Source organism: Ceratosolen solmsi, unplaced genomic scaffold (assembly GCF_000503995.2).
Source record: "Ceratosolen solmsi marchali unplaced genomic scaffold, CerSol_1.0 scaffold30, whole genome shotgun sequence".
Classification (NCBI taxonomy): Eukaryota; Metazoa; Arthropoda; class Insecta; order Hymenoptera; family Agaonidae; genus Ceratosolen; species Ceratosolen solmsi.
Window position 1 is genome coordinate 6680820 of NW_011948421.1, and position 60948 is coordinate 6741767.

At 23.6% G+C, this 60948-nt stretch overlaps 9 protein-coding genes across 16 annotated transcripts in view; 5 read left to right on the forward strand and 4 right to left on the reverse strand.

Annotated features, from left to right (window-relative positions):
• Window positions 1-1483, reverse strand: part of LOC105361680 (uncharacterized) — a 2459-nt gene extending 976 nt beyond the window's left edge. The window contains exons 1-2 of the mRNA XM_011498931.1: window positions 1037-1483; window positions 1-946 (exon numbers count right to left, since the gene is read on the reverse strand). The exon at window positions 1-946 is cut by the window's left edge and continues 197 nt beyond it. Coding sequence (XP_011497233.1) covers window positions 1-946; window positions 1037-1483 — 1393 coding nt within the window. The remainder of the gene's footprint in view (window positions 947-1036) is intronic.
• A 2591-nt stretch (window positions 1484-4074) lies between these two features.
• LOC105361463 (influenza virus NS1A-binding protein homolog A-like) lies at window positions 4075-18318 on the forward strand. 3 transcript variants are annotated; one of them, XM_011498646.1, is made up of 8 exons: window positions 4075-4376; window positions 9542-9765; window positions 10077-10255; window positions 11149-11347; window positions 12598-13042; window positions 13654-14183; window positions 16276-16667; window positions 18013-18318. In XM_011498646.1, the coding sequence occupies exons 2-8, from the start codon at window positions 9619-9621 to the stop codon at window positions 18236-18238; spliced, it is 2118 nt and encodes a 705-aa protein (XP_011496948.1). In that variant the 5' UTR covers window positions 4075-4376; window positions 9542-9618; the 3' UTR covers window positions 18239-18318. The 3 variants fall into 3 exon arrangements, with proteins under 3 accessions (XP_011496948.1, XP_011496949.1, XP_011496950.1); XM_011498647.1 differs by lacking the exon at window positions 4075-4376 and adding an exon at window positions 5743-5773; XM_011498648.1 differs by lacking the exons at window positions 4075-4376; window positions 9542-9765 and having other exon boundaries at window positions 10182-10255; window positions 11105-11347.
• A 2376-nt stretch (window positions 18319-20694) lies between these two features.
• Window positions 20695-24290, reverse strand: LOC105361464 (Ferritin 1 heavy chain homologue). Its single transcript, XM_011498649.1, has 4 exons — window positions 23824-24290; window positions 22068-22186; window positions 21472-21774; window positions 20695-20897 (listed from the first exon to the last, which is right to left on the reverse strand). Exons 1-4 carry the CDS (start codon window positions 23891-23893, stop codon window positions 20742-20744), a joined length of 648 nt encoding a protein of 215 aa, XP_011496951.1. The 5' UTR covers window positions 23894-24290; the 3' UTR covers window positions 20695-20741.
• A 3226-nt stretch (window positions 24291-27516) lies between these two features.
• On the forward strand, window positions 27517-29826 carry Fer2LCH (ferritin 2 light chain). The gene is made up of 4 exons (XM_011498650.1): window positions 27517-27603; window positions 28363-28476; window positions 28614-28891; window positions 29522-29826. The coding sequence occupies exons 2-4, from the start codon at window positions 28368-28370 to the stop codon at window positions 29801-29803; spliced, it is 669 nt and encodes a 222-aa protein (XP_011496952.1). The 5' UTR covers window positions 27517-27603; window positions 28363-28367; the 3' UTR covers window positions 29804-29826.
• A 2641-nt stretch (window positions 29827-32467) lies between these two features.
• Window positions 32468-34010, reverse strand: RpL13 (ribosomal protein L13). 5 transcript variants are annotated; one of them, XM_011498653.1, is made up of 4 exons: window positions 33968-34010; window positions 33515-33664; window positions 33208-33457; window positions 32468-32783 (listed from the first exon to the last, which is right to left on the reverse strand). In XM_011498653.1, exons 2-4 carry the CDS (start codon window positions 33655-33657, stop codon window positions 32514-32516), a joined length of 663 nt encoding a protein of 220 aa, XP_011496955.1. In that variant the 5' UTR covers window positions 33658-33664; window positions 33968-34010; the 3' UTR covers window positions 32468-32513. The 5 variants fall into 5 exon arrangements, with proteins under 5 accessions (XP_011496955.1, XP_011496953.1, XP_011496956.1 ...); XM_011498651.1 differs by having other exon boundaries at window positions 33919-34000; XM_011498654.1 differs by lacking the exon at window positions 33968-34010 and adding an exon at window positions 33818-33897.
• A 1361-nt stretch (window positions 34011-35371) lies between these two features.
• Window positions 35372-40389, forward strand: LOC105361469 (leukotriene A-4 hydrolase). Of its 2 annotated transcripts, XM_011498657.1 has the most exons (10): window positions 35372-35473; window positions 35823-35935; window positions 36029-36180; window positions 36644-36755; window positions 37247-37315; window positions 38108-38384; window positions 38827-39122; window positions 39196-39450; window positions 39521-39810; window positions 40025-40389. In XM_011498657.1, the coding sequence occupies exons 1-10, from the start codon at window positions 35431-35433 to the stop codon at window positions 40269-40271; spliced, it is 1854 nt and encodes a 617-aa protein (XP_011496959.1). In that variant the 5' UTR covers window positions 35372-35430; the 3' UTR covers window positions 40272-40389. The 2 variants fall into 2 exon arrangements, with proteins under 2 accessions (XP_011496959.1, XP_011496958.1); XM_011498656.1 differs by lacking the exon at window positions 40025-40389 and having other exon boundaries at window positions 39196-39428; window positions 39505-39553.
• Window positions 40390-40446: 57 nt separating this feature from the next.
• Window positions 40447-41569, reverse strand: mRpL13 (mitochondrial ribosomal protein L13). Its single transcript, XM_011498659.1, has 4 exons — window positions 41467-41569; window positions 41222-41345; window positions 40938-41092; window positions 40447-40691 (listed from the first exon to the last, which is right to left on the reverse strand). The coding sequence occupies exons 1-4, from the start codon at window positions 41488-41490 to the stop codon at window positions 40458-40460; spliced, it is 537 nt and encodes a 178-aa protein (XP_011496961.1). The 5' UTR covers window positions 41491-41569; the 3' UTR covers window positions 40447-40457.
• A 2000-nt stretch (window positions 41570-43569) lies between these two features.
• Window positions 43570-46770, forward strand: Gnf1 (germ line transcription factor 1). The gene is made up of 2 exons (XM_011498932.1): window positions 43570-44181; window positions 44320-46770. The coding sequence occupies exons 1-2, from the start codon at window positions 43570-43572 to the stop codon at window positions 46768-46770; spliced, it is 3063 nt and encodes a 1020-aa protein (XP_011497234.1).
• Window positions 46771-50808: 4038 nt separating this feature from the next.
• Sf3b6 (splicing factor 3B subunit 6) lies at window positions 50809-51659 on the forward strand. The gene is made up of 3 exons (XM_011498660.1): window positions 50809-51004; window positions 51257-51375; window positions 51437-51659. Exons 1-3 carry the CDS (start codon window positions 50972-50974, stop codon window positions 51657-51659), a joined length of 375 nt encoding a protein of 124 aa, XP_011496962.1. The 5' UTR covers window positions 50809-50971.
• Window positions 51660-60948: the final 9289 nt, after the last annotated feature.

The following is a 60948-nucleotide window of genomic DNA, read 5'->3' on the forward strand; positions in this document are numbered from 1 at the left end:
GGGGTCTCCATTGTAGTCCTAGAATTTTGGTGGTATCTTCGGTCAAGTTGACAGACTGTTCCGGATTCGGCGATGCCTGAATGACGGTTATTATTTCTTCGTTGGTGGAATGCCATTTTGCTAATGCGAATCCGCCCGCCATGCAGAGGTACCTTAATTGTGTTGTTGTTTCCACTAGTTGACTAGGATTGTCTGAACCGCCAAAGATGTCGTCCACGTATTTTCCGTATTTGATGCGGGGTAGAGCGAGTGGATAGTTGTCTTCTTCGTCTTGGATGAGTTGAAGGAGTGTTCGTACAGCTAGAAATGGGGCCGCTCTGGTTCCATATGTGACAGTGATTAATTGATAGATGACTTCGTTGCCCTGTTCGTCTATCCACAGGATTCGCTGTAGATCCCAGTCGTCTTGGTGGACCAGTATCTGTCGGTACATCTTTGTGATGTCTGTAGACAATAAGTACCTGTGTTTGCGGATCCAAATTAATACATCTACAATGTCTGGATTTAGGTTTGCGCCGATGTGCATTATGTCATTTAATGATTGTCCAGTTGAGGATGGGCTTGATCCGTTGAAGACGACTCTTAACTTAGTCGTAGAACTGTCTGGTTTTAGTACGCCATAGTGCGGCAGGTAGTACGCCCTCTTGTTGGAATGGTAGTTTGCTGGTAGTCTTCGCATATGATTCATGTTCTCGTATTCTGTCATGAATTGAACATATAGTGTGCGATAATTATTGTCTCTTGTGAATCGTTTTTGTAGGCGCACCAGACATTGATGGGCCACGTTGTATGAGTCTCCAAGTATTTCAGGGGATTCTGTGAAGGGGAGTTTGACCTTGTACCTTCCAGTGCTTACTCGTGTTTGGTTTGCGATATAATATTGTTCACACTGCTGTTGATCTGGATTGAGTTGGCTGCTTGGTTCCCTTGGTATTTCTTCTATTATCTAAAATCGCAATAGTAGGTTTTGCAGGCTGTTTTGCAGTTCTTCCGTGGTTATGGTCATTGATGTGGCAGTGTGAGTGTAATTACCGGCTGGTCCAATAACCACCCAGTCGAATATTGACAGTAGTGCTATAGGTAAGTGTGGTGAGGACTTGTATTTCATTACTTGTCCATATGAATCTGCTCCCAATACGATGTCTACAGGTCTGGCCTTGGCGTAATTTTCATCGGCTAATGGCAATCCCTGGATGTGAGGCCATGTGCATTGTGTGAGGTCATGGGGAGGTAGAAGTATGGATAGGGATTTGAGTATGTGAGCATGTACAATAATTGATTCCTTTGACCGCAATGATTGTATAGTGAGTGTGATGATCCCTAGTGGTTGTATTGGTGAAGTACTGCCGATTCCGTGTACAAGTATTTTTGACATTCTGGGTGTCACATGAAGATGTCGTACCAATCTTTCCGTAATGAGTGTGATTTCGGAACCAGTGTCTATGAGCAGCCGGGCTTGTTGTGTTGTTGATTGTATGATCATCTTGGCTACAGCAGTGGCTAATAATATGATTGGTTGTTGGCGCTCGATTGCACTGGTTTGTGGTTTGTCTAGTTATGTGGTGTGTAGTGATGAACGTTGGTTGATGTAATGTCTGGTACTTCATGTAGTAATGAGTGGTGTGCCTCGTGGCATATGTAACATCGTTTTTTGCTTGTGCATGGCTTTGGCAGATGATTTCCCAGACAATTATGGCATCGCCCTTTTGCTTTAATTGTGTCCAGTCTGTGAGAGGGAGGGAGCTGCTTGAATTTGCTGCATGTCCAATTGTGCTGTTCCTTGCAGTAGAAGCATTCTAGGATTAAGTCTGCCCTGATAGTTGAACTTAATGAATCGTGCGTGGAGGATGATTGGCACATTCTTACGAATATTTTTTTTTGGTTTATGATGCTAATCTTGTTTTGTTTGCGATTGGATTCCTTGTGTGTTTGTCATTGTCACGTTTTCTAGTGCTTCCAGTCTTGTCATTACAAATTGATCAAATTTTTCGAACATTGGATATGAATTGTCTTCTAGTGTTTTGTCTTCTAGTGACACTGGTCAGCTAATTACTATGGATTTGTGATCCATTATGAAGTTGTTGTGTGTCTCGTCGATTTTGTTTTTTACTGCTAATATCTCGGGCAGGCTTATAGTAGCTCTGTCTGCATTAAGGCTGTCAGTCAGTATTCGCATCGTCTCGATGCGGGCCCATTGTGATTGGGCAGTCATGATTTGTTTACCAGTCAATTTTTCCTTGTTCGCGCTGCGCGTGGTGACACTTACTGACTCCTTAATTTCCTTTTTGTCTTATGTAGACATGTTGATATGATGAAGCGGTAGTGTTTACTTACGGTAGTGAGGAATCTCTCTCGTAGTCAATAATCTGTGTACAGTACTATTATCCTTATGACTGGTAGTAATGTATGCACTGATTTCCACTTACCCGGCTCGAAGGACCAAAATGTCTGAGATCAGACTAAAAACGCTTCCCTGAGATGGTGAAGGGAGGCTTGCTGGCAAGTGAAATGGACAATGTAATAATTCATTACTGCCTTTATACGAGTTGATTTTTCCTTTTATTGAATATAATAAATAATGAATAGTTAATATCTATGAATATCGAATAAGTGTATGATAGAATAAATAAGTGAGAGTTTCTACAGGTAATATGAGTGATGATAATCTTATAAGTGTATTCTTGTGGTATGGTACGTGATTGACGCCACCAATCGCCGTTACCGATACACTGGAGAGACCTGAGTGGTGGCGTTGGTATGTAACGTCACTGGTAAGAAGAATTGATGTCGCCGTTGCCGTTACCGATGAGCTGGAGAGGCTTGAGTGGGGCGCTGGTGTATGACGTCACTGATGAATCGCAATGATGCCTTGGTTTTGGTGTTGCTGCTTACTTAGTTCACGGAGTCGTGTTTTAATGATTCGTAAGAACGTGTGTAATAGCATAGCTTACGTGTGTGGAGTCGATTTCAGTTGTATTGATGGTACGTAAGGACGTGTGTAATAGCGTAGCTTACGTGTGTGGAGTCGATTTTAGTTGTATGGAATGTGACCTCTATATAAGTAGTATTTGACTTATAAGAAAACGATTGTGTGAATTTAAGTTGATCTCTGTGTAAATGGCGTTAACTTGTAGAACAATAATTTGATTTTGATGATTGCTTGATGGAACTAGTAAGAGGATGAGACCGTCATGTGCAGCTCCTTAAATATTCTTTTATAAACAAGCTGCGTTGAAATTGTATAGGTGATCGTTGCTATGCCGATATTTGTCGTGACGTAAAAAGGGCATAGCCTCATAGAGTTCATTTGTTATTACTTTTGAAATTATAGTAGTATATTCGAGTTTTTCTGTTATATTATTCTTTGAATTCGTTAGTCAGTTTTTACAAAAAAAATGCTCGCGCGCTCATACCTCTCCCACTTTTTATTTTGCTTAGAAATTACTGCAATCCGTAACACCTATATTAAAAGAATTATTACAAAATTTATACTTCGCGCATATAGTAAACCAATCAACTGAAATATATAAAGTACGTTGGACAAGTTAGTATTTTGTTCTACCAAAATCAGTATATGTAATAAATAACAACGAAAATAAAAAATAATATTATTGAAAATTTTACATCTGCTAATATAGAAGTCAATTAATATGTTATAAAATAGGCTAATGAAACAAACGTAATTACAACTTGAGTGAGAGGATGTGCATTATGTACAAATGACGACTATGACCGTCATAAATAAGATTTTCTAAATATCTTGAAACAAAATGAACTAACCACTATAATAGACTATTGACTTTGATTTTCCTGCAAATAGAAAAAAAGAATTAATGAAGTAAAAGCCATACACATTGTATTTTCAATTATACATTTATGACAAACTTATTTTGAATTGTGTGTTTATTTAATACGGTCTGTAAATTCGGCGCAGAGTGGAAACAATAAGTTTTGGTCACGATTGTCACAAATACTGATTCGGTTAAATTAACAAAAATCACAAAAAAACGGACAACATAAGTGTCCATTCCGTTGAGTATCGTCTGGTACAATAGTAATAATATGTTATTATATTGAAAATAACTGAAATTGACCATAGACGTTTTTTAAAATAAAATACGAAAATATACAAAAGAGAATTGCAAGATAAAACAAATGCAAGAGCATCGGAATAATATTTTAAGTAACTACAACGAACAATAACACCCACTAAAAAAATACAAGACGACGAAGTATCTCTTGTATTTGTAGGTACGCGCGTGCTACTTTTCAACCGTGCTGCAAATATTTGGAGCCAAGTCGAAGGGTTTTGTTATGAAGTGACCCGAACTCAATGCCTCTTATCATTCATCCCTATCAAATATTCTGAACACGAGGTGAGTAGGTATTAAATATAGGGTTCGTGCCTATTAAATTCTTTTCAATCTTTTTCAATATTTCGATAATTTTTTTAAATTTCTGTAAACGTTTCTTATATTATTGTAAGTGGATTATTGTACATTTTGAGTAAATATATATATTATTTAAATTTAATTACAATATACCTTAAGTATGCGCACATATGTGTATATTTCTAGGCAAAGAAGTGGATAGATATACGTATGCGTATATAGAAATGATAAATTAATTTTATTTTAACTTCATATTATATATGTAACAATAAACATTAAAATACTATTAATGTAATTAGTATTTTGTACAAGTATTTTTTCACGTATTTATCTTAGATTTGTCGATACCTACACTAAATAGTATTTTTATTAATCAAATATCACATTAGAATTGTTTGAAAATTGTTTGAAATTATAAATTTGTTAACAGTAATACTAAATTCTATAAACTCTTTCCTTTTAATTTTGCTTTTTCTACTCGTCACATGCTCAACACGATACTTCATATATTTTTATTTAAAACATTTGCTTTATATGTAATAATTAAATATTTAATTCAATTAAGATATAATATCACGCATGTGTTTCTTGTGAATGCACGCAATCCCACGCGTTATTTATTATGGTTGCCTGTGGATATAATTATCATTAAACTAAAAAATTATCATTATATTCACTAAATGCTGATAGTCATTAATTCAAAAGAACTCTATTTTTAAAAATAATATTGTTTTTAGAAATCTGAATTTTTTAAAATTACAATTAAATATAATTATATTCGTTTAAATTATTACTTTCTTTTTTAAATTTATTTATCTTTATTATATTTTTCTGAATTTATATTTATCAAAGACATTTCTACTATTATATAATTGTATGTCGAGATTTATGAATCAATTGTTTTCGATAATTTAGTTTTTATGCAATTTTCTTTAATTAAATTTCAAATATTATATATAAAATTTATAAAAATGATGCTATGAGTAAAACATAAAAATATTTTAATACGCTTCTTTTGATTTATAATTCAAATAATATATAAACTTAATTTAACTCCATAGAAGTAACTTGAAATTACATTTCTTTTTATTCTGATACCCTAACAAAGATTAAAAAAGACTTACTAGTTTTAAAAGCATGTGTCTTTTGTTTTCATCGTTTACATAATAGTAATAAAATCCAAATACTTAATTATAAAGCAAAACCTTACAATGTGATTCTAGGAAGGTTTAATTTAATATTGTAAAATAAACAGTTAATTACATTGGAATAAATTTGCAACCTTCTATGAAGTAAAAAACTATCATCAATCATGCAAAGTACACATAATTTTTCGAAAAGGAAACCCTAAAAAGAATGGAAGTTACTCTGCCAGAAGTAAGGTAAAGAGTCATCAAGAACTTTGTCAAAGTACACGTGTACCTTGAGTTTATCCTGATCCTTTCATTATATCCTAACACGTACTCTTTTATTAAATTATTGCTACATAAAGGAGATCGTGTACTAGTATAACATATTTTTATCAATATATTCTCACACTATTTCAGATAAGTAAAAAAATTGATTATGTACGTCGAAAACGTGACCAATAATGACGTGCTTTGACCCGTGCCCACTATCGAATCACAAAAAAATTATTCTTAAACCGGAATGTATCGCGCCAATCAAACTGACTAAATTACTTTAACACTGAATTTTCAATGAATTTGATTTTTGTTATTGATTCTACTTGTTCTTATAGGTTGCTAGGTGTGAAATAAGAAAATTATGGTATGCATGTACGTATATTTTTCATTTTAAATTAATCGTGTTAATACGAATAAATTAGATACAGTATATTTGGAATTCATTTTTAAATTTAATAATTAATTCGGTAAATATTTGATCAAATAAATATTTGGCGTTTAGAATTTTAAATAATAAATAGTGCATAAAAATATAGTAAATTGTAATAAAATAATAATCAAGAATTAATATATATTAAAATTACACTTTGAAATTTTTTATGAAATTTTGCTTCGAATTATTATAAATGTTCTAATTTTAAATAGAGAGATACATATTAAAATAAATTAACAAAATTTAAAAAAAGAGATAGACTACAATACAATTAAATGAATCTATAAATATAAGATATAATTTATATTCCAGATTAGATTTAAAATGAATTGATTAAAGTAAATTTTCTCTTTAATACATTCCATTATCCACTCATTTTCTTCACTTTATCATATATTAACATTTTATTTTGAATTATAATTTATAATAAAATAGATACAAAAACAAATACATTTAAATTATTGAACTATATTATTGACATATCCACAATAATAAACCAATGATATTAAGAATTCAGCAAATGATTATACATTTTTTCATTTTTAAAATTATATCTTGTATAGAAGATTCTATTTAAGGCATAGTCCCGAATTATTAAAAAAAATACATCGTTCCAAAGTTTGGGAACGTAAAAAGAACATTATTTTGCGATTCAAAAAAACATTTGCATTATAATTTTTATATTATTCTTTTTATCGCTTGATAAAAATTATTTTTAAATAATCGTGCTTATTTACGTGGTTAATACTTTTTTTACAAAGGCAATTATTAATTTAAAACTATTAAACCATAAAATTTACATTTAATTTTAGGATGACGTAACTGGTCTTATCGTATGAAATGTATGCGTTTCTAATATTTCATTTTGCTGCAAACTGTACTGCAGATTGATATAAAATTATCTATATAGTGAATATAGTCAATTATAAAGTCAGATTATATTTTAGAATTATAAATTATAATTCTCAGTTATTTCTTATTTTATTCGGTAGCCAGTGAATATCATATTTGTGTATACCACTTTACTTGCCACTTTATTATGAAAGTTAAAATACTGCTAAATAAACAATATATTTTAATTACTATTTTTTTACAGGGAGAAATATATTTTCAAACATTAAATTCAACAGTAAACTAAAGAATCATAGCTTAGATATATTCCTCTGCATAATTATTTCATTACATTAAAAACAATTTTTAAGAAAATATTTTCGGTGAAATGAAAATAATTATTTATTAAAGTCTTATTTCATATACTGCCATGCTAAATCTTATCGATTTAAATTTGTAAAATATGTTAAACAAAAATTTATTATAAACTTCACTTAACTATGGTTATATAAATTAATATTTTGTAAATACATGCATTTACTTTCTATTATTTTATAAATATTTATTAAATACACATTTTTGCTCAGGAATTAAAATTTAGAAAATTATTATCATTGCTATTGAATTCAATAAACTGTTCGTTAAAGACTATAAATAATTAAACGTACAATTTAGTAAGTAAATTTGTAAAGTTTTAATAATACAGCTATTATTAAAATTAATTACGTTTTTTACTTTAAAATAACCGAATATTACTCATAATATAAACTTCATAAAATAATTTGCTAGTACACTCTTTGTAAATCGAATTTAAAAATCAAATATTACATTTAATTATCAAAATTACTCAAATTTATTTTTGTAATTTTATTAGACAACAGAGTTTAATATAAGTTTACAATGAAATTTGACATAAAGTATAGAATCCATATTTAGAATATGTAATTCTGAAATTGGTGTTATAATATAAATTAATTTCATAACTTTAATTGAATAAAGTAATAAATATTTTATAAATATATGTTAACTATCAATGATTAGTTTATTAAATATAACATTTAATATGAATATGTATCAAAATGTAACTATTGTAGTTAGACAGCTTAGATTACATTTAGATATAAATAATAATATACATAAATTATACTTATTCACACAAACAAATATTGTATTTGAACGAAATATCTCTTTTTGAGTAATAAATTTTACTGTTACTTTGAAAGACAGTTTAAGAAAATTGTTTATAAAATTCATTTTCCTTTCAAATATAAAATTGTATCACTTTTAATTTGTAATTTTTATTCTATACATGGCAATTAGACAAATATATGTGATATATTTCCTTATTAAGTTTCTTCAAACGAGTTGACAGATGTAAACATATTTGGCCAACTTTTCCTAGAATTTGTTAATTTAATTATCAATTTCTTAATTGTAACAGCTTGATCGAATAAATGTCATGATACAAGCTTTATGATGATCAATAATAAGCAATTAAAATATATATTAGTTTCATTGAATTGACTTTTGATCTTATGAATTTTATAGAATTTATTTATTTTATAAACTCGTATGTTATCGTCAATTTCTTTCTCGATATATTTTGTCTGGTCTATTTTTTTATAAATACCTATATTTTCTGTAGACTTCAAAATCATTTAAAGAATAATATAGTTTGATACTTATATTAAAGTTTTATAAAGACTTGTAAAATATAAACTATTTCAACGATTATACTTGATTTTTTATATTACATATAAATTTTTGAGAAAATTCATTATTATGAAGTAAGTTATTTTTTATATGGCCAACTAAAATAAATAGTCTTTACATAATCGAAAAATAAATATTATTAAATGTCTTTACATTACCATACTCGTTTATGAACTACAACAAATAAAGCAATACTAACATTAATATTAATAGTTACTCAATTTTTTACTTATTTATTACTAAGAAATTTTAATTTTTCTTGCTAAATCCTGCAAAATTAAAGAATCTTATATTTCTTTAATTCTATAATCCATAAAAATTTATGTTGATATGGTTTTCATATATAAACTATTACAGAAAAATTTATAGTTCTTAAATAACTACAGACATATAATTATTTACACAAATAGTTTTAATTAGTTGTCTTCTATATATGTTATTACAAAAAAATCTCTAAAATTTTTTTTGTAATGTACTCAGATATTTTTCTATGATTATATAAAGGAAATTTAATATTTTTAAAAACTACGAATAAAAATAATTTATTTCGTATAATTTAAAAAGAAAATTTGATATTATTTTATGAAAATTATATAGAAAGCAATTAATTTTCTAGAAAAATTTAATTTATAAATTATTTATGTATAGCTAAATGTATAATTGAAAATCTGATATAATTCATTATTTACAATCATTTTTATTTATATACTAAATAATATTATTATACTATATTATTTTAAATTATTTAAATTATTTTGAAATTATAGCAAGCATCATTTTTAAAATTGTTGGCATGAACCATTAACTCCCAATTTTTTTACGGACGGATAAAATAAAAATAAAAATGGTTTCTTCCATTTCTACAAACGGAGACTCTGAGGGTCTGAAAAGTTCTATCTTGGAACTCCAAGATGAACATCATTCCCGTTCAATCTTGTCATCGCTCAATATGATGAGGAAGAATAAGTACTTCTGCGATGTCATATTACACGTAAGTTCTTACTTATAATTATGTGTACTGTTACATAAGATATAATTTAATATAGCAATCGATTGTTTTATTTTAATATCAATAAAGTTTATTATATTATTATTTTAGTTTTAATATTGAAATTTTAATATTTTATCTTTAAAATAATAACTTACAGTATTTAAATTTTTATTACTATATTATATTATTGTAAATAATATAAAATATAGTATGTTATATTTATTAAATAGCCTAAATATAGTGACAATTTATTATGTTATTCTAAACTACTTATATATTTTTGATATTTTATTATCGATTTCGAATTGTAGGCTGGAAATATGGAGGTACATGGTCACCGAGCTGTACTAGCAGCAGCATCTCCATACCTTTTCGAACTATTTAGCGTCGATAATCAAGGAAATAAAGAACAAACAATTACTTACAAACTGAGTGATGATATTGATAAAAAGGCCCTACAAAAGCTCATTGATTACGCGTACACTTCGAGGTAATTTAAAAAATAATTACATGAAATAATCGCAATGTAAGAAATAATGAAATGTACTGTTAATTTTAAACATTGATTGTTATTGTTTGAATATATGTATAAATATATTGAATATATTTAGTACTTTATTACTTAAAATATGTATTAAATAAATATAATTTTATCTATTCTCTATTTTCTATGAATGAAAATTTATAAAATAAATAATATTAACAAAAATTTATAGAATAAATAATAATAAATAATATTTCCAAAAAACAGAAAAAAATAAGTTATAAATACAACTAATTTAATTTACTGATTATTATTATTATATTCATAATACTGATTCCAAAAAATAAAAAATCTTACTAAAAATTCAATTAAGAGAAAAATAAATTTTATATTTTATAATATTATTTTATAATATTCATTATTAATTTTGAATAACCAAGCAAAATTCAATTATATATAAGTTTAACATAAATGTATTTTTTATAAAATAGATATAGCGAAGTGATTAAATGTTTTTTTATAATTAATAAATTTTATAGAAAATTTATATAATAAAAAATAAATTAATAGAAAGTTAATTTTCATGAAAAAAAATTAATTCATTTTAAACTTTTAGAAATTTTGAATAAGTAAGTATTTAATAGATTAAAATAAATGAAACATTCATGATAATATGTGGATGTGTATAAATATGTAGAAAAATACGAGAAAAAGTATAAAAATTAAAGACAAAATTAAAACATTTTTTTAATTAATAGTGTCAAATAAAATATTTACATGGTACTTTTTTTGAATATCCATGTTTCATTTATTACAAATTTTTATATTTTCTTAAACTTTATTTTTTTTTACTAGGGGCTTTTCCCTGATCCGCGTGTAAACATTATAAATGTCTACAGGCTGGAGATAATGCCTACCGAGGTGAAATCAATCTATTTGGTTGCATTTTACTTGAGGATGGATCGAATTGCATTGCAGTGTATGGCTCATTTGTTGGAATCACTAACTCCGGACTCTTGTCTCGACATCCGTTCCATGCCCGGCATCGTACAAAACGAGAATTTTGTTAAACAAGTTGATGCTTATATTAGGTATAATGTAAGTAGCCGCAACTCAACGATCAAGTTAATTATTATATTTACGCAACGTCAAATACCATTTATTAGATGAAGATGATTCGTTTCACGGGGCAGGTCTTACCTTTGAGAATTCTTAAAAAATAAGAATACATTTTTAATGTTGCAGAAACATATAGATATGTTTTTATTATTTATTTTATTTCAATTGAATTTTAAATGAAATTATCATAAGACTAAGAACAAGAAAGCCAAGCAAGTTTTGATCGTTAATTTAAAAAAAATAAAATTATTTAATTAAAGTACTAATTTATTTACTTGATATTTTCAATACATTTTATTAGTAAATATTAGTAAATTGGTTTTATACTTTTATATAAACTGTATTATAAAAAATATTGCACAAATAATCATTATATTAAAACAATAAAAGAAACAATGGAATCATGTAACATAATGTAACACAATGTTTACATAAGATTTCATGGAAAATATAAAATAAAATTCATTAAAAAATATGGAAACTGCTATAATTTTTACATTAATATTTTTATTTTATTTTATTTAATAACTCATTACCCTATCACATTTTCGTATTTTTGTAAATTCATACATGTATGTATGTGTCTATGGGTATATGTGCACATGCAAGTAAATATTATATAAAAAAATCCATAAAATTCAAAGAAATATATAAAAATTAAATACAAATATTTGTGAAATTAAAAAAAAAGTACTTTTATGAAAAAAACAAAAGTTACATTATTATGCATATTCACAAATAATACTCTTTGAAATTTTGCAAAACTTTAGAATTTAAAGATTTATTTAAAGAAATATTTTTTATATATTAATTATTCAATTGATTTTAATTCAATTTTACATAATATAAATTAATATAATATATTATTTGCGTAATTTGTTGATTTTTCAATTGTACTCTTTAATTAAATTTTTGAAAAATTAAGATTGTGTTATTATAATTTAATTATTGTACAAATCTAAGGATTATATAATTTATAAATATATACTTTCATATTTATTAATTGCAAATCACCACAAAATACTTTTATTTTAAAGAAAGTATGTTTCTGCAACATTAAAATAATTTCTTGTAAGAATATCCATTGGTTCTCGTAACCAAGTTGCGAGTGCCTCCAGTATGTATTATGAAAACGAGTTCGCGTGACTCTAAAAATACTGCGATCATGAAGGGAAGCTTTTACACCCATGAGAGTCTCTTGACCGCCCTTCGCTCTGCCCCCACGACAGTTCGCAGCGATCTGCGGAAGTCCCGCCTTGTCCTTCCTGCCGAGTGTCAAGATTGAGGTGCTGTACCAAACTAGCCAGGAAATGAGTCTTGTGAATGGTTCGAGTCTTTGCTGCCTTGTGCTTGATTGGATGAAGCGGTTCCTTGATGATCAGGACAATGCAGGCATTGAACAACTCATCGAGAAGACCTACCTTCTATACCTTGCCCTGGACAACAGTCTCCAAGACTGCACGGATCTGCCTTCTGGTGACGTCAGCAATACGGACATTGTCCAGGATTATAAAAAGATGTCTCTTAAGTCGCAGGCTCAGAACAAAAATAGAAGAAAGGGTGTCTTACATCCAGCCAAGCCTAGAGTACTTATTTATAACAAAAATATTGAGGACTCCATAGAAGAACCACTCGAGCCTGATTGGAACATGATTGGCATTAATAAAGTAGGAGGTAGATGATGCTAAAATTTGTAAATTTTTCTTTATCTGAAACAACAAAAATTTAAAAAATATAGAATATTTGATTTTTTTATAAATGGAATTAGTTTTTGTTTACATTCAAAACTAAATCATTTAATGATACAAAAAAATATATTAATTTATTGATAATAGAATTTTACTTTACACAAAGATTAATATTCCTATAAACATGCACTTCTATTATGGTTAATATTTATGTAAAAATAATATACTTTATACAATTAATCAATTAAACATCTTCAATTATTTAATATCAATAAAATAATAAATATAAACAAAATATTTAAAAAATTTTAAATTATTAAATTGAAATTTATTTTTATATATTATTTTTCATTATAATTTCCTTTTTTTAAAGAATAATTATGATTTAATTTTATAATTTGATATATTATTTCCTCATTGTATTTATGACAAAATTATTGTACAATTCAAAATATTATTTTTGCAAAATAATTTTAATTATTTGCACTTTACAAAGCATGATTGAATGTATTAATAATTAACCATGGGTTTTAAGAGATTTTTCATATACACTGACGCTCGTGTAAAATAAAATAATAAAAAAATGTTATCCAATAGAGCATACATTCCTGGCTATTGTAACTTTAAATGGACGACTAGCGAAGCTATCTGTGTTACTTCGGTTAAACGCTCCATCGTTCGTAGAATCTCAGGATAACTGTAATAGGATTCCGGAGGATCACCGCAGTTTAAACAGTGAACCTGACCTTTATTGTGCTCTTCCCACTATGAAGGCTGGCAAGTGCTCTGTGGGTTGTGCTGAGCTTAATGGATCCTTACTCGTTTGTGGCGGGTATGATCGAGTCGAGTGCCTCAAGTCAGTCGACAAATACATACCGGAGACAAATACATGGGAAGTATTGGCTACTATGAAGGAGGCTAGGGGTAGGTTCGGCATTGCTGTTGTTAATGAGAAAGTCTACGCTATTGGTGGTTCCAATGGCATCACCGAATTGGCAACTGTGGAGGTGTTTGAACCCGAAAATGGAAAGTGGAAAGCCATTGCTAGCTTGCCACTAGCAAGATCTAACTCAGGTGTCTGCGCGTTAGGCACCAAGATTTATTGCATTGGCGGCTGGAATGGACAGGTTTATTCTTACTTTTATTTATTTCTTGCATTGTTTTATATTCTTTACTAATACATTAATAAATATATATACATATAATACTAATAAATTGTATACAAATTCATTTTTTAATATATTGATTAGAATCAATATAAATTTATGATATAATAATTTTAAACTCAGAATTAAATTGAAATTCAATTACAAAAATTTAATGATTGGCATAAAATAAGTAGATATAAAATATTGCTTAAATTAATCGAACATTTATAAAATATATAATTACTATCAAAGTTAGCATTTTACTGTTATATCATTTGACTTATACAGAAATTAACAATTAATTATTTGTAAACAATATAAATAACTTTCATAACACAATGGATATTTTGCAGAAGTTCGCTTGGGGTTTAGTTGAAATGTCTATTGAAACTCTGTTTTATTTGAATACATAGAATCGAAAAAAATAATACTTAAAAAATATTTAAAAAATTTATTTTAATTAAATTTAATTAAAATTTTTAATAATTTATATAATTTTCCCAATTTTCAATAATTATGTATTTTATTAAAATTATTCATAGATGTTAATTTTCGTTAAGTATCTTTAAAATTATTATTTCTACAGTATTGTGCATTGGTAAAATCTAAATATTTGAAGCTGGTCTTTTTTACAAGCAATTTCAATGAATATTAGTTAACCAGTTTTCCTTTATATATACACTGCAACGAATTTTAAGACCAATTGTATTGAAGTTGTTTCCACCTTTTATTAAACTTATAGCATTGTGTATGATTATATTAGTGGATGTGAAAATTCGTTTATACTATATTTGCAATTAAAGCAAATCTGTTGTAAATGCTAATGGTAGTTAAAAGTGTAATTTTTAGATGCGAAATATTTATTTGATGTTGTTCTTCCTCAATTCCTCAATTGGAAAGTATTCTGTTAGTATTGTTTTGTTCTTCTATTTTAATTCGTGCCCTATTATTTATCATAGCTTTTACTTTTAATTGTTTTGTTGTAATTTATTAAATGCGGCAAACTTTACAATACTATTAGAAATAAACATATTTTGTTTTAATATTCATTGATTTCGTAAATTCGTTAATTTAAAAATATTTATATAATCAAAATAATGCTCTTTATTGATTGACAAGTTATATTTTAATCGAATAAACCATGTCAATTTTTTAATTATAACTAAAGGTTTAGTAATGTTGTAACGTTTATTTCTAAGTATTTTATTTTAGATATCGTAATCTTTGATAAAATTTTTATAAAAATTAACTATAAAAACTTATTTTAGTTTCTATATTTTTTGTAGAATATTGTTACCTTGTATTATTAGACTAAGACTAAGTGATAATAAATTAATACTATCCATGATGTAACAATATACTTAATAGTCTTTTTTACATTATTTTAATGAATTCAGTAATATTTTCAGTATTATCCAAAAGTTGATGTAATTTTGCCAGATAAAGCAGTAAATCGAAGAAGCATAGAAATATAATACATCGGTTAATTACACAAAAGTATTGTGGAATCCAAACTAATTAGTAATTGTTTCCTTCAGAGTTGAAGATTACTTTGCGGAAAATTATTATATATTGTTTGCTATTTCATAACAATTTTGTATTTTATTTTCAGTTGCTACAAAATAACTATGTTGTTAATAATACATAAGTTATATTATTTTAAATTACAGCACTTCGCTAATTATTTAACGATAATTATTTTAAAAATTCTTCCTTTCTTTGGAATCCTGCGTAACAATTTTTTACTTATGTCGATTGTAATTTTCATGGTTAATAGAATTTCATACAAAATCATTTAATAAAACAAATTTTTACTTGCTTCATTTTTATTAACAACTATTTCGCCTTGTTTAGACGAATTTTTTTTAGTTCAGTCAACTTAACAGATATAAAAAAAACACTATATATTTTCCTGCTACGTAAGTAATTGACGCGATATTTCAATTTTAAATTGCTGAGAAATAGCGCAACCCTCCAAAGAAAATATAGAAATTCAATTACATAAACATTCAATCATTATTTTCAAAACTAATAGCGAATAGAAAATACTATAAATACAAATATTTTACAGGCTGGTATAAAACAGTGCGATATTTTAAATCCGGAAAATGGAGTTTGGTCGAGCATAGAGTCACTCAAGATCGGTCGTTATCAAGCTGGCGTATGTGCTTACGACAATAAAGTTTATGCTGCTGGAGGTTGTGATTCCTGGAACTGCCTCAATTCTGTAGAAATTTATGATCCCGAGACAAACACGTGGAACATGGGTTCACCTCTTATTACTGCGAGACGTGGCTGTGGCTTAGCTGTTTTTAATGATAAATTATATGCTGTGGGTGGAAGTACGGGAACCCACAGCTTAACCAGTACGGAGATTTACGACACTTCAGAGCAGGATTGGATTCCCGGACCAAGTATGTCTACACCACGCGCCAATGTTGCTATTGCTGTTGTTGGAGACAGGTGAGCTTTAATTAATACATATTACTTCCGTTTATGCTTTTAATAATAATCTTGTAAAAAATAACATGTTTTTAGAAAAACTAGATATAGTGGAGTTTCATAACATTTCATATATATTTAAGCATTATTTGAAATAATTTATTAGATTATTCATGCGTATGTATAAAACTTTAATTGTAAAATAAAATAGTCCTTCAAATTATATTTAAATTATTTTGTTTGTAATTTTTGTTAAACAAAATAATTATAATATAAAATACTGACTTGAAAACATTTTTGTATGTAATTTAATAGTAAATTAACACAAATATTATGAAACTTTGGTATAACTGTTAAGAAATGATGAGTATATTAAGTAGACCATATTATTAGATATTTTTGAAAATTATTTATATGTACATGTAATTTTTTAGTCATTCATTCTATATATATTCATTTTATAATATTTTGAAATAATTATACTAATAACAATCAAAGATTTTAAAAACTGTCAGATTTTAATATACAAAATTGCCATTACTTTAAAGATTTAATTGCATCTAAAATATGACATTCTATTAAATAAATTTTAAATAATTCCTTATTTCAAATACTTTTATATTTCTAATTTTATTCAAACATTTAATGTATGAATTCAAAAGTATCTCAGATAAATAAAAAAGTATCCGAATTATTACAACAAATATGAATTTTCTAATTTCATCTTCTAATATTTATTTAACAACACATTAATTATTTTATTAATACTTAATAAATTTTTTTAAATAAGATATAATTAACCTATTCTCAGAAAATTTTTAAAATAGCCTACATGGATTTTATAGTAAACATTTCCAAATATTTTTTTGGCCTGGTCAAATAATTTTAAACAATTTTTCTAATATTTTACATCCATAAAAAATTACTAATTCCAAACATTGTAGTATAATTTGTTGTTACAATTTAAGTAACTTATATTAAGTTGCATAAGAATACAATATTTCATATAATTAATTTTGTAGGAAATGTTAATAATATATAAAGTATTGAAAAAGTAATTAACTCATGAATATCTAATAATATTAAACAATAAATAAAACTTTAAAGATTTTTAAAAATATGTATCTATAATAATAATAAATTGTATTAAATTTATAAACAAATATTTTATTATTTTATAATTATATTTATGGTATAAGGATCACGATAGCAAATTTCAAATTCTTTTTTTAATTTGAAATACAAAATAACATACACATCGATTTTTTATTATTGAAAAAATGTAAATTTAAAAAAAATGCTATCTTGAATGCTTATCTTAATTATAATAATTAGAAAATTACATAATTTATCAATAATTTTGTAGATTGTATGCAGTTGGAGGTTTTTCTGGTAAAAACTTCTTGAATTCCATCGAATACTTAGATGTACATACTAACGAATGGACTATGTTCATTCCAAAAACAGATGGCATAAAAAATCCAAATCCAGAATATAATATGGAATCAAATTCTAATGGCAACAAAAAAGACTTGTCCCAGTTACCAGATAATGATCAACAGTGTGATAATGCTAATTCTGAAATTGGATGAAATACTATTTCCTTAGTTAATATTTGATTTTTTTATTCAGTGAAATTTCAATATTGTCTGTTATAATTTAAATACTACAATAGTTAAGTGCAATTTTAATATATCTGGTGAACGATAGAAAATATTGTTCTTTTCTCAGATTACATTTGAATATTTTTACATGAGGTTGAATTTTTGAGACCCTTGCTATATGTACTTTCAGAGATTTAAAAATTATGTATGATAATAGATAACGGTCACTAGAGTGCTATAAATAATGTAAGTTCCTTTCCTTTACTGAAATGGTCAATATTACTTTTTCAATTAAAAATTGAGCTGTGCCTAGAACAATGGTCATTAATATAATATTTACTCGATAGTATTTTTTTATCGTATGTTAATAATTTGGTTTTTATTTTTCAATACAGTTTAAAAAATACAAATTTTTACCATATAAAAACATATTTTTATTAATGAAAAAATTATGAACCACTTCCAATATGATTCTTCTGAAAATGTTTGAATATACTATTTTTAAAAACAATAATTAATTGAAACAAACCGTTATTAGAAAATTTATTTAAATTATTTTCAATAATTATATTAATTTTGAGGAAAATTATCTTGTATAGATAACTTGTTTTCTAATCATCCATTTTCGTTTTATTATTAAAAATCAAGTAACATTAATAAATTTATTTATCTCCTTTACAAGTTGTTATATAAAAAACATAAATGACTACTTTCGAAATGAAAAAAAATCAACGTTTAATGTATAAATCGTTAATAAAATTATTATAATAAAATAATAATTTGAAATAATTTTTAATAGAATTTTTAATAACTTGTAAAAAAGAGCATACGTAGCCAACAGTTCTGTTAATTATAAGAAAATAAATATTGTAATAATGATACTATAATTAATACTACAAAATTTAATAAAAAATTTATTCTGGATGATTTAAAATAAAAAATAAATAAATAAAAATACAGTATCAAGAAAACTATATTGTTTACTAACACAAAAAATCATACAGAATAGTTCCAGGTAACATTTTATTAAAAAATTGAATCTATATATAATTTTATAACATATGAAAAATTTGATAAATTGAACATTTTTTAAAACGAAAATCATATTACAAATTTCAGTTTTTTTTGTGATTGTCTGGGCCTTTAAGAAAAATAAAATTCTTAAATGTGTAAAGATAAAGCTCTTTATAGAGTAAAATAACAGGTTGATAAATGTAAAGTGTTTAATAAGTCTTTTACAAGTAAAAAATATCAAAACACTATTTTACTAATTAAATTTTTAAAGGTAGTACAATATAGTATGAGTGCGAATGTTGTGAAATGAATTGATTCTGCAAATAATTTTGATTGCATAAAATTATGTTATAAAATTAACAATTATCAATGAAATGTATTTTTATATTTATTATTTCGTATATTAAATGATTATTTAATGATTAAAATAGGAATAATCATGTTAACTGAATCCCAAATTATCAATTACTTAATCAATCAGATAAATTTCTATCACTTATGTTTATATAACTAACTAATTATTATACTTTTATTCATATGAGGAATATATGAAAATATATTACTAAAATGTTATAATAGTAAAATAAATTATAATTAACTTCAATTTTTAAACAAATAAAATTTAAATATAGGAAAATTAATTTCGTTTTAAATACTGAATTTCTGAATTTATATTTTACAGTATTTTTATCAACATTTTTTTTATAGAAAATTTACTTGTAAAAAAATTTTAATTTCTTACAAAAAACCTTAAAATGTTTAAAATATTAAAAAATAATACAACCAAATTATTAAAATAAAATATCAGTTGAATAAACTTAATTTTGTATTAACTTTTTAATATATTTGAAATAAAATTTGATTATGGTTATAAATTTAAGTAGAAAGTATTAAATTATTATTACTAATTTATATACTCGTGTTAATACAAATGTCTTGAATTCTAAAGTTAAAATTTTATGATATGGGTATTAATAATATAAAAAATAGTTCATTCACGTAAATGATGTAAATAACCCTTTATTATAGAATAACAAATTATATATATTTATAATTATGGATACTTAACGTCATTTATAAAAAAGATTTGACAAAAAGGAAAATAAACATAAAATATAACTTGTTCATAAAAAGATGTTTCATATTTTAATGAAGATTTATACCGATTTTTATATTGTGTAATTTTAAAAATACAAAATTTATTAAGCGCTTTTTAAATGTATTTGTTATGTATACAAATTTCTTAAATATAAATATTAGTTAAATTAATAAAATTTATAACATTTTTTTTCTTATAAATTGGAAAAATTAAGAAATTTTTTTAATATTGAAAACTACTTGTTGCATTTTCTAAAATACTCACAGACGTAAACTTTCAGATACATAAATTTTTTTTTGAAAATCGGTATATATCACCTTTAACTAAATAATTATATGGAATAATTTTAGATATAATATTAGCATTGAAACAGCTCTTTTATATTTCTCCATTTAGGAGTTTTTTGTCATATAAGAACTCTCCTAAAGGTCCATGCGACTCCATCATTTTACCCAATGTTGAGATCTTTCCTGCAAGATCTCTTTGGCCTGTGTACTGTTCTTCTAGAAATTCACCAGTCAAGTAATCTACCAACTACATTAAAAATTTTGTATTAATATATCTTAATAATTATTAAATTTATATTAATATATTTAGTAACTGTTTAATTTAAAAACTATGATTTAGCTAATTAAAAATGTATTTAAAAGATTAATAATACTTTGTTAAAGATTCCTATAATTATATTTTATTTTGAATAATAAACTACCTTCAATATATTTTTCATTATTAAATAAAAATCTCTGGAATATAAATATTAGAAAACATTGTATTCAAAGATAAATTTAAGAAATCCTTTTATTAACGAGTTAAAATATGTCTGTGATTCTACCACATTTTTGTAACAAAACAATTTGTTAACAATTTTTATATCTAAAATTATAATTTAATAAAAACTGAAATAGTTTATTATTTCAGTTTAACGTAAATTTAAATAAAGAAATTCTTGTTAATTAACGCATTATGATCAATACATAATTTTTCTCTAATTTAAAAAATTTCGATTGTAATATTAAAAAAAAATCGGTATCGGTTATCTTTTACTTAAAAAATTATTTTATCATTCAAATACCTAAAAAGATAAATAATAATTATCTATAGTACTCACATGATAATCGTTGAATGGAATGTCCTTTGGCGTTTCGCAAGTTTCGATAATCTCACGAATATTTCTAGTTACTTGTGTTTCTAGTTGAAGAGCATCAGTGAGAGCATGCACACCGTTTTCCCATTGTGTCCCAATAGATGGCAGTGGGAACTTAAGAAGATTGCTCACATCACTCGTCAATTGTCCGCGCATAAGCAAATATTCAATGACCTTTATTGCGTGCATGCGTTCCTCATTTGCACTTTTAATGAAAAACATGCTGAATCCTGGACGATTGACCGTATCACGTGCAAAATGTGCACCCTGAATGAAATCTTAATGTATTTTTTTTTACTAGGCTATATTCATTTTTCAAACAAGAAAATAATTTATAAATATATCTTGAGATATTTCAAATATTTACTTAAATTTAATATTTATGTCAACAAAATGACTCATAAATTAAACATTTAATATTTATCTTTTTAAACTAATAAATTATATAAAACTAAAGTTGAATAGATAGATTAAGTTTTTATAAGTATAGTAAAGAATAAAATAATATATATTTTTATTAAAATTATAAAATAATTTTATACAGTAGCTTAACTTTTTACCATGGCAAGATATGTCATCGCTGCTTGTATCTCAACTTTTACTTGTGCCTCAAGGATTTTGATACATGGAACGACCATGTCTCGCCATTCTTTTGGAATTTTGGCAGGTTTTGTAGTGCCTGAAATACGATTTATCTACATTGGTAATTAATTTAATCAAATAAAATGAAAAAGATTATAATTAATTAATGATATATATATTTTTTTAATTCCTTAATCAAATTGAATATATTGAAACAATTTTATTTTAAATAAACTGTTGCTAATGAAGAAAATAAATATTTGGTACTAAATAACTATTTAAAACATAAAATAAATAACAGGTAATTTTAGGAATTCTATTACATGCTCTTCAAGATTAAAATTCTATCAGTGCGCACAAGATTATAAATATATTGAAATTTTTATCAGTGACAAAGATAAGTTAAAATTATTTTCAATATATTCAATTTATTTCTTAGGTGACCATTTATATAATTCTTTCATGTTATTTCATGATGTACACACAGATAAAAATTTGGATATCTAAGGAATCAAATATATGATAAATTCTTACAATCATTGAACATTAAATTATAAAAAATATAATGATAAAACATTTACATAGAATATTAAATAAACAAATATTTTCATGAAATTACAAAAAAATATATATATATTCTATACAAACTTAAAAAATTATCCATGTATATGTAATAAAATTAATTATTTTAAATAATTCCAATGTCAAAATTAATTTCATATTTATGAAATTTATAAATCATTAAATAAATCAGAAATTTGAGATTATATTTTTTTTAATAGTAGATAATTGTATAAATTTATAGAAATTAATTTTGATAACATAAGCTAATTAAATTCCAGAATCATATCAAACTAAATATTTGTAGTTTTTTAAAAGTTAGTAGAACCAATAAATAATATTTCTCAAATATGAAATATTTTTATACATTTTCTTCGCCTTAGATATATTAATATATCTTAATTCGTACTCTATGAATCTTTTATAAATGTTCTTATTTGCATATAATACCATTATTAAATCTTCGTTTTTCATGATACTATTTTAAGTATGATTAGAAAAATTGTTGATATAGTGATCAATTTGGAATAAATTAAATGATACATTATTTATTATTTATGTTTGCTTGTTAGATTTGAAACCTGTACTGATATTGATTTTAGTTTAAAAAGTAGATATTTCTTTTTTTTATTTCATTTACTTACAAGAATTTCATATATATAATTTAATATACTGATATATTAATATAACTTCATTTGTTAAAAATTGAAAAATAAATTATTTAAAGAATTAATATATATAATTTTTACAATTATAAAAACATTTCATTTCCTATTAATGCAAAATAAAAAATGATACAAATAAATCTTTAAAAACATAGTTATTGAAATGATAAATAAGATAATAATGCTGGAATTATAAGAATAGTATAAACACTAATCAGTAAATTCAAGTACAAAATCTTTGAATAAATAATAATAAGAAAGAAGTAATTTATTAATGATTTAAAAAGTATTATATTACATTTAAAAAAAAGGTTTTTAAATAAATTCAAGGTCATTTGGAGAAAAGTACTGTTTCTTAGTATTCCAATATTGTTTATCTACAATTACCTAAAATTGATTGATGACATTTGAATGTAATAACGGAGTTCTATGTCTCAATGATATATTAAAAAAAATGAAAAATATTTTTAATTACGTATAACGTTTATATGTGCATAAAAGTACTCACATTTGAAGCTGTCAGATGAACAAATGCCAATGCATGACAATGCAAGTACAAAAACGTTAAACAACTTCATAACGTAGGTTAGTATTATATTTTTGTCGTTTAGAAAATAAAATTAAGATATGAACAATCTCAAAACTTAATATCTAACCCGTTATGAAGCAACCTTTATACACACTGGTATAGAAGGCTAACTTCTAACGTCTTTCAAAGTACGCTTGAGGATGTAGAGCAATTTATGATTTTTTGAACTCAACTCAAATAACTTTGTGTTTGGTCACTGACCACTTGAGAAAAAAATATTTAATAAATATAATATAATAGGTAGCTGAACGACGTGGTTGCCGCCAATCGTCACTGTTCGTTCTTTACTTGTAGTCTTTATAGTTCGTTGTCGTGCTGCCACCGCAGAAAAAATATTTACGAATGCAGAAGGGGAAATACATATGAAGAATCATATACGCTTGACCCCTTCCGGGGCGAGAGGGTAAAATCACTCAAATATTCGACGTAGTTAGTATTTCCGGCGTTGCCACATTGTTGTACGATGTAGTAAGCGTATTATACCATGCACTGTCACAGTATTCCAAATGCGAAACTGAGCATTTGAAGAACTTTTGCTTTATCCTGATGTAATACAAAATTCTAAGCAAAAGAATTAACAAATTATTTCATAAACTTATAAAGATTTTTGCAACATTAATATATTTTTGTTTTATGTATATTTAAAAAAATATATAAAATTCTTGAATTAAAATGCTCGATTAAATTGTTTCTATTCGAACATTTTCTTTGATTTAATGTTTTAATGCATTATTCAATTATAACTTATAATTAAGATTGACTCAGTTATAAAAATTATTGCAAAAATATGATAAGAAGCAAAATAAATCTTTAAAATAAAATAACTGGGCATTCAACAATACAATAAAGAAATGTTATATATAGAAAATAATATTTTACTTATGAATACATTTTCTATACCTTATAATCTGTTTACATGATACTATACAAATATTAAGAGTACATATGTTTAAATATTGTTATTATTACATTTACTAAATTTTGATATTCTACATGATAATTACGATTATTAAAATCATACGTTTTATAAAGAAGTAATCCAATATTTCATTTGAAAGGAAAGTGTTAATTTAATTGCATTTCATTCATATAATTGATAAAATAAAAAAAAAGCTCAACATTCTTAAAATTCATTTCAGTTATACAAAGATGATTAAAATAAATTCAAATTAATTTGAAATATAATTAAAATGAAAAATAAAATAATAAAATTTCAAAATGATTACTGCTATATTATTTTTTTTAATAATCATTTAATATTAGAAATAACTTAAAAATATTTTTGAAAATTAGCACAGAATTCATACACTTAGCTTATTATATATTATTATTTTAATGTTTAAATTAATACTATAGCTAAAAGTACTTTAGGATTTTCAATTAAAAAATTAATATTGTAGTAAAAATAGAATGTCATAAATAATATATTAACTTTTTTTGTATTAATATATGTTTATGTTTCCAATGCAATTCATTTTAATTGTATTTATTAAAGAATTAGAGTAAGCAACGTGAAAAAATTAATTAAAAATAATTTCCTTCTTCATTTTTCCAATAAAATTTTGTAAGAAAATTTGAGAATAATACCAAAATTGAGAATAAAAAATATTAAAATTTATCTAATATAAAATAATATAATAAAAAAGTTATATATTCAAGTTATATCATTACTTCTATTTATGAAATTTAAATATAAAGTTAATTAATATTAAATTAATGAATGACAGCCTCATATTTTTAATAAATATGATGTAAACATTCTATAATACATAATTACATAAGAATAATTCTAAAAAAAATATACTTCAAAATTACATGAAGATGTGACTATTTTATAGATACGTTATATTTTTTAATCTTCTCTTATAGATAATAAATAATACATTTGAATAGTAGTATCAAATTATTGAATATTAAAATAATATACGAAATTTAATAAGGATTTAAAATTCATTTAGAAATAAAAATTATATAATTAAAAAATATTTATGTGCTTATTTATAAATTTGATTATAATTTATAAATTTATTGAATAATAACGTTAAAAGTAGATATTTTATTAAAATAATAATTCAATGCTATATATTTGGATTTTTACGTAATTATATATTTCAATCAAATCTTATCACCTATTCGATTAAATTTAATATATTTGATATCAAAAACAAAAAATAAGATTGTGTATCTAATTTTTATATATCTATCCTTCTGCAATTTTATATTATTTATAACATTTTTGTTGTATTTAATTTACACAAAATTAAATAATGCATAAGTTCTTGAAATAACGTTTTGATTAATCGCAAAATAAATTTGTTATTTTAATTTAAACATATATTCTCGGTAAATAATAATAAATATATTCTAATTTAAATATTAAATATTAGAGACATTTAATAATAAGTAATAATCGATGTGCTTTTGGAATAATTGCTACTGTATCAATACAAATATACGTTATATAAAACTTTTCAACAAAAATTTTAAATTAATAATCACATTTAACAATCTCATTTAATATTCAATCAATTATTAATTAAATGAATAGTAAGTTATAATAAAAATTTAATTAATAAAAAATATATTCTATTGTAATTGTTTTTATATAAAAAATAAATAACACATTTAATTATATTTAAATTAAAATAGTGTAAAAATTTTTTATGGAATAGGCTCAAAATATTGAGTCTTAAAATATTAATCATTACATCATTGCCTGCTTTATCATTAAATATTAGTTATTAATATTTTATTCGTGTTTTATTATTGATTTAAGTATGATTTTTAAGATTACAGTTTATAATTTTAACACTTTACAAATATTTTCTTGAAACATTGACTTTTATATTTATGAAAAAAAACAAGATGTAATTTATTTGATCGCTTCATATTAATCCCTTTTTAAAATCTAAGTTTTATACAAAGAAAATTAGTTTTAAGAAATATTACTATTAATTAAAATTAAATAAAATATATAAAATTTGATGTAATCTTACATTATACAATTAAAGTTATTATTTATTAATTTATTTATATTATTTATTTAATTGATTTAAATGTTTCAATTATTGATTATCGTGAAATCTTAAATGCTTAGATAAGTTTTAAATATCGTATAATTCATAAAGAATTATTTTTAAAGTACAGTTAATGGATTTATAATTTAACTTCTCATTAATTTTATAGAATTATTTATGACACATTATAAAAATTTAAATAATAAATAATACATTTAATATGACAAATTATTACTTGCATAAAATATAAGTGTTAAAAGGTATATCTGAGGATATATTAAATTAAATCAACAAACATTTCATCATCCATTGGATTGATGGAAGGATTACGATGATCAGAGGTAAAGATAGCAATTGTATTCATTCCTACATACTAAACTATCACAAAAAATACAAAAACTATCTATTGAATGATAATTTAAATCTTCAAATTTTCATCACTATGTCGCATTTTAAATTGTACTACGATATTAGATAATTGTAATGATAAATTTCGTAAAGCAAATTCGGCAACATCGCATTATAACGCATGCGCAAATATTATCGACTGCAGTAAATCCCTTCTTAAATGGTTTCAATAATAAGCAGCACTGTCCGAGTTTTAAGTACTTTCATTGTTAACAAATTGTCAGGACGAGAGTATAGAGTTTTTTCCTAATTACCAAATTGTTTTTATAATTAGGTATGTATGTTTTAGAATGAATTAATAAAAATGTTTGTATATTATTTATTTATTGTATTTTTTTTTAATTCTATATTAATATAAAATAAATATTTATTGGGTAATATTTAGATCCTTAATTTTTTTACTGTCTACCCTTATCAGGTCACCATCGCATCCGAATGAGGAAAATATACGTTGTTTGATTTTATATTCAATAAAATTTCTTTATGAAGTCACAATGCTTCAACGAAGTAATTATATAATATAAATCAAAACAATTTTATTGAATTCTATTTTCTATTAAATTATTAAAAATTTAATAGTGTATTATTAAAAAGTTTTAGTTGATTTCATAATTACTTGTAATTAAATATTTGCTTATTATATATTAATAATGTTTATAGATACAATATCAAACATTTACATTTTTTTATATTCTTATCAATATATTTTAATGTAAAAGTAAAATATTTTTTAATCAAAGTATTACGTTGTTTTAAGTTTTAAGTATTTAAAAAAAATTGTTATATTTGATTTTGATAAAGAAATATTTTTGTATTTATAATTAGCTTCATGCTCATTAAACATTTAAACATATTTTAATATTACAATCATTAAAAGTAATTACATTGTTAAATAAAAGATTTTGTTAATTTTTATAATATAAAAGTATTGATTTTATTTATCAATTGTTACATATTTGACATACTTTAATAAAAATAAATCTAAATATTCTAAATTAAAAAAATTTTTTTCAAAATTTCATTCAATTTTCAGCAAAAATGTTTGTATTGGGAGTTTTGTATGCTGTATTAATTACTACTTCAGCAGAATTTTGTTACAAAGATGTTGAGAATGTATGTAGCCAAAAACTTACATCAGTATTATCAGGTATTATCAAATGGAAATTAAACATGATTTTATTTTAAGTAAAATTGTAAAATTAAAATTTTTTTACAATATAAAATATATAAAAATAGCATAATCTCTCTATATATATTTAAATTTTTAATATTTTAATAATATAGATGACTTAACACTGTCTAATTGTAACGCAAAATATGGAGGTATTGATTCTATGCAAATTGAACTTCAAGCTTATGCCAATGGCCATATAGAGACTAGTTTTGAATTTTTATTAATGTCAACTCATTTTGGAAATTATGAATCAAATAGAGTTGGATTTAAAAATCTTTATAGAAAATTATCAGATAGTGCTTGGGAAAAGTCTATTGATTTAATTAAATATATTACTAAAAGAGGAGGCAGTATGAATTTTAATCAGCTTCCACATTTTAAAAAGAATGTATGTATAAATTATTATTGAAAGTTTAAAATATATACTTTAATTATTTATAATATTTGGTGTTTTAAAAAATATATAATACATTAAATTATAAACTTATTATATTTATCATAGTATAATTATATAAAATTATAAATGAATTAATTATATATAAAAAATTCCAGTTTAGTATGATGTAATTACAAATTAAATTTTTATTTCATTTAGAAATTTCTAGCTCTTTAATATATATTTGTATTGTTAAAAACTAATAAAATTGAACATAAATTTGCTTGTATTATTAATGTTGAAAAATTTTTATAAGCATTTATTATTATTATGCAATTGCTCAGATCATTTATTATTTTATTTTGAATAACTATATTTAATAAATGGTGATATTAAAATTTGATTTGTGTATTACAGTTATACCAAAATTAAATTAATTTTGTATATTTATTATTTTAATTTCTGCCTAAGCAATATATTATATTCTTTCTTAATTGTAATTAGACGTTTTTTTCATTATAAATTTTCTATTGAGATAACGAAAATAAGTAATTATTACATAGATTAATAATTACTTATATGTGAAAAACGAATGTGCCTATTCATTTATTGTCATAAATAATTAAATGGATTTAATTTTAGGAGAAGGATTCCCATGTTCTTGAATTAACTGAAATACATAGTCTTGCCAAAGCTCTTGATTCACAGAAACAATTAGCTGCTGAAGGGCTTCGCTTGCATATTCAAGCAAAAAAATACCAAGATGCTGCAATAGCCCACTATCTTGAGGAAAAGTTCCTGGAATCTCAATCTGATGTTGTGCGTGTACTGGCTGGACATACGTCTGACCTTAAAAATATGCTTGATCGTGATGCATCAGTTGCTATATTTTTATTTGACGAATACCTTCAGAAAATCTTATAAGTTTTTATGGAAATGTCTTTTATTGTACAATAATTATTCCATTTATATGATTATTCAAATTAATAAAATTTAAAGAAGAAATAATATAAAGATGTACAGAGGAATAAGTTGGTACAGTAATTAATTAAAAATATATAATAAATTATATGATAAAATTATTTCTTAATAAGTTGAAGTTGACATGTTTTAATTATAAAGAGTTTTTATTATATAAAATTATGGATGATTATAAAAACTATTTTTATTTTTTAAACAACTTCATTACAAAATGCATATATTAGAATGTATTATTATTGATCTTGTACCGATACTTACGAATCTATTAAAATTCTGTATGATACACTACAAGATCAAAATGATTCTGTATAAAAATAATAAAAAAAGCAATCAACAATAGTGTTAGGTTTAGTAACAATTTAATAAAACTATCGAAAATAAAGATTAGGCATAAAAAAGCTTTTAAGTGTTACCAAGCATATTATTTCCATTATAAAATTATACAATATAAAATTTATATTAAAAAATTGAACAAATGTATGATAGTAATAAAACTTAAACTTTTATAATTTGATGATTATATATAATATACATAAAAATTTAATGTTCAAATAGAAGAGATTATACTCGTAGGATAATTCAAAAAAATTAATTTTTTAAAATTTATAATAATTTATTCGTTTTCATTTATAAAAACTTGATTACATATTTTTTTAATATAAAAATAGTATTTTTATGTAATAGTTATAATATTCAAATCATTTAATTTATGGATATATATATATATATATATTTCCCCTTTTTTACATGAATTTTCTAATGACTACTTATATTCAATGTCAATCATATCAATCAGTCAACCATAATGAAATCATAATCTACTTTTAGTAATTTTTTAATATTGCCTATATAAAAATTGTTCGTATTGATTTTATCATTGAAATATCAAATACTGAAACATGTATATTATCACTCATAATTATTTTCTTTTTAAAAAACAAAAAAATATTTTAATTTTATTCAACTTCACAAATAATGAAATCTTTCCAGTTAATTTTATACATTAGTTTTTTTTAATACAGCATTTGTGTATAAAGTATACAATTTTATATACATACTTTTTTATGAAGTTTAAAAATTAATTTTAATATCATTGGTTAACGAAAACCAAACCTTATATTTACTAAGATAAAATAAAATCTTAACATACTAATTATTAAATAATTTAAAAATTTGATGAGTTGTTTTAATTATTAATAGAATAATCTAAATATATGAATTTATAAAAAAAACTTACGATTTAGTAGTATGTTTATTTATAAATCAATTTAATAATAATTTTATATAAATATTTTAAAGATAATAATGAAAAAGTTTTTATTTTGAATGTACAACAATAATGTATCATTCATTGTATTTATATAAAAATATTATGTAAAAGATATATGTTAATTATATAAATATTTATTTTATAGATTACACCATATTTGTTACAATTTTATAAACAAATAATTCAACCTAGATTTAATGACATATATATTTTAGGCAAATATGATTTTACAAAATTTTAATAATTTTGAAAATTCCATAAAATCAATGTTTTTGGTATTAAATAAAAATAAATTTACATTATTTCAGTACATCTATTATTCTCAGATTTTTTAACATATTTTATAAGAAAATCTTATTTCTTTTACAATATTAGTATTTTTAAATTACTTCATAAAGTTTTATGTTAAGTTAAAGAAAAATTAAAAAATATGTTTTAATATTATGTTATATTCTCAAGTTTTTAAAAATAATATTAATATGAATTAATATATAATTTTACCAAAAAGCGAAATTATTGGGGTATTATAACTTGATTGCAATTTCTATATCACACTCTTAATTGATAAAAAACATACAAATCAAGTTCTGATCATTTTATAGTAGAAAACGTGTGTTCCAGTGAATCAATTATATTATAGTATAATATATTTATAAATATATATACTATTAGACTTAGGTTATCCTTCTACTCTCAGTTGGATGATACCTCTGTCTTATAACAGTAGGACTATTCAAATTAATAAAATAATTTACAAATAAGTAAGATGATGTTAAGATGGTTTTATTCAATAAAAATATTAAATTTACTCTAATGATGTAACTAATAATTCAAGCAGTAATTACTTATTTAAAACATAACAATAAGGTTAATTTAAAGGTTAACACAAAACAGTTTTCTTGTTATATTTTATATTATAAAGACTTTTATCGTCAATTGTAATTACTGTATTCTAATAACTGGGAAGTATGTTTATGATCTAAGTAATTATTTTGAAGATATTAAGTATCTTTCTAACTTGTAAAATAAAATTATATGAATATCAGTTTAGAATATATTACTAATTAATTGAAAGTATGTTTTAATTAGGACACTTAATTCTGAATTCTTAATTCATAAAAATAACAATTATAGTCATAAAAGATATATTGTTTATATATTAATAATTCATGTACGTGTTTCTTTTAGCTTTTCTAATCACCTTACAAATTGTTCTATATATATAAATCAATGATTATATTTAGGTTCTGCGAAATTATACTTTAGTTCAATAAACTTATATATAATTTTATTAAATTTAAATAATTTATTATTAGTGAATAAATAGTCATTAAAAATCTACTGATAGAAATTTTATTTCTATTATACATACTTTAAACAAGTTTATTTTTTAATCTTTTTATCCTTAGAAACTTTTGTTACATCATCAGGATTTTCTGTTGCATCTTTAATACGTTTAGCTCTGATGCCAATTAATTTTGCATCAGTTCTAGCTTTACGTAATGTAATATAAGCATTAAATTTCAACTCATCTTCAGTGATAACACGAGCTTTGATTTTGGCTGGTGTTTGATGCAAACCTTGAGACATAACTTCACCTTTCACTTGTGTAGCAATCTTACACTCTTCAGAAGTTGCTTCGCCTTTTTTAAGCTATAAAAATTGTTCAAATAAAATTAAAATATCATTTTAAAATACATGATTTTGAGTAAATTGAAGGATCTGCTTCTCAATTACTTTCTTTTAAGAAACTGTATTTATACAAAATTTTTAAGTAGGATTTATTATTAGTGTCTAAAAATTAAATGAAAAAACACAATCATTATAAAGTATGATAAAATCTATTAATTTCTTTATATTAATTAATTTATTAAATAATAATGAAGAAACAATGAATTATTAAATCTATATTAATATAAAACATTCATAATTTTATTTTATTTTAAAGCTTTTTTAATGATTATTAAACAATCTTAAATAAAACACTTTTAAATCATAAAGCTTACTCTCAATTTTTCGAAATTTCAATTTCATACTTCAAAATTTTATATAATTTGAGAATAGATGATTATTATACCTTCTTTTCATTTAATGGAAAGAGAATCAATTTTGCTTTAAACTCTGTTAGCCTCTGAGCATTCTGCTGTAAAGTTTCAACAGATTTATTACGTCTTCTTGGATCAACAGCAATCCCAATTGTTCTTGCAAATTTCTTATGTAGACCACTAGCTTTCAATTCAGCAAGAGTAAAACCTTTCCCTGCCTTAGTTTTAGAATGATAACGAAAAGTGGGGCAGTGTACAATTGGCCTTAGTAGATTTACAGGTCTATAATAAATTAAAATATTTTAATATTTTAATTAGATTTCAAAGTTAATAATGTACCTTGGAGCAAGAATTCGAGCTTTCTTAATGCGATTTGTTCTCCTACGATATTTACGAGCAGGTTGATTAAACCACGTTTTAACAAAACGCTGCCAGTCCTTATGAAAATGGCCATTAGGTATCATATTATTCCGTTTACCCATTGTTCAGCTACAATTCATAATAATTAAACAATAAAAAACATTTCTAATTATAAAAATACAATTAATAAAATATTACGTTAACAAAACCAGTTTTGTTATAATTAATAATTAATGGAATTACTACTTATAAATTTATATTCATTAAATGACGACACTTAACCTACATTAAATACCTTGGAAATAAAAACAGAACTTAACAAAAATACAAAAAATATTATTACATTAAAAAAAATAAATAAATGAACAATATCATATTATTACGTGTAAATTAAAAATGTAATGATGATAATAATAAAAATAGATGACTTTCCTTAAAAACAGTCTACCTGACGTTGATCTATATCATAAAATAGCACATTCAGAAAAGCTAATAGGAATTGTACATAGATTTGATCACTGATGCACAAAAGAATTCACTATGATTGGTGCTCTCAAACGCGCGAAAAATAAGTAAATCAAACACTGTTAAAATAATAGTTTTAAATTATAAAATGTATACGATATACGGCTTGTCTTAATTATGTATACTTTAATATTAAATTAAAAAATTAAAATGAATTAATTTGTAAATAAAATGGTAAAAACTAATTATGATACCATAAAATATAAGCAATAAAGAAAAACAGATGTTTATTTTGAAAGTTTTCTCTGGCATTGGCACAAAAGTATCAAAATCTTTATTATATAATAACTTATCACTATTTGTAAATTTTTAATTTCTTATATTTTATAAGATATTTTAAAAGTCACGTACTACACAAGTAACACAGCCAATCACATTTTACATCTGTCGTTTATATTATATTTTAAAAGTAAAAATCGATGCTTTGGAAAATATAACAAGAAATAAATTACTTGTTTGTCTTTACTATATATTGCTAAAGAAAAAATTTTTTTAATATAAATGTAATAGTCGATTTTATAAAATATAAAATAACATAACATGTATTAATAATATTATAAAAAAGTTTTGTTTTATGTCATTCTTATGTGGATGTTAAATATTCTAATCGCGATATTATAATTTATTGTTAAATGTATATAATATGATTATGAAAATATAATATATATTTACATTAATTTTTTTATGAATGCAAAATAATAGTTTCAAAAATAGGCTAAGTTTTTGTGTTACAATAGGTAAAGGTTTTACTTTTTTTTTTAAGTTAATTTTGTCTCGTAATTCTCGTTTAGAATCAGTCTTATTTAATTATAATTTTTCTAGAAAGCGACTTATACATGTTATTTACTTTTTGTCTTATTTTTCGTATTCTTCTTAGTTATCGCTAGAATGTACTTCGTCGAGTTTTCGTAAGTGGCGGTAGCATACTATTAACAACAGTTATGAGTACCCTCGATTAGCTTATCACAATGATCTGTATTAATTCCTGATTTAAAAACTTTTTTGAGAGTATTATATATTTTTAAAGGTCAAAACGGTTTTTCATATCCCCATAACACTTGTATAGTAATATGTCAAAAATTTCCTTGTTTATATTTTTCCATTTCTGTTTTAAATAGTTATAACATAAAAAATTTGTAGACTTATGTAGATTTTTAAACTTTTATAATTAGAATAAAATATAGTATAGTAATTACAATAAATATAGTATATAAAATAGTATAATGTACATTGTATTGTAAAATAACAATTACATACTTTTATTAGAAATGTAAAAAATAACATTAATGTGCAATCTGAAATGTGATATCCCCTTGAAATAATTAATTATCTTGTTATAAGGAATTGTTAATCTTAATTAGATTTTGAATATGGCTTTAAGTTTAACCGACCCTAATTCATTTTCTCGTCCAGGTATGTAATTATTTTAATTTTACAATATAGAATGCATTTTTTGACAAACTTTGTTAACATTAATGTTTTAATAATAATTTTAATATTGATTTAATTTACATAACTAACTTTTAATTTAACTACTATTTGATTTTATTTTATGATTTTTTAAATATTTTATTTTAATCAATAGATTGTGATATAATAATTAAGATTATTTTAATATGTCAAAAATATTATTTCTGTATACTTACGATATATATTTTAATGTTATTTTAATTTTATAATAATTATAATTTAAATTTATAATAATTATTTTAATGTAATAAATTTTTCAATTTAAAATGATTTGATGTAATTTGTATTTTAGATTTGGCAGTTATTAATCATATACATATAAATGCAAAAATTAATTTTAAAAGGAAAATATTTCAAGGAAGTGTTATACTCGATATCGAACAAAAAGAACAAACAGATATTTTGGTATGCTTGATGATATGATATTAATACAAATAAATATATTAATTATAATAAATTATATTGTAAACAGTTTTTTTTTAAATATATTTTGATTAGATTTTAGATGTGCAAGACCTAGTTTTGTTATCAATTATAAATGTAATTGACAAATCTAGACTTGATTACTGTGTAGAAAAAGGTGTTGACTATGGATCAAAACTTAGTATTAAATTACCAACTACACCTATTATAGATTGTGGCAAAATAAAGTAAATTAATTAATATAATTCTCATTATTATTGATTTATTATTATAATTCATGAAAATTTCTTATATATTAATATATAAATTAAAATATTATTATTTTAGGAATACTTATAGTATTTTAGTTTTATGTGAAACTGGATTTAAAATTAATATTTAGTATATAATTTTATATATATATATATAGTCATGTGTATATGTATATATGTATATAAATCATAATTATTAATAATCATAATTTTTTATAGTGTAATATATAGCAAAAATATTAATTGTAATAAATGTTTAAAAAACCTTTTTTTAGAAAACATATAATCTCTATATTAAAAAAAAAGTTCAGTACAATAAGAATTAAATAATTCATTGTTTTTATTTATGCATAAAACAGTAAATACATATATGCATTCATCATATAAGAAATTGGTACTTGTAACGGATGATAAGGGTTCACATAATATTTTATTCTAGATACAAAATTAAAATTGATTACCGCACATCACAAGAATCAACTGCACTGCAATGGCTTTCACCTGAACAAACTTCAGGTGGAAAATATCCATATGTATTTTCTCAAAATCAGGTAATAAAATTTAAATGCTATTATTTATTTATAAATTTGAAATTATATTCATTTGATATGGAGAGGATATTAAATATTAATCCTATGCTTACAATAAATTTAGTAATTTTTTTTATATTTTATAGATAATATTTTACTTTCAATTTTAATATGAAATGTATATAATGTAAAATTTTATCTATTTTATATCATCAAATATAATACAAGTTTTTTAGGTAGTAATGTTTTAATTAAAAATGATGACTACAATATATTGAACTTTATTGATTTCATTTTTTTTAATTTTTAATTCAGCTTTATGTATAATAATTTATTATGAAATAAAAACATTCAACATTCTTTATAACAAATATCAAGAATTTTGAATATTTATAATCTATGATTTGTTGATAAGAAATCAATTTAATTATGATTAGAATGAATCACTCTCTAAATTAATCAATGTCACTTCATATCTAATAAAATTTATTTAAAAATTTGTTTACATTTAGGCAGTTCATGCAAGATCTATGTTGCCATGTCAAGATACACCATATGTTAAATTTACTTATTCAGCTGAGGTAATGTTTCATTAACATAAATTAGAATCATTTAGTTTTTGTTTAATATAGCTTTTATTTTATTAAAAAAAAAAAATTAATTCGACTAATTAAATTGATATTTTATAAAAAAATAATACAAAACAGTAATCCAATTTGTATACAATACATTAATGTGAATTATACAATAAACATAAAGTGATGCTTCAATCTTTCAGTTTTAATATTAAATTAAAAATTAAATAAAATTTTAAATTATTTAATTTAAGTTTATTTTCATAGAGTTTAGAAACATAATAAATTAATACTTTACCATATATAATAATATATTAAAAAAAATTTTTAAGTATATTGCGTAAATAATTTTACTATTAATGAAAATAATAACATGAAACCAATTTTGCAATTAATATACTTAGTTCATAATTTTAAGTAAATTTGTATGCGAGTTATTTAAATGTGATGCCTAGTATATAAATAAGGTATTAAATAGCAATTGATAAAATTTATACAATTTAATATAAAAAATAAATTTGACCTATATTCAATATAGTTACTAAATTTCCAAAAAAATTTAAAATTGATTATGGAATCTATTTTTATTTTATTGCTTTTTATTTCATAGCCTTTTATATAATTGCTAAATTAATATTCATTATACCACATCATATTATTTCAGAATTACAATGTAATATATTATTTGCAATTATTATTTTGTAAACAGTATATTCAGAAAATACAAATGTAATATATGTTTGTAGTCTTATATGATACAATTTTAATTATAATAAAATATAATAAATTTTATGGCAGATAATTGCTGCAGCAGAATTAAATGTTTTAATGTCAGCAATAAAAGATGACATAGAAAACATAAATAATGCAACAAAAGTACATAAATTCCATCAACCAATACCCATTCCGTCTTATTTAATAGCAATAGCTGTTGGTGCTATAGTTTGTAAGCAAATAGGTCCACGTACAAAAGTATGGACTGAACAAGAATTACTTGATAAAAGTGCATATGAATTTGAAGAAACTGAAATTATGCTAAAAACAGCAGAAGAAATCTGTGGTCCATATGTTTGGGGTAAAATTTATATTAGTAGTTGAAACTTATTGAATTCAGAATTAAGATACTTTCAAATGTAGTTAAAATAAAATAGATGAAAAATGGTTATTTATATAAATATAACATTTAAACATTTGATACGTATAAATAAAGATATTGAATTTTATACTTTCTATTTTAAAAAAATATAAACAAGTAGAATTTTCTATTGAAAACAATATTAATAAAAACACATTTAGTTTTTTTCAATCTAAGGAGATCTATAATTAACATTTTTATTTGGTTATTAAATCAACAAAATATATCATGAATGGATTAATGACATTTTGGCTTATAAAAATTTCCTAAATTAAAAGTTGTACTTGAAAATTATACTTTTTTTTAGTGAAATTGCATATTAAAATATAATTAATCTGTGATTTTATGTTATTACAATATAATATAAAAAGCAATTTGATAGGTCCATATGATTTATTAATACTTCCTCCAAGTTTTCCATTTGGAGGGATGGAAAATCCATGCCTTACATTTGTCACTCCAACTTTACTGGCTGGTGATCAATCTTTAGCCAATGTAGTCGCTCATGAAATAGCTCATAGTTGGACTGGCAATTTAGTAACTAATGCAAATTTTGAACATATTTGGTTAAATGAAGGTTTTACAGTATTTATTGAAAGAAAAATAGCTGGAAGAATGTATGGGTGGAAAGTGAGACATTTTAATGCATTAATGGGACTTCAACAATTAAAAAACGAAGTATAATTAAGATTTATACAATTACATTTTAATAGTCAAATTTTTTTTAAGTAAAATAAAACTAATATTATAGATCAATATCCTTGGAAATACAAATCCTCTTACAAATCTTGTAATTAATTTAACTAACATTGATCCAGATAATGCAATTGGATCTATACCTTATGAAAAGGGTCACACTTTTTTATTTTATTTGGAAGAATTACTTGGAGGACCTGAAGTATTTGAACCCTTTTTACAAAATTATTTAAATACATTTAAATATAAAAGCCTAAATACAATGCAATGGAAAGATTATTTATACAAGTATTTTTCAAAAAAAACTGACGTAAATCTTAATCAATATTTATTATTATTTTATAATTCTAAAAATTAAATGTAGATGAAAATATTTTCAGATTTTAAACACAGTAAATTGGGCTGCTTGGTTTAATGAACCTGGTGAACCACCAGTAATTCCAAAATATGATACTACATTAACCAATGAATACATGGCCTTAGTTAGTAAATGGATTACAGGTGATAGAATTGCATCATTTAGCAAAAATGACATAGATAACTGGACATCCAATCAAAAAATTGCTTTCTTAACTGAGTTAGTTTTAAGCAACAAAACACTATCAATTGAACAAATGATATTAATGAATAAACTCTATAATTTTGACAATTTGCAAAATTCAGAAATACGGTACTTTATTTTATTATATTTTTCAATAATTATACATTATACTTAATACAATATTTTATTAGTCCTTTAAGAAAATAATGTTGATTTCATAAATTTTATATAAATAAAAAAAGAATTTTAAATAAAAGATTAATATATTAATATAATTTATATATTAAGAATTCCAAACCACATTATTTTTATATTTACAATTAATATTAAACTTATGATATAGATTTCAATGGTTACGACTAAGCTTAAAATCTAGATGGAAACCCAAGGTATCCACAGCCTTAGAATTTGCTACATCTCAAGGTAGATTGAAATTTGTACGTCCACTATTTCGAGATGTATATGCTTGGAAAGAAATGCGTCAACAGGCAATCGATACTTATTTGGCACATAAAGATAAAATGATGTATGTTGCACGTGAAATGGTAGCAAAAGATTTACACTTAGTAACTCAAAATAATAGGGACTAAATTTATTTAAAATAATTAATATAAATTGGATAGTTTAAAATTATAGTAGTAAATAGCTTCTACCTAACTGTAGAAAATAATACTTATTTTCATTGTATTAGTTATATTGTGAAATTATATTTGTATTTTGAAAAGTAAATTAAATATCTATAAATAAAAATACATCTATCTTTTATTTTTATACAATTAATGTAATACATAATGTGCTGGTAAATTTATAATTTGTGGAAAATTTTCAAGCTGTTCTTGGGAAATATGATCGAGTCTAATTGGGACAGGCCTAAGTTGTTTTATTTGATTACTAAGGTTTTCTTTAATTTTCTCTGGAATATTATTATCATAATATACATGAAGACGTTGCATAGTAGTTCTACGTGTTAGATTATTTCCTAAAACACTATATACTGCTTTTTGTATAATCTGAAAAAATAAACCTTACAATTAATAGTTGTTTAATATTCAAAAATAAAATTGATATGTTCAATTAAAATTAAACAAAAATATTTTAAATATGCTTTAAGTATTTGTGATTAATTAAGTTTATTTAACTACTTAAATAGGTTGTTAAAAAATATTAAATATTCAAATTTTTGTTTGTATATAATAACATTAAATTTTAATATTTTCAATTATCTTTTTTAATTCTTGTAAAACTTTTATATTAACCATTGTTGGATCTTTCTTATGCAGTTCCCAAGCCTTTGTCCATGATGCACCTTGAGGATAAGTAGTGTGATGAAAATAAACACGTCTAATCCACTCATCTCCTCTAAGAGCAATTTCATTACTGTTTATAATAACAACATGATCACCACAATCATCTAAAAAATAAAATATACATTAAACACAATTTCCAATAATAATAATTTTAATTTAATCTGTTCTAGTATATTTGATCATTTTTATACTTTTTACTGATTTCTTTTATTAAAAATAAATTAATTTCATACTTGTAGGATGATAAATTGGTTTGTATATTCCTCTTAAATAGTGTGATATTAATACTGCACTTTTATATGGATCTTGCCATGTTGCATCATATATATGCCACATGCGAGCAAAAGTACCCCATTGCTAAAATTTACATGTATTTATAAATAAATAATACTTTTACATCAAAATCATTTATTATATTAATATATATGCAATTATTAAAAATTTAGTTATAATAATGGTGATAATCAAAAATAAATACTTGAGTTTTTCGGGTAAGTGACATTAAATATACGTAGTTTCAAGAAATAAGAAATTCTATGCTGCTATAATTACAATTCGATTTGAAATTAAAAATTATCAAATTCCAATGAGATACTAAATTTCATTCAAAATTTACTCAAAAGCATATAAGAAACTATTCACACTAGATGGACAAGCGAAAGTAGCAATTCGAGCAAGGTTTACAACCAGTTGAGATAAATTTTTTAAAAAATCAGCTTATTTATTTTTATAAATAAAATTTAAGTAAATAAAGTATTATGTAACAAACTGATAAAAATAAAAAATAATTTTTAATTAAAAATCTAAAATTACTAATAAATTATTATTTAAATAAATTCATCTATAAAATGAAAATATAAATATAATTTGTATTTATATATATGTATATATAAATATATATATATACATGCGAATCTTTTTCTTCTTTTTTTTTATGCAAAAAAGTACACTTATAATACTTTATTTATTATTGCAGTATCACATTTGAATTGATATATAAACAAATATTTTTATAAATATAACTTAATAACTTAACTATCTAATTAAACATATCCAATTAAAATCATTTTATTTAAATATAAGTAAAAGTTAGATAAATATGTTTATATATTTTAGATTATAGTATTTACGACGTTAATATACTTATGAAAATAGTAGTTAATTACATGTTGTAATAAACCTTGCGAAATACAACATTTAAAAAAAAGATTGTAACGCTGTTGTCTTACTCATTAGTGAAATTTGTAACATATCTCAGCATAAATGTTACACCGTGCAATACACATGTATATATATATATATATATATATATATGATTTGGGGAGCGCGAGCATTGCGTGTCCCTAGCAGCCCAAATTAAAATGGGTAAATCATTGTAGGTCACTATACATTAATCGCATAGCACACAATTCAAATTAGTGTTCTTTCATTTTCTGAATAAATAAATATTGCGTATTATGATACACGTTCAAAATTTAGAAATAAGAAAATCAAAATTTTATACAAATGTTTTTTAAATTTACAAAAAATTTTTCTATTTTTTATTATACCTATATGCATAATTACATGAAATAATATTTTTTAAATCAATAACGTTTAAAATAAGAATATTTTGTATAGCTATAACTTCGATGAAAAATAAATATTTTAGCATTTTATCGGAAATGATAATAACTTTACTATTAATTTTAAAAATTAAAATTAATTAATTTGTAAATAAAATGGTAAAAACTAATTATAATACCATAAGATATAAGCAATAAAGAAAAACAGATGTTTATTTTGAAAGTTTTCTCTGGCATTGGCATAAAAGTATCAAAATCTTTATTATATAATAACATCACTATTTGTAAATTTTTAATTTCTTATATTTTATAAGATTTTTTCAAAGTCACGTACTGCACAAGTAACAACCAATCATTTAGTTTATTGTTAAATGTATATAATATGATTATGAAAATATAATATATATTTACATTCATTTTTTTATGGATGCAAAATAATAGTTTTAAAAATAGGCTAAGTTTTTGTGTTACAATAGGTAAAGGTTCTACTTTTTTTTAAGTTAATTTTGTCTCGTAATTCCTCGTTTAGAATCTGTCTTACTCAAATATTTTTTTTCTAAAAAGCTACGTATACACGTTTTTTTTTCCTTTTTGTCTTATTTTTCGTATTCTTCTTAGTTATCGCTATAATGTACTTCTTCGATTTTTCGCAAGTGGCGCTAGCCTACTATTAATTATAGTTATGATCACTCTTGACTAGCTTCGCTAATAAACATAACCAATTATTATATTTTAATCTATATTTTACATTATCGCTGGTGGAGCAGAAGAATTTTTTACAGATATTTTTCTCCCGCGTAATTAAGATGAGTTTCTTAAAAAAATCCAACACGTTTAATCATAACAAAATGTGAAAAGTCTTTCCACAAATAATTCTGCCGTAAAATTTTAAAATGATGTATAAACATCTTTGAAATATAAATAATAACAATTTTAATGAATAAAAAACCAAACAATTTTCATTTGTAGAGATTGATATTTAAATTCAATTAAAATAACATAGTGTAATAAACAAAATGTCTCAAGATATAAGATCTTATTTTCTTAATTCTAAGCAAAGTTTAGAAAAAAAAATCACAAAAAATGAACGGTGTGAAGAGAATGTTATTTCCGACTATGAAGAGATACATAATAATCTTATTAAAAATAAAATTAAAGAAAAGAAACATGATATTAAATCACATTTTAAAAAACGTACAATATCTTCGGATGAAGATGAGACTGATGTTTTTAATAAGAAAAAGAAAAAAGTTCAAACTGAGAGTTTGTGCTCGAAAAATTTAGAAGAATTTTTAGATACAAGTGACATATCTGAAGAATTTCTTAATAAGCAACCTGTGAAAAGATTAAACGCAGTTAAAATTAATAAATATCGTAAGAAAGTAAATAAAATGCCTACATTAAAATGTCGAGCTGATTTTATTAGCAAATATGATGATTTTGATGCTACTTTGAACCAATTAGACACGTCACAAATTGAAGATGAATATTTGTCTACTATTAAAAGTGAATCATGTTTAAAATTTGGAAAAAAAAATTGTGAATGTTTAAACTGTAAGAATGGTTCTTGTAGTAATTATCAAATCAATGAAAACAATAAAGAAAAAAAGATATTAAATTTTAACGAACAGAACAATTTATATCATTTAAAACATGATAAATATTTTGATTTAAAAGATAATACATTAAAAGAGAACGAAATAAAAAATATTTTAAATACAACATTAGTAGATGAAAAAGAAACTAAATCAAATATATCACCCAAGAAAATATCAGATATTTATTATAATGATATTGTTAAAAAAAAGGTTGAACAGAAAATACATAATTCCATTTTGTATCGTAATTATCTTAATCGAGGTGGAGCTAAAAATCCAGGTTCAAAGGAAATACCACAAGGAGCTGATCAATGCCTTGTTAATCTTAATTTTTTGATTACAGGAGTTTTAGAGTCATTGGAACGTAATGAAGCAGAAAAAATTATAAAGCAGTATGGTGGCAAGATTTTACATTCGGTATCAAAGAAACTTAATTATATCATCATAGGAGATGAACCTGGACCTTCTAAATTAGCAAAGGCAGAAAGTCTTGGAATTAAAAAAATAACTGAAGATGATTTATTAGATTTAATACGTACAAGACCATTAGGTTTAGAAACCATACAATTGTCTATCAATTCTGTTGATAAAACAAAGGATAAAAAATTATGCTCTTCAAATTGTAGTGAAAATGAAAATAATACAGACATAAAAAATAAAAAAAATTTGTCTCTAAAAAATACTATTGGAAATGTTAAAACATTAGAAGTAAATGTAGATTGTTTAATATCAAATTGTATTCTTGAAAGGTCTGAAAAACCTATAAAAACTAAAAATTTGTCTCCCAAAGATGAATCCAATACAATTGCTATATCCACAAAATGTTTTGAAGTTGAAACTGAAGTAAAGAAGGAAGAATTATTGAGACAATATAGAATAAATAAAAGTAATAAAATGGAAATAGAAAATAAAAATGTAATTGATTTACCTCTAATCAGTCAGAAATTTATAAACACACAAGAATCTAATCTTAATTATATAACAGCATTAGTGGAAAAATATAGACCTAAAGAATTAAAACAAATAATTGGTCAAAATAGTGAAAAAAGTAATGCAAAAAAATTACTATATTGGCTTACAAACTGGAATAAAAACTATGTTAAAAATTCTAAAACTTCTAAACTTAAATATTCATCACAAGATGACATGGGAAAAATTTATAAAGCAGTTCTTTTATCAGGACCACCTGGTATTGGTAAAACAACTACTGCATATGTTGTTTGTGCTCAGCTTGGTTATGAAATATTAGAATTTAATGCTTCAAATACAAGAAGTAAAAAACTTTTACAAGAAGAAATTTCTGCTATTTTATTCAATAAAACTATAAAAACCTATTTTAAAAATACTTCAAAAAAAAATGAAATAATTCCGAAACATGTATTGCTTATGGATGAAGTAGATGGAATGGCAGGAAATGAAGATTATGGGGGAATACAAGAGCTAATAGCTTTAATAAAATCTACAGAAGTTCCTATCATTTGTATATGCAATGAACGAAATAATCAGAAAATGAAAACATTAGCTAATTATACATTTGATTTACGTTTTCAAAAACCAAGATTAGAACAAATTCGAGCTGCAATGATGTCACTTTGTTTCAAAGAAAGTATTAAAGTTAAGCCAGAAGAATTGACTCTCATAATTCAATCAACGAATCAAGATATACGTCAAGTTATTAATCATATAGCGATATTATCAGTAAATACTCAAATAGTAAATGAAAATACAGAAAAAACTAAATATAAAAATTTGAAACTGGGTCCATGGGATATAGTTCGTAAAACATTTAGTTCAGAAGAACATAAAATAATGAGCATTCATGATAAAAGTGATCTATTTTTCCATGATTATAATATTGCAGCACTTTTTGTCGAAGAAAATTATTTAATTGTAACACCAAATGGCTCTAAAAAACAACTACATGAAAAATTAGCAAATTGTACTGAAAGTTTAGCAATTGGAGATACAATTGAAAATAATATTAAAGTTAATCAAACTTGGAATTTACTGCCAGTTCAAGCTTGCTTTTCTTCAGTTATACCAGGATCAATAATGTCAGGGTTTTTTAATAGACAAATAAATTTTCCTAGTTGGTTTGGAAAAAATTCTAAACGAGTAAAATATGATAGACTATTACAAGATATTACAATTCGTACTCGTAAAATTACAGGAGCAAGTAAAGAAGCAATCAATCTTGATTATTTGAAAATGTTAGTTGATTCCATTATTAGACCTATGATTATTGAAGGAATAGAAGGTGTTTATCAAGCCGTCAATATTATGAATAAATATAATTTAACAAAAGAAAATTTAGATTCACTAATAGAGCTTACTAAATGGCCACATACAAAGGATCCAATGCAGTATATCGACAGTAAAACAAAATCTGCATTTACAAAAATGTATAATAAAAGCACTTTATTTTATAGTTCACATAAAATAAAAAAAAAAAGTGTTCCTGATGATTTAACTGAAGACTATTTTAAAAGTGATGAAGAAGTTTCAGATGATACTGATGATAAAATTGAAAATGATAAACTTGTTAAAACCAAAATAACGAAGACTAAGAATATTAAATCTAATCGTAAAACCAAAACTAAAAATACTAAAAAATATTAAAATTCACTTTACAAAAAAATAACTTTACAATACTTGTTACATAAAGAAAAACTTATGTCAAATACCTAATATACATAAAAAATCAAGCCATAAATAAAATTAAAATTGTATATTATAACTTCATGTATAATTAATTACTTTAATATCCAAACAAGTAAAATAAATGAATTTATTGATTATAATTTATAAATATTTTTATTTCCTTCTAAATTTATAAAAGTAAAAAAATATTTACAGTTCGAAATAAAATATATCAATGATTATAAATTTTGAATAACAATGAAGTTGTAAAATATGAGATTAATAGATAGTAATTTTATTTAAACATTTAAAATGAGTAAACTATTAAATTTAAATAAAACAATTCAATTGAAATAATAATTTACGAAATATTAACAAATTATTCATCATAAAAATAATTATTTAATAATAGATGTTAGTTCATCAGTACATTGAAAATACTAAGATATTTATATTTAACTTCAATATTTTTTATTGTAAATTGAATATACCGTTAGACAATGTTCAAAAGTTTACTGGTAGAAAAAAAGTGGGGATAAGTGGAAGGAATAACACTTCAATTCAGTATTAATCACATTTGTTTTTCGAGCTTGTTTATTACGTTTTATTTACAACTACACTATAATGATTCAATTGTGACTATGAAAATCGCTGAAAGTTGCTGATTTCTCCCTGCTACCACTTCGTGCACTCGGGCACCATTTGTGGGGGTCAGAGTCAGTTCTTAGGTGTGAAAGTGAAATACCGATCTCTCCCTGCTACCACTTCGTGCACTCGGGGACTATACGTGGGGGTCAGAGCCAGTCCTTAGTTGTGAAGGTTGCTAACATCTCACTTGAATATTTTCCTAACTTAATTATATGTTATCATTACGCCGTTGTTTAATTCTTATAACACCTTTTCACTGCCAGTTATCTAGTTGAATACGCACACGAAATTGAACGTGTGTTTCTTCCGTGGCGGCCCTGCTAAAACACAACACGTGCCTTCCATAGTGTCCTCATTGGGACAGTGAGCTCTTGCTCGAAGGTGCTTCTCTTAAATATCCACGCGACAGCCTATTTAGTGCTAGAAGCAATGGATGCAATTGTAGTGCTCAGAACAAGTGCTAGGTGAACAGGTGCTAGAAAGAGACTGCGGAAAAAAATACTTGGGGTTTCCGAGAAACTAGGACGTTAGGGGGTTTCCTGAAATTCTAACTGTTAGGGTTTTTCCAAAAATGATAACGCTTGGGAAATTCCCCAAACCTAAACACTCGAGAAATTCACGGAATCTCGAACATCTACCAAAACTATTTTTATTTTGAATATTCAAAATATTAGTCAAATAATGCCATGTATTATATACTTTCAATGATTCATACGATGATTCTATCAAATACAATACAAATTTAATTTTCAAGTTAAAATCATAAATTATTTTCTAAAAAATTTGCATCAAGTATGACATTAATATTTTAACGTTCGATAATCAACGTTTAATACAGATCAGAGTGATAAGCTAGTTAAGGGTGGTTATAACAATTATTAACATTACGCTATCACCCTTTGCGAAAAATTCAAAGTATATTATGGCGTTAACTAAGAAGAATATGAAAAATAAAATAAAAAGTAAATAGCGTATATAAGTAGCTGTTTGAAATTGCACTGATCTAGTTCAAAGGATCAAATGTTTGAAAATGTAATTAATTTTCTGGCTCGAACTGCCAAGTTCGATTGTTCAGTTTATTATCGCCCATCTTAGCAATGCATAGGAAATAACTTAATTGGAACGACTGTAAATATACACAGTGTGTGCAAACTTCGTTAAAACATGGTGTATTTTGATTTTATTGACAATTACACTATTTTTGTTCTGAATTTACTTCTCGTGGGAAAATGTGCTTTATGTTCTATCACAACGATATAGTTGATCCTTTGGTGATGGTGACAATGTTATTGCTGATGTAAAGATCAGCAATGGATTGTGTATACTCCTTGAAAGGGAATATAGCTTTGTTTTGTGATGTATACTAACGTTGTCAAGGCTAGTAGAGAGAGCCGACCATACTCATAAAGGGAGTATGGAATTAATTGAGTGGTAGTTATCCTCAATGGTACATCTTCGTGTGAAGGAGGGTCCGATACCATGCTTCTTGTGGTCGACTATTTCCTTGTACTGCAGTCAACGCCCTTAACTGGTTGTTAACCTTTGCGCACTGGAGAATTGAACGTGTGTGTGTTCCTTGTAATGGCTGCACTGAGAGAGCGCAATCTCGTGACGAGCTCTTGGATATAGACTCCGGCTTAATAGCGTGGTTGAAACGTAGATGACTGACTAGGACGAGTAATTGACTCGAAGGAATTGGAGTCTTGATGCGCGCTTCCTTAAGTATGCACGCGGCAGCTAAACTAGCTGTCAACAATGCTTAGGTGTTGTTATGCGGAGACTAGACAGAGTTGCACAACATTCGAGAATCTAAGCTTTAGATAATTCGAGAATTCTGCAAAAGGAAAGCTTTGGAAAATTCGAGAATTCATTCGACGTTACTATGCAAAGGCTAACCAGTCTTGTAGAACGTTCGAGAATCCAAGTTTTAGGCGATTCGAGAATTTTGCGTGTTAAATATTCGAGGACTAGAAGGCTTATAAAATTTCCGAAAACCGAAGGTCTCGAAAAAATGCTCTAATTTCGAACAGTAGCTTTCTAGAAAAAATATAACTGAGTAAGACTGATTCTAATCTAGAATTACGAGACAAAAATAAATTAAAAAAAAAGTAAAACCTCTTCCTATTCTACAAAAACACACAAAAACTTGGCCAATTTTTTAAAACTATTATTTTGTATAAAGAAAAAATTAATGTAAATATATATTATATTTTCATAATCATATTATAAAAAGTTAACAATAATTTATTATATCGCGATTAGAAAAGGTAACATCGACGTAACAGAACTACGTAAAACAAAACTTTTTGATAATTTTATTAATATAATGTTATTTTGAAAAAATTGTTTTAGAATAAATAAAAAAATTTTCGTTAAAATATATACATGTTGTATTCAAAAGTAAAAATATATATGCGAATTAAAATATTTTAAGGTTACATTACGCCTGTAAAATTTTATTATAATTTTATTGATTATTAATATAAAAAACTATGCTTAAAATAAATTTTATCAGACAAAAATCAATTCTTTATTATTTAGATACAATATTAATTTAAGTGAATTATTTTACATTTGCTATTATATTATCTGTACATAGAATACAAATATAATAAAGGTGTATATATTTTACATACTCTATACAAATTAAAATTTTTTTATTTAAATTTACTAATTTAAATAAATTTTTAACTTATGAGGAATTGAAATATTTTCAATTTTGTAATAAAACTATTAAAGATATTAAATTAGTTATTTTTAGTTTATATTTTTTATATACACAATAAACTGTAATTTTTCCATATAATTTATAATAAAAATACAAAAAAAAATTTATTTTGGTCTCAATTAACAGAAAGATTATATCTTATAGTCTCTGAATATTTTATGTAATATATAGCTATTAGAAATAATGATTAAAAAAATTGATAAATTAATTTTTAAAAAATTAATAGCGTATTGAATATGTATTAACATATCGAACTTTTATCGTTAATTATTATAGACATTTATTTTTATTTTTGGTAATATTTAATGTAGATCATAAAAATATAATGAAACATTGTTATGTTTGTTTTGTAATTATTAAAAATGTTTAAGTATATTGAACAATAAAATTATTCATATAAGTATATTTTTTTTATTTTTCAAATTATGTATACTTGTTGATTTTTGCAATTATTTCTCATAGATATTCTATTACAATAATTTATATAATATTTAAAAGAAAAAAATGTATTAATGTAGTTAACATATGCTATTTTTAAAAATTAAGTTATTTGCTATTTCTTATTAATTTTTTTATCTATGTTAGTTTTTATTTCTACCTTTGAACGTTCATTACATGTTGCGTCGAGTGGAGGCGCTGTTTGCTTACAAGCCAAATGATCTGACGCTTTCAGTGTGTATACTAGGATAATTTAATGTGTATAATCTAATTTTTATTGATGGCTTATTAAAAATCTATAACAATTGTGGCATTATATTTTACAACAAATTGTACATTTGAAAGTATTTGCTAAATTCATTCAAGATGGCGATGGCTATGTTACAGCGACGTGCTAATGTAATATTTACATATTAATTGCATTTTTTAAATAAAAATATGCATATAACCTTCAAATTTAATAATGCAATTAAATTTTTTTTTATGAATTTCTAAAATAAGTTATAATATTAGTCTGTTATTCTTAAATAATAATTTGACTATTTTTCATATCCTTTTATGTTGTGCCAGGCCATTACACCTTTTCTTACCTTCATTATATCTTTGTTATTAAATGCATTAAAAATATTTTATAAAATAAAATAATTTTAGGTAAGATTACCACCAGAAGTTAATAGAGTTTTATATATTAGAAATCTTCCATATAAAATTACAGCTGAAGAAATGTATGATATTTTTGGTAAATATGGAGCTATAAGACAAATAAGAGTGTAAGTTACATATATATTTATATCTGTGTATAAATAAAATAAAAATATATATCTTTTTTAGAGGCAATACAGCTGAAACTAGAGGAACAGCTTTTGTTGTCTATGAAGATATTTTTGATGCAAAAAATGCATGTGATCATCTCAGTGGTTTTAATGTGTGTAATAGGTACTTAGTTGTATTATATTATCAAAGTAATAAGGCCTTTAAACATGTAGATATTGAAAAAAAAATGGAAGAAATAGATAAAATCAAAACAAAATATAATCTCGATGATAAAAAATAATGTACTGTTAAGCTTTTAAATAGACGTAATTATAAATAAAATTAGTTTTTAAATTTTTATATTGAAAATTTTATTTGTCATTGAAGTTTGCAGAATATTAAATAAATAAAATAAGTCGAATTATATAATAATAGATACTTCAATATGAATGCTTGTAGTTAACTACACATAAAACATAGTTATGTGCTATTTTTAATAGTTATGCATATTTTAATATTCACCTTATTGGAAATATATACAGATATATGTACAAATAAAAGTATACAAATATGTACAGATAAAAGTATGAAGAGTTATACAAAATACTTTGAAATTCTTAAAAATTGTAAATTGGCATTTAAGTAAGCAAGAAGTTCACTATTAAATGTTATTTAAAATTGTTTTTAATATTCAACTAGATGGTGCAATCATTTGTTTAATATTGCCTGTATTTTTAGGCATCTAACCATTCATTTATTAAATAGCAGGAAATATAAATGATTAGATTTATTATTATATAGTAATTTGTCCATTCTCTATTAGAATTAATATTAACAATGATGATCATGTTTTAGTAGATTGGGATATAACAATGAATCTATACAAGAAAGGGAAGAATGTTATAAATCATTACTTTGAGACTATCTTTTATTTTTCAGACTGTTATTAATTAATAAAATATTACGTGAAGAATATTAACCATATTTCATGTAAAATAAAATATGATAAATTTCAGAGGAAATGATATTTAATTTTACTATATCAAAAATTAAATCTAGTCTTGGATGTTATATAATATATACTGATTTAACAGGAATTGGTACATATACATTTCTTTATTAACTTTATGTAATATTGAATATCTACTTTGGTTAAAACAGTAACAAATATTTATAAGAAATAGAAGCTACTTTTTTTTAAATATCAATCTAAAAATTATTAAAATCTTTAAAATAAATAGTTTGAAATCATATAGTTAACTTTTATATAAATAAATGATTTTTACATAATACTTTAGCTTATATATTTAAATAATATAGTAAGTTTCAATGGTTCATAATATATTATAATTCCGAATGTATCTGTTTCTTTTTTATATTTTATTTTAAATAATTATACATTATAATTTATTTATAAAAACTTATTTTAAAATCACATTATTTATGAAAATATAATAAAGACATTCTTAATACTATTTTCTAATTAATTAAGTACATTAATAATATTATTAATCAGTCTGTTGTTAAACTATATTGATATTTAGATTCTATTTTACTATAATTTCTCATTTTAACAAATAGAATATATAAATATTAAACAAATATTCTTTGTATATTTCATTTAATCTTAAAATTATAATTTATGTTCTTTAAAAAATTATATTTTGTTTAAAAGGAAACAATATTTCTGTATATGTATTATATGTCTATATGTGTAAAGTTTTAGATGTAATTTATTATTACAAAAAGTTTACAAATAAAATTTAAAGTATTTTATTTGAAGATAGTTATTCTGAAATTTTTTATGTAATTTAATTTAATAAGAATCCATTTATATACTGTGTATTTCAATATAATTAATGTTATATATTTATGTATCTGATAGGATTTTCAAAAATTTATTTTTATAAGCTGCATTTCCTTCTATAATTATAAAATTTCAATTTAGGGAATTTTCACTAACTATATATAGTTTATAATTAATTTATATTATTTGCTTATAATGTAATATGTAAAAATATATGATTTTTTTAATAAAATATTGTTTAATGTATTATATTATATATTAAAACTTAAAATAAAATTTGTATAAAATATTTATTAACGTTATTCAGTAAAATAAGTAACATTTGTATTTAATACTATATCAATTTGGTAATTAGTATAAATTATTACATATTTACCAAAATATGTATCTTCAAAACTAATATTAAATATTATTTATATTATATTTATAATATTACTATTAATACTCATTATTGTTTAATCATGAAGAATTAAAAAGAATAAATAGTAAATAAACATTTAATGATTGATTAAAAAATAACATGTTGAATAATATTAAACAATCAAAAATACTTTACTAGGGAAATTTGAGTATAAAATATAAGTTTAATATTTTTTTTAAGTTAAAAAGAAAAAATTAGTTCATTTTTATAATCTCCACTTTTGAAGGAACTCATTCTATTTCGAATAAAATGTGTAAGAAGAAATTTTTTATTGTATTAAAATTCTGTTATAATATGTACATATAATTTTTTTTCTTAAAATTGTATGAAATATATGAAAAAAATGTCTCATTGACATTGATTCTACACATTTATATTGAAAAAAAAATTATGAAAAATAATGTTTTATTATTGTATTAAATTTAATTGTTGACTATAAATTTTACAATTATTATACAATAATAATACAATAAAATAATTATATAATACAATAGTGCAAACACTATTTCTAAGGTATTGATGCTTGTACGTCAATGAAAGCATAGTCGTCAGTCTACAATGCACAGGTTCTATGGGTTAGTCACTTTATTGTACAGAAGCTTAGAAATATTTATGGTAATGTGCTTTCTTATCTTGCAAAAATTTTTTCAAAAGAACTTTATCAACCAATCTATAAATCGAAAAAGAAGAGTTTTGCTATTGTACTTATTATGTTTATAATTTTTTATGCTAATATTTTAGAGGTTAGGCAACATTTTTAATTACAATAAAGTATGATATGCAGTCAATTTATGTGTTCGACATGTGGTTAAGAGTATGAATTGTTCGATGAATGGTTTTATAAATTGTTTCTTTATTTTGAATTATGATAAGAGAAAAAAAATGAACTTAAGGAAAATATTTGAAAAAATTCAACATAAGCCTATTAATATCAAATTTAATAAAGAATTAATTATGATAGCGGACATTCAATATATAAGTTGATAAGTTCCATAAAAAAATTAATCGAATAATTAATTATTTTCAAAATTACTATTTTGTGTTATAACAACACATTTTCTATGTACTCCTTGCCACTTTGGTTAAATTAATAAAAAAATTCTAATAGTATAAATGACTATGATTTAAAAATGGAAAAAAAAATTTTTCTACATTGTTTTCTCTATTTATGTATATTCAATAGTATAAAACGAGTTTTTAATGTAATATATTAATAGCTTGAAAAACATAAGTTATTGTCTTTTAAAAGATAAATAATCAATATGCAATAAATAATAATCGTACATGTTGGAGATAGAAAATTAAGTTGTTTGCTGCAATTATTTTAATCATAACTGGTTCCAGCTCCTATGACATTGTATTCAATTTGTGTATATATTTTTATTAATATATAAGTATAATACCATCCAAGCCACTTATTGAAAAATATAATATACAACAGTACATTTCCGAAGAGGTGAATGTTATTTGAGTTTCTTTTATGCAAAAGAGATTCATTGTTAAACAAGGGCATGTATTTTAATATATAAATACTTATGTATGTAAGTAAACATATGTAAGTATCATATATTACATAGATAAATTTTATTTGCCTTCATTTTTAATAAAAATCCTATTTATAAACAGTATTCAATTATTAATAATCACAAAGTAAAAATAATTTATATAATCCATTTTCTTTCAATAATTATAATTATAAAAAGAAAATTATTTGATATTGTGATTATACACACTTAACTATTATAAAGTACTTAAATAATATCAATATTATTATTTATACATTTATATTTTAATATATGACATATCTATTATTTGAAACATTTATCATATTATTATGTAAAATAACTTACATTTTGTTTGTAATATATTTAAAAAATTATAAACAGGAAATGATTCTCTAAAAATAACGGAAACAACCTTACTATCAATGATGTCAAATATTTAAGTAATTCGAATAAATTCAACTTTCACGAAGGATTTATCAATAAGCAATGAATTGACGTCTTTTACATAAGAAAAATATAAAAATACATAATTGCAGAGTTTTTCCAGTTACAATTTATTACGAACTGGCATTGAGTCGAAACTCAATCAGGTATCTATGTGTCTTTGCTAAGTAATATACAATGTCTTTCAGTTGATTAATAACTTTTTAATCAAATTACTAATTCAGGTACCCTTATGTGACTCGGTCATTCTATAAATTTCATGATGACAACTTACGTTTCAAGGTGTTAAAACAATAAATTTGTAGAAACTATATGTTCGATATTTTAAAACAATAGCAGTCTGTTTTATCATTTATCGAAAAAAATAGGATTTTAATTCGAGTTTTATCTTTATTATAATATTATATTTTAAAAAGTAAAAACTTTCTGTTTAATATTAAATTTTACACTTATAATATTATTAATTTCCATAATAGAAGCAAAATAGAATAATTTTTATATTTAAAATGTATATCTTTAATATATAAAGAATTGTTAGCGCTATAGCAGGTCCTATTTTAATCAGTTACACGTTAAAAAATATTATATACATTGTGTAAAATAATTTACAGTAATAATATAAAAATATAAAATACAGGAAAATGAAATTTTTAGTAAATATTGTATTTAAAATATTTTTATGAATTAGTAAATCAGAGTATATATGTTATATCTATTGTTTCTTATAGTTTAAATAATCTATGAGTACATAATATTTCAATTTAGTTTTTCATAATATCTCTACCAATAATGAAAAAATAGTTAAAATAATTTTTCTATTGTAACATATTTTCAAATATAAATGTGGGATTGATATTTTTATTATATATTTTTATTAAAAAATATTAGATTGAATTTATTTATTAATATTATTGTATTGTACAATATAATTAATTTATTTATTATTATATTATAATTATATAATAAATAAATTAATTATATCCTGTATAAAATCATATATAAATTGTATTTATTATAAAATATAATTATGTAAATACTGAAATGGATATGATTATTTTAATGTATAAAATTTTAAAAACTTTCAAACAATGCTTATTAATAATTACAATACAATTGGATACAGACTACCGTGTAATAATCATTTATTTAGCATATAGCTTCATCATACTATTTCAGAAAACATACTTTCAAGAAAATGATCTTTTGTATTTCAAATTTATTACATAGGAAATATTTTTAAAAAATAATTTCAATACAAATAAATAATGACTATTATTTATGAGAGTAAAAAAATAATAATAATAAAATCTTTTAAATAAAGCATATAATACTCAAACGAATTTATTTCACATATTTTATATAATAAATTAATTGTATATAAATTATGTAATATCAATTTTAAAATTAGATAATTTTTTTACTTATAATTAAATCTTATAAATATATAATGTAAATGCTAAAAAATATATAATTAAATTATTTACAATTAATATGTTTTAAATCATTAAATATTTTTTAATATAAATGAATAGTAGTACAACGTGTGATTGATCAACTATATAATTGTCTGTTATTTGAAAAAGTTGTTTGCTTCTTAATATATTTTTAATTGTAGTGCTTTATATATTTCAAATTATTTCGCATAAAATAAGATTCTAGTCAAATACTTTATAAGTAATTATATGTAAATTGTAGACAATATATTAAAAAATGAATTACTAAATAAACGTTAATAACGATCGATATTATATTAGTAGGTTTGTATTAAAAGACTTTTTATATATTTTTTTTAATTAATCATGAATAATTTTTTAAACATTTGCTCTAAATAGTGATTTTCATTCATATTAACAATAAACCAAAGGGTCATAAAGTATTTCAATTTTTGACTATCAGAAGCAAATTTGTGAAATAAAAATTGAATCATTAATTAAAAATGTAACCATCTGTTAAGAATTGAATAATCTAATAAAAATTCAATTATCCATTAATGCAATATATTAGACTTTAATTAGACTCTACATTATACAGAATAATATATGATATATGATAGGAGTGATAACGAAATCATTTTTTATAAGATAAATACGTTGCTGTCAAATAATTCAGGCAAAGTCAGTACCAAAGTTTTTTGATGGAAGTCTGATGTTAATCACAATCGTAACGCAGGAATACTTAATTATTAACCACTTATATTTATAGATCATAAGAAAAGAACTAAACTTTTCTAGATGATATTTGAGGATTAGTGGACTATATAATATATGTTTTTAGATTAATGCTATATGAGAATTATTTAATAGTATTACCAAATATTAAACAGGAATTGTGTTAAATATACTACTTGTTTCGTTAAAATATAAACTGCAGATCCAATTTCGCAAATTAATTCAAATTCAAAAAGTAGAGTTATAATATTTTCACAGATAAAAACGCTATTAAGTATTATCTTCTTGAATTGTAAAGCTTAATTAAATAATTATATGTATATTAATTTTATATGATGAATGTATATGATTTATTGTATACCTATATAATATATTTAGTTATACTAATTAAAAAACGTATATACTATAACTAATGGAAGAAACTTAAATTTTTTTTGATAACTCTTATATCTTTTTTTAATAAAACTAGAAGATAATCAACGGGAATGGAATAGAATTGTTACTACGTATATACAAAATATCTATTTTCTCTAAACTTCTATTTTATTTATATAATAATCATTAAACATAATTGTAATTTTTTGAAATAATATAATACTTTGCTTTCAAATTTACAGTAGTATTTATTATTATTAAAAATTAAAATGAATTATATGTAATTAGACTCTGTTAGAGATTGATGCAGTTCCATGAATTAAAGAAAAAGTAGGTAGGTCATACGCGCTGTAAGGCGTACGGCACGCGCAATCCGACCGGGACGCGCACTCGAGCGAATGTTTATAAACAAAACTCGGCAAGTCCGAGCAAGTTTTACGACATGAAATCTAATATACTATAAGATTACACAAGGGTATTGCGCCTACTTCTCTCTCGTCGAACATTCTCGAAAGTTCTAGATTTTTCTTTCCACGTCTCGTGTAAGAATTAGTGCAATAACGACGATGCTTTGTTGCCAACTAAGTGAGCCGCCGTATGGCTATATAAGGGACGCACGTGGCGCGCCTCGCCCTCTCGCTGAAAATCTCTCTTGCTAAAAGCTTCTTGTTTGCTGAGCGGCTCTCTTGCCGAACCACCCTCGACCAACTGCGCTTGCGGCTAACATCTTGCCGTGACCCGACCGCAGTGACCGACTATAGTGAACCGATTTAATCATCTACCAGTAGAAGCCATGGCACACGGGTCTCGATCTGCCCTCAGCAGCACCGCCATGGAGCGGTCGGTATTTTCAGCAGAGCCGGCACCGCACGATCAAGCCTTCGGTTCGTGCGCGTATTCAAAAGGCTCATTGTAATATCACTTCCCGTTCACTCAAGTGTAATCGCCGCTCAGTGTTTTAGTATACTGTGACGACGACACGTGGCCATATATTCGGCAGCATAGTTAAGAATACACGCGTGCATAATAATAAGAAATCGGACGATTAAATCGTGATTACAGTGAAGCCAATGGAATAGTAATCAAGGGGGACATCAACTACACAACAGTAATGCACCTTGCCTGCAGTTTACAAGGTACATCTTATTATATTAATAAATTAGTCACACCTTGCACAAAAATAAGTCGGGCAAACTTACGCTCTTTCGAAGAACACTTCGAAACCGTACAGGCCCATAAGAGTCGGTGGGGCAAACTTAGGCTCTTCCGTTTTATATTAATAAATTCGCTAGTCACACCTCGCACAAGAATAAATCGGGCACACTTACGCTCTCTCGAACTAATCCCTCGACATCGTACAGACCCGCTAGCAGAGATAGGGCACACCAGAGAGAGGACAACAGTACACTCTTTCGAAGAACACTTCGGAACCATTCAGGATCTCTGGCAGAAATAGGGCACACTTACGCTCTCTCGAACTAAACTTCGACATCGTACAGGCCCGCAACAGCTGACACAAGTGTCGCTATGCCTTAAGCACATTGTCAAAAAAAAACAACAACAGATCGACTAATAGACTATAAATACAGATTATTACATCCTTCAAGAGTTAGAAATCTTACCATTACTCACTCTTACCTGTGACTAGATTCTTCTACTGTCCCCATAAATAATTAAAGACACAATTGATAACTTAATAAATTCCATTAAACATCTTACACCATATCAAGTATAGTTATTCATACATCAAGCATACTTGATTCAAACACCATTTTCTCATGCTACCTCACAAGCATGATTGATTGACGACTACATCAGCATTACCTCAACTTCAAGATACTCAGTCATATCCATGGAAGCTACAATAATCAAGAATACAAGAACACACCCTCATTACTTCAATAGAATTATCTCTCTCTACACAACAGCGCAATATTATTATAATCATATAGAAATAATAAACATTGTTTTTACTAAATACATGATATTTTTCAGCCTTATCACTTATTATTTCCTTTGAAGTTATCCTGTCGAGAGACTGATCCATTGAACTATTGAATTGGTAGTTCGAGCCATTAATTACACCTTTAAAATTGAACAGACTCCAATTGTGAATTCAACTATCTTGGATAAAGTTTATGTAAATTTTTTATCTCTTATATGATTAATATTCAAATTAATTTGAAAGTTCAATACTTAAGCAACTGCGCCAATTTAACTTGTTCTTGAAAATTTTTTCACCATAAATTAGTTTTTATGGTTGCGAAGTCATAATCTCCCGTATATATTAAAATCATGTTGATTATAAAAATTTCAAAATGTTATTCTTACAGTTCGAAGTCAAAAAAATGGATCGCTTTTAATGCACGCTTAAATTTGCACAATTCTATTAGAACTATGAAATATCCTAATGATAAAATAAACATTAAGCCAATTATATTCTTAAAGTTGTCAAAGCTTTGTTATGTACTATATACATTATATACTCTATACATTATATACTATATACATAATTAATTGACTTCAATAACTTGAAATAAAATTAATAAAATTCACAATTTCCCTTTCTATTAAAATGCAATCAAATCAAATAAAATACTTTAAATTGGGGTATAAAGAAATTAATATTTATATAAAACTACTTAAAATATAATTAAAAAATAATGTAAATTGTAAGTAATAATTTTTAACTAAAAATTAAATTTAATAGTTAATCATAATACTTAAAATCTTTTAAAATAATTATTATTTTTATGTAATTAATTTATTTTTGATTAATTTTTTTGTTATAGATAATGTGAACATAAACAAAAAATTTAGCATTCCATATTAAAAATTCATATAAATTAATTTTATTTCATTATTAAAAC

Bases quoted from the DNA above. Each gene is read 5' to 3' on its own strand.
- LOC105361463 (XM_011498646.1), top strand. From the start codon at position 9,619: ATGGTTTCTTCCATTTCTACAAACGGAGACTCTGAGGGTCTGAAAAGT. The intron at 10,256-11,148 runs GTAATTTAAAAA...AAATGTCTACAG, and splicing joins GATTACGCGTACACTTCGAG to GCTGGAGATAATGCCTACCG. The intron at 11,348-12,597 runs GTAAGTAGCCGC...CCCCCACGACAG, and splicing joins ATGCTTATATTAGGTATAAT to TTCGCAGCGATCTGCGGAAG.
- Sf3b6 (XM_011498660.1), top strand. From the start codon at position 50,972: ATGGCGATGGCTATGTTACAGCGACGTGCTAAT. The intron at 51,005-51,256 runs GTAATATTTACA...AAATAATTTTAG, and splicing joins TGTTACAGCGACGTGCTAAT to GTAAGATTACCACCAGAAGT. The intron at 51,376-51,436 runs GTAAGTTACATA...TATCTTTTTTAG, and splicing joins GCTATAAGACAAATAAGAGT to AGGCAATACAGCTGAAACTA.
- LOC105361464 (XM_011498649.1), bottom strand. From the start codon at position 23,893: ATGAAGTTGTTTAACGTTTTTGTACTTGCATTGTCATGCATTGGCATT. The intron at 22,187-23,823 runs GTGAGTACTTTT...ATCGTATTTCAG, and splicing joins TTCATCTGACAGCTTCAAAT to GCACTACAAAACCTGCCAAA. The intron at 21,775-22,067 runs GTAAAAAGTTAA...GATTTCATTCAG, and splicing joins CGATGACATATCTTGCCATG to GGTGCACATTTTGCACGTGA.
- Fer2LCH (XM_011498650.1), top strand. From the start codon at position 28,368: ATGTTTGTATTGGGAGTTTTGTATGCTGTATTAATTACTACTTCAGCA. The intron at 28,477-28,613 runs GTATTATCAAAT...TTAATAATATAG, and splicing joins ACTTACATCAGTATTATCAG to ATGACTTAACACTGTCTAAT. The intron at 28,892-29,521 runs GTATGTATAAAT...ATTTAATTTTAG, and splicing joins TTCCACATTTTAAAAAGAAT to GAGAAGGATTCCCATGTTCT.
- LOC105361469 (XM_011498657.1), top strand. From the start codon at position 35,431: ATGGCTTTAAGTTTAACCGACCCTAATTCATTTTCTCGTCCAG. The intron at 35,936-36,028 runs GTATGCTTGATG...TATTTTGATTAG, and splicing joins AAGAACAAACAGATATTTTG to ATTTTAGATGTGCAAGACCT. The intron at 39,451-39,520 runs GTAAATCTTAAT...AAATATTTTCAG, and splicing joins ATTTTTCAAAAAAAACTGAC to ATTTTAAACACAGTAAATTG.
- mRpL13 (XM_011498659.1), bottom strand. From the start codon at position 41,490: ATGTCACTTACCCGAAAAACTCAA. The intron at 41,346-41,466 runs GTATTTATTTTT...TGTAAATTTTAG, and splicing joins CACTTACCCGAAAAACTCAA to CAATGGGGTACTTTTGCTCG. The intron at 41,093-41,221 runs GTATGAAATTAA...TTTATTTTTTAG, and splicing joins ACCAATTTATCATCCTACAA to ATGATTGTGGTGATCATGTT.
- RpL13 (XM_011498653.1), bottom strand. From the start codon at position 33,657: ATGGGTAAACGGAATAATATGATACCTAATGGCCATTTTCATAAGGAC. The intron at 33,458-33,514 runs GTACATTATTAA...AATTTATTATAG, and splicing joins GCTCGAATTCTTGCTCCAAG to ACCTGTAAATCTACTAAGGC. The intron at 32,784-33,207 runs GTATAATAATCA...CAATTTTTATAG, and splicing joins TTCCATTAAATGAAAAGAAG to CTTAAAAAAGGCGAAGCAAC.
- Gnf1 (XM_011498932.1), top strand. From the start codon at position 43,570: ATGTCTCAAGATATAAGATCTTATTTTCTTAATTCTAAGCAAAGTTTA. The intron at 44,182-44,319 runs CAGAACAATTTA...ATATCACCCAAG, and splicing joins AGATATTAAATTTTAACGAA to AAAATATCAGATATTTATTA.